This window comes from Camelina sativa, chromosome 1, assembly GCF_030686135.1.
Source record: "Camelina sativa cultivar CO46 ecotype springtype chromosome 1, ASM3068613v1".
NCBI lineage: Eukaryota > Viridiplantae > Streptophyta > Magnoliopsida > Brassicales > Brassicaceae > Camelina > Camelina sativa.
Genome location: NC_141880.1, coordinates 19,844,111 through 19,916,199, shown reverse-complemented (window position 1 = coordinate 19,916,199; position 72,089 = coordinate 19,844,111). Strand labels below are relative to the sequence as shown.

General features: G+C 38.0%; 3 non-coding genes across 3 annotated transcripts; 2 read left to right on the top strand and 1 right to left on the bottom strand.

The window, feature by feature from the left end:
- Positions 1-36,888: 36,888 nt before the first annotated feature.
- Positions 36,889-36,995, top strand: LOC147950141 (small nucleolar RNA R71). The gene has a single exon (XR_015565771.1). It is a non-coding gene; the product is annotated as a small nucleolar RNA R71 (small nucleolar RNA).
- A 6,523-nt stretch (positions 36,996-43,518) lies between these two features.
- Positions 43,519-43,625, top strand: LOC147950140 (small nucleolar RNA R71). Its single transcript, XR_015565098.1, has one exon. It is a non-coding gene; the product is annotated as a small nucleolar RNA R71 (small nucleolar RNA).
- A 13,863-nt stretch (positions 43,626-57,488) lies between these two features.
- On the bottom strand, positions 57,489-57,595 carry LOC147950139 (small nucleolar RNA R71). Its single transcript, XR_015565096.1, has one exon. It is a non-coding gene; the product is annotated as a small nucleolar RNA R71 (small nucleolar RNA).
- Between the last annotated feature and the right edge of the window lie 14,494 nt (positions 57,596-72,089).

The following is a 72,089-nucleotide window of genomic DNA, read 5'->3' as shown; positions in this document are numbered from 1 at the left end:
GGAGTGTTTAGACAACACTTAAACCCGTTTTATCCCAAAAACAGGCATAAACCTAGAAAACATTGATTCTAAGCAGTTAATAGCTTTGTTACTGTTTCTAGGGTTAGAATATTTAACAATCCAATGCATTGGACAAAATGTAAGAGATCGAGATGAATTTGGAGTGTTTAGATAACACTTAAACCCGTTTCATCTCAAAACAGGCTAAAACCGAGAAAACATTAATTCGAGGCAATTAACCGCTTTGTTACTGTTTCTAGGGTTAGAATGTGTGAGAATCCAATGTACTTGACTAATTGTAAGAGTTTGGGATAAATTTGGAGTGTTTCGACAACACTTAAACCCGTTTTATCCCAAAAGAGGCTTAAACTAAGAAAACAAGCTTAAACCGAGAGAAAACATTGATCCTAGCAGTAAACAGCGCTGTTACCATTTCTAGGGTCAGAATGTGTGACATCCCAATGCATTTGAGTAATTTTACGAGTTTGGGTTGAATTTGGAGTGTTTAGACAACACTTAAACCCGTTTTTTCCCAAAAGAGGCATAAACCGAGAAAACATTGATTCTAACCAGTTAATAGCTTTGTTACTGTTTCTAGGGTCAGAATGTGTGACCATCCAATGCATTGGACTAATTGTAAGAGATCGAGATGAATTTGGAGGGTTTAGACAACATTTAAACCCGTTTTATCTCAAAACAGGCTAAAACCGAGAAAACATTGATTCGAGGCAGTTAACCGCTTTGTTATTGTTTCTAGGGCCAGAATGTGTGACAATCCAATGCATTTGACTAATTGTAAGAGTTTGGGATGAATTTGGAGTGTTTAGACAACACTTAACCCGTTTTATCCCAAAAGAGGCTTATACTAAGAAAACAAGCTTAAACCGAGCGAAAACATTGATTCGAAGCAGTAAAAAACTATGTTTCTCTTTCTTGGGTCAAAATATGTAACAATCCAATGTATTCGATATTGATCTAGGCCATGAGATCAAGGCTGTCCGTACGGCTGTCCGTACAAGCGTCCGTACGGTCTACTGTCTTGGCACTTAAGTTATGGTTCGGTCCAAGTAATAAGAGGAAGAGGCCTTGATAACATTGGAGCCCAAAGGGGAGAAAGATCTAGAAGAGAGGCTACCAAAATATCTTATGGGAGAAGTCACATGCTTACCTTGGGAGCGAGTCAACGAGCCAACCAAGGGAAGGAGATGTCGCTTGCCCTCATTAATACTTGTACTATCAGCTCTCTCTCCTTCCCTTGTATGCCTAACGGCTATATGCTCTATGTCTACCTATATATGGCCATGTAAACAACAAAAGAAATAACTAATTAAGTCTTTATCCTATACTCTCACTTCTTATTCAGTTCTCTTCATTCTACATTATACATTCCGCAATTCTAACATTCGACTAATTGTAAGAGATCGGGTTGAATTTAGAGTGTTTAGACAACACTTAAACCGTTTTATCCCAAAACAGGCATAAACAGAGAAAACAAGCTAAAACTGAGAGAAAACAAGCTAAAACTGAGAGAAAACATTGATTCGAGGCAGTTAACAGCTTTGTTACTGTTTCTAGGGTTAGAATATGTGACAATCAAATGCATTTGACTAACTGTAAGAGTTCGGGATGAATTCGGAGTGTTTAGACAACACTTAAACCCGTTTTATCCCAAAACAGGCTTAAACCAAGTAAACAGGCTAAAACCGAGAGAAAACATTGATTTGAAGCAGTAAACAGCTATGTTACTCTTTCTAGGGTCAAAATATGTAACAATCCAATGCATTTGTCTAATTATAAGAGTTCGGGTTGAATTTTGAGTGTTTAGACACCACTTCAACCCGTTTTATCCCAAAACATGCTTAAACCGAGAAAACATTGTTCCTAAGCAGTAAACAGCGTTGTTACCATTTCTAGGGTTAGAATGTGTGACATTCCAATGCATTTGACTAATTTTATGAGTTTAGGTTGAATTTGGAGTGTTTAGACAACACTTAACCCGTTTTATCCCAAAAGAGGCTTAAACTAAGAAAAGAAGCTTAAACCGAGAGAAAACATTGATTCGAAGCAGTAAAAAACTATGTTACTCTTTCTTGGGTCAAAATTTGTAACAATCCAATGCACTTGACTATTTGTAAGAGATCAAGTTGAATTTGGAGTGTTTAGACAACACTAAACCCGTTTTATCCCAAAACAGGCTTAAACAGAGAAAACAGGCTAAAACCGAGAGAAAACATTGATTTGAGGCAGTTAACAGCTTTGTTACTGTTTCTAGGGTCAGAATGTGTGACAATCAAATGCATTTGACTAACTGTAAGAGTTCGGGATGAATTTGGAGTGTTTAGACAACACTTAAACTCGTTTTATCCCAAAACAGGCTTAAACCAAGAAAACAGGCTAAAACCGAGAGAAAACATTGATTTGAAGCAGTAAACAGCTATGTTACTCTTTCTAGGGTAAAAATATGTAACAATCCAATGCATTTGACTAATTATAAGAGTTTGGGTTGAATTTTGAGTGTTTAGACACCACTTCAACCCGTTTTATCCCAAAACATGCTTAAACCGAGAAAACATAGATCCTAAGCAGTAAACAGCGTTGTTACCGTTTCTAGGGTCAGAATGTGTTACAGTCCAATGCATTTGACTAATTTTATGAGTTTGGGTTGAATTTGGAGTGTTTAGACAACACTTAAACCCGTTTTATCCCAAAAACAGGCATAAACCTAGTAAACGTTGATTCTAAGCAGTTAATAGCTTTGTTACTGTTTCTAGGGTCAGAATATGTGACAATCCAATGCATTGGACTAAATGTAAGAGATCGAGATGAATTTGGAGTGTTTAGATAATACTTAAACCCGTTTCATCTCAAAACAGGCTAAAACCGAGAAAACATTGATTCGAGGCAATTAACCGCTTTGTTACTGTTTCTAGGGTCAGAATGTGTGAGAATCCAATGCACTTGACTAATTGTAAGAGTTTGGGATAAATTTGGAGTGTTTAGACAACACTTAAACCCGTTTTATCCCAAAAGAGGCTTAAACTAAGAAAACAAGCTTAAACCGAGAGAAAACATTGATCCTCGCAGTAAACAGCTCTGTTACCGTTTCTAGGGTCAGAATGTGTGACATTCCAATGCATTTGAGTAATTGTACGAGTTTGGTTTGAATTTGGAGTGTTTAGATAACACTTAAACCCGTTTTATCCCAAAAGAGGCATAAACCGAGAAAACATTGATTCTAAGCAGTTAATAGCTTTGTTACTGTTTCTAGGGTCAGAATGTGTGACCATCCAATGCATTGGACTAAATGTAAGAGATCGAGATGAATTTGGAGTGTTTAGACAACACTTAAACCCGTTTTATCTCAAAACAAGCTAAAACCGAGAAAACATTGATTCGAGGCAGTTAACCGCTTTGTTACTGTTTCTAGGGCCAGAATGTGTGACAATCCAATGCATTTGACTAATTGTAAGAGTTCGAGATGAATTTGGAGTGTTTAGACAACACTTAACCCGTTTTATCCCAAAAGAGGCTTAAACTAAGAAAACAAGCTTAAACCAAGAGAAAACATTGATTCGAAGCAGTAAAAAACTATGTTTCTCTTTCTTGGGTCAAAATATGTAATAATCCAATGCATTTGACTAATTGTAAGAGATCAAGTTGAATTTGGAGTGTTTAGACAACACTAAACCCGTTTTATCCCAAAACAAGCTTAAGCAGAGAAAACAGGCTAAAACCGAGAGAAAACATTGATTCGAGGCAGTTAACAGCTTTGTTTCTGTTTCTAGGGTCAGAATGTGTGACAATCAAATGCATTTGACTAACTGTAAGAGTTCGGGATGAATTTGGAGTGTTTAGACAAAACCTAAACCCGTTTTATCACAAAACAGGCTTAAACCAAGTAAGCAGGCTAAAACCGAGAGAAAACATTGATTTGAAGCAGTAAACAGCTCTGTTACTCTTTCTAGGGTCAAAATATGTAACAATCCAATGCATTTGTCTAATTATAAGAGTTCGGGTTGAATTTTGAGTGTTTAGACACCACTTCAACCCGTTTTATCCCAAAACATGCTTAAACCGAGAAAACATTGATTTGAGGCAGTTAACCGCTTTGTTACTGTTTCTAGAGTCAGAATATGTGACAATCAAATGCATTTGACTAACTGTAAGGGTTCGGGATGAATTTGGAGTGTTTAGACAACACTTAAACCCATTTTATCCCAAAACAGGCTTAAACCAAGAAAACAGGCTAAAACCGAGAGAAAAGATTGATTTGAAGCAGTAAACAGCTATGTTACTCTTTCTAAGGTAAAATTATGTAACAATCCAATGCATTTGACTAATTGTAAGAGTTTGGGATGAATTTGGAGTGTTTAGACAACACTTAAACCCGTTTTATCCCAAAAGAGGCTTAAACTAAGAAAACAAGCTTAAACCGAGAGAAAACATTGATCCTAAGCAGTAAACAGCGTTGTTACCGTTTCTAGGGTCAGAATGTGTGAAATTCCAATGCATTTGACTAATTGTACGAGTTTGGGTTGAATTTGGAGTGTTTTGACAACACTTAAACCCGTTTTATGTTAGAATTGCGGAATGTATAATGTAGAATGAAGAGAACTGAATAAGAAGTGAGAGTATAGGATAAAGACTTAATTAGTTATTTCTTTTGTTGTTTACATGGCCATATATAGGTAGACATAGAGCATATAGCCGTTAGGAGTATTAATGAGGGAAAGCGACATCTCCTTCCCTTGGTTGGCTCGTTGACTCGCTCCCAAGGTAAGCATGTGACTTCTCCCATGAGATATTTTGGTAGCCTCTCTTCTAGATCTTTCTCCCCTTTGGGCTCCAATGTTATCAAGGCCTCTTCCTCTTATTACTTGGACCGAAACATAACTTAAGGGCCAAGACAGTAGACCGTACGGACGCTTGTACGGACAGCCGTACGGACAGCCTTGATCTCATGGCCTAGATCAATATTTTATCCCAAAACAGGCATAAACCGAGAAAACATTGATTCTAAGCAGTTAATAGCTTTGTTACTGTTTCTAGGGTCAGAATGTGTGACCATCCAATGCATTGGACTAAATGTAAGAGATCGAGATGAATTTGGAGTGTTTAGACAACACTTAAACCCGTTTTATCTCAAAACAAGCTAAAACCGAGAAAACATTGATTCGAGGCAGTTAACCGCTTTGTTACTGTTTCTAGGACCAGAATGTGTGACAATCCAATGCATTTGACTAATTGTAAGAGTTCGAGATGAATTTGGAGTGTTTAGACAACACTTAACCCGTTTTATCCCAAAAGAGGCTTAAACTAAGAAAACAAGCTTAAACCAAGAGAAAACATTGATTCGAAGCAGTAAAAAACTATGTTTCTCTTTCTTGGGTCAAAATATGTAATAATCCAATGCATTTGACTAATTGTAAGAGATCAAGTTGAATTTAGAGTGTTTAGACAACACTAAACCCGTTTTATCCCAAAACAAGCTTAAGCAGAGAAAACAGGCTAAAACCGAGAGAAAACATTGATTCGAGGCAGTTAACAGCTTTGTTTCTGTTTCTAGGGTTAGAATGTGTGACAATCAAATGCATTTGACTAACTGTAAGAGTTCGGGATGAATTTGGAGTGTTTAGACAAAACCTAAACCCGTTTTATCCCAAAACAGGCTTAAACCAAGTAAGCAGGCTAAAACCGAGAGAAAACATTGATTTGAAGCAGTAAACAGCTCTGTTACTCTTTCTAGGGTCAAAATATGTAACAATCCAATGCATTTGTCTAATTATAAGAGTTCGGGTTGAATTTTGAGTGTTTAGACACCACTTCAACCCGTTTTATCCCAAAACATGCTTAAACCGAGAAAACATTGTTGCTAAGTAGTAAACAGTATTGTTACCATTTCTAGGGTTAGAATGTGTGAAATTCCAATGCATTTGACTAATTTTATGAGTTTAGGTTGAATTTGGAGTGTTTAGACAACACTTAAACCCGTTTTATCCTTAAAACAGGCTAAAACCGAGAAAACATTGATTTGAGGCAGTTAACCGCTTTGTTACTGTTTCTAGGGCCAGAATGTGTGACAATCCAATCCATTTGACTAATTGTAAGAGTTTGGGATGAATTTGGAGTGTTTAGACAACACTTAAACCCGTTTTATCCCAAAAGAGGCTTAAACTAAGAAAACAAGCTTAAACCGAGAGAAAACATTGATCCTAAGCAGTAAACAGCGTTGTTACCGTTTCTAGGGTCAGAATGTGTGAAATTCCAATGCATTTGACTAATTGTACGAGTTTGGGTTGAATTTGGAGTGTTTTGACAACACTTAAACCCGTTTTATGTTAGAATTGCGGAATGTATAATGTAGAATGAAGAGAACTGAATAAGAAGTGAGAGTATAGGATAAAGACTTAATTAGTTATTTCTTTTGTTGTTTACATGGCCATATATAGGTAGACATAGAGCATATAGCCGTTAGGAGTATTAATGAGGGAAAGCGACATCTCCTTCCCTTGGTTGGCTCGTTGACTCGCTCCCAAGGTAAGCATGTGACTTCTCCCATGAGATATTTTGGTAGCCTCTCTTCTAGATCTTTCTCCCCTTTGGGCTCCAATGTTATCAAGGCCTCTTCCTCTTATTACTTGGACCGAAACATAACTTAAGGGCCAAGACAGTAGACCGTACGGACGCTTGTACGGACAGCCGTACGGACAGCCTTGATCTCATGGCCTAGATCAATATTTTATCCCAAAACAGGCATAAACCGAGAAAACATTGATTCTAAGCAGTTAATAGCTTTGTTACTGTTTCTAGGGTCAGAATGTGTGACCATCCAATGCATTGGACTAAATGTAAGAGATCGAGATGAATTTGGAGTGTTTAGACAACACTTAAACCCGTTTTATCTCAAAACAAGCTAAAACCGAGAAAACATTGATTCGAGGCAGTTAACCGCTTTGTTACTGTTTCTAGGACCAGAATGTGTGACAATCCAATGCATTTGACTAATTGTAAGAGTTCGAGATGAATTTGGAGTGTTTAGACAACACTTAACCCGTTTTATCCCAAAAGAGGCTTAAACTAAGAAAACAAGCTTAAACCAAGAGAAAACATTGATTCGAAGCAGTAAAAAACTATGTTTCTCTTTCTTGGGTCAAAATATGTAATAATCCAATGCATTTGACTAATTGTAAGAGATCAAGTTGAATTTAGAGTGTTTAGACAACACTAAACCCGTTTTATCCCAAAACAAGCTTAAGCAGAGAAAACAGGCTAAAACCGAGAGAAAACATTGATTCGAGGCAGTTAACAGCTTTGTTTCTGTTTCTAGGGTTAGAATGTGTGACAATCAAATGCATTTGACTAACTGTAAGAGTTCGGGATGAATTTGGAGTGTTTAGACAAAACCTAAACCCGTTTTATCCCAAAACAGGCTTAAACCAAGTAAGCAGGCTAAAACCGAGAGAAAACATTGATTTGAAGCAGTAAACAGCTCTGTTACTCTTTCTAGGGTCAAAATATGTAACAATCCAATGCATTTGTCTAATTATAAGAGTTCGGGTTGAATTTTGAGTGTTTAGACACCACTTCAACCCGTTTTATCCCAAAACATGCTTAAACCGAGAAAACATTGTTGCTAAGTAGTAAACAGTATTGTTACCATTTCTAGGGTTAGAATGTGTGAAATTCCAATGCATTTGACTAATTTTATGAGTTTAGGTTGAATTTGGAGTGTTTAGACAACACTTAAACCCGTTTTATCCTTAAAACAGGCTAAAACCGAGAAAACATTGATTTGAGGCAGTTAACCGCTTTGTTACTGTTTCTAGGGCCAGAATGTGTGACAATCCAATCCATTTGACTAATTGTAAGAGTTTGGGATGAATTTGGAGTGTTTAGACAACACTTAACCCGTTTTATCCCAAAAGAGGCTTAAACTAAGAAAACAAGCTTAAACCAAGCGAAAACATTGATTCGAAGCAGTAAAAAACTATGTTTCTCTTTCTTGGGTCAAAATATGTAACAATCCAATGTATTCGACTAATTGTAAGAGATCGGGTTGAATTTAGAGTGTTTAGACAACACTTAAACCGTTTTATCCCAAAACAGGCATAAACAGAGAAAACAAGCTAAAACCGAGAGAAAACATTGATTCGAGGCAGTTAACAGCTTTGTTACTGTTTCTAGGGTTAGAATATGTGACAATCAAATGCATTTGACTAACTGTAAGAGTTCGGGATGAATTCGGAGTGTTTAGACAACACTTAAACCCGTTTTATCCCAAAACAGGCTTAAACCAAGTAAACAGGCTAAAACCGAGAGAAAACATTGATTTGAAGCAGTAAACAGCTACATTACTCTTTCTAGGGTCAAAATATGTAACAATCCAATGCATTTGTCTAATTATAAGAGTTCGGGTTGAATTTTGAGTGTTTAGACACCACTTCAACCCGTTTTTATCCCAAAACATGCTTAAACCGAGAAAACATTGTTCCTAAGCAGTAAACAGCGTTGTTACCGTTTCTAGGGTCAGAATGTGTGACATTCCAATGCATTTGACTAAATTTATGAGTTTAGGTTGAATTTGGAGTGTTTAGACAACACTTAACCCGTTTTATCCCAAAAGAGGCTTAAACTAAGAAAAGAAGCTTAAACCGAGAGAAAACATTGATTCGAAGCAGTAAAAAACTATGTTACTCTTTCTTGGGTCAAAATTTGTAACAATCCAATGCACTTGACTAATTGTAAGAGATCAAGTTGAATTTGGAGTGTTTAGACAACACTAAACCCGTTTTATCCCAAAACAGGCTTAAACAGAGAAAACAGGCTAAAACCGAGAGAAAACATTGATTCGAGGCAGTTAACAGCTTTGTTAATGTTTCTAGGGTCAGAATGTGTGATAATCAAATGCATTTGACTAACTGTAAGAGTTCGGGATGAATTTGGAGTGTTTAGACAACACTTAAACTCGTTTTATCCCAAAACAGGCTTAAACCAAGAAAACAGGCTAAAACCGAGAGAAAACATTGATTTAAAGCAGTAAACAGCTATGTTACTCTTTCTAGGGTAAAAAATATGCAACAATCCAATGCATTTGACTAATTATAAGAGTTCGGGTTGAATTTTGAGTGTTTAGACACCACTTCAACCCGTTTTATCCCAAAACATGCTTAAACCGAGGAAACATAGATCCTAAGCAGTAAACAGCGTCGTTACCGTTTCTAGGGTCAGAATGTGTTACAGTCCAATGCATTTGACTAATTTTATGAGTTTGGGTTGAATTTGGAGTGTTTAGACAACACTTAAACCCGTTTTATCCCAATGCATTGGACAAAATGAAAGAGATCGAGATGAATTTGGAGTGTTTAGATAACACTTAAACCCGTTTCATCTCAAAACAGGCTAAAACCGAGAAAACATTGATTCGAGGCAATTAACCGCTTTGTTACTGTTTCTAGGGTCAGAATGTGTGAGAATCCAATGTACTTGACTAATTGTAAGAGTTTGGGATAAATTTGGAGTGTTTAGACAACACTTAAACCCGTTTTATCCCAAAAGAGGCTTAAACTAAGAAAACAAGCTTAAACCGAGAGAAAACATTGATCCTAGCAGTAAACAGCGCTGTTACCATTTCTAGGGTCAGAATGTGTGACATCCCAATCAATTTGAGTAATTTTACGAGTTTGGGTTGAATTTGGAGTGTTTAGACAACACTTAAACCCGATTTATCCCAAAAGAGGCATAAACCGAGAAAACATTGATTCTAAGCAGTTAATAGCTTTGTTACTGTTTCTAGGGTCAGAATGTGTGACCATCCAATGCATTGGACTAAATGTAAGAGATCAAGATGAATTTGGAGGGTTTAGACAACATTTAAACCCGTTTTATCTCAAAACAGGCTAAAACCGAGAAAACATTGATTCGAGGCAGTTAACCGCTTTGTTACTGTTTCTAGGGCCAGAATGTGTGACAATCCAATGCATTTGACTAATTGTAAGAGTTTGGGATGAATTTGGAGTGTTTAGACAACACTTAACCCGTTTTATCCCAAAAGAGGCTTAAACTAAGAAAACAAGGTTAAACCGAGCGAAAACATTGATTCGAAGCAGTAAAAAACTATGTTTCTCTTTCTTGGGTCAAAATATGTAACAATCCAATGTATTCGATATTGATCTAGGCCATGAGATCAAGGCTGTCCGTACGGCTGTCCGTACAAGCGTCCGTACGGTCTACTGTCTTGGCACTTAAGTTATGGTTCGGTCCAAGTAATAAGAGGAAGAGGCCTTGATAACATTGGAGCCCAAAGGGGAGAAAGATCTAGAAGAGAGGCTACCAAAATATCTTATGGGAGAAGTCACATGCTTACCTTGGGAACGAGTCAACGAGCCAACCAAGGGAAGGAGATGTCGCTTTCCCTCATTAATACTTGTACTATCAGCTCTCTCTCCTTCCCTTGTATGCCTAACGGCTATATGCTCTATGTCTACCTATATATGGCCATGTAAACAACAAAAGAAATAACTAATTAAGTCTTTATCCTATACTCTCACTTCTTATTCAGTTCTCTTCATTCTACATTATACATTCCGCAATTCTAACATTCGACTAATTGTAAGAGATCGGTTGAATTTAGAGTGTTTAGACAACACTTAAACCGTTTTATCCCAAAACAGGCATAAACAGAGAAAACAAGCTAAAACTGAGAGAAAACAAGCTAAAACTGAGAGAAAACATTGATTCGAGGCAGTTAACAGCTTTGTTACTGTTTCTAGGGTTAGAATATGTGACAATCAAATGCATTTGACTAACTGTAAGAGTTCGGGATGAATTCGGAGTGTTTAGACAACACTTAAACCCGTTTTATCCCAAAACAGGCTTAAACCAAGTAAACAGGCTAAAACCGAGAGAAAACATTGATTTGAAGCAGTAAACAGCTATGTTACTCTTTCTAGGGTCAAAATATGTAACAATCCAATGCATTTGTCTAATTATAAGAGTTCGGGTTGAATTTTGAGTGTTTAGACACCACTTCAACCCGTTTTATCCCAAAACATGCTTAAACCAAGAAAACATTGTTCCTAAGCAGTAAACAGCGTTGTTACCGTTTCTAGGGTTAGAATGTGTGACATTCCAATGCATTTGACTAATTTTATGAGTTTAGGTTGAATTTGGAGTGTTTAGACAACACTTAACCCGTTTTATCCCAAAAGAGGCTTAAACTAAGAAAAGAAGCTTAAACCGAGAGATAACATTGATTCGAAGCAGTAAAAAACTATGTTACTCTTTCTTGGGTCAAAATTTGTCACAATCCAATGCACTTGACTATTTGTAAGAGATCAAGTTGAATTTGGAGTGTTTAGACAACACTAAACCCGTTTTATCCCAAAACAGGCTTAAACAGAGAAAACAGGCTAAAACCGAGAGAAAACATTGATTCGAGGCAGTTAACAGCTTTGTTACTGTTTCTAGGGTCAGAATGTGTGACAATCAAATGCATTTGACTAACTGTAAGAGTTCGGGATGAATTTGGAGTGTTTAGACAACACTTAAACTCGTTTTATCCCAAAACAGGCTTAAACCAAGAAAACAGGCTAAAACCGAGAGAAAACATTGATTTGAAGCAGTAAACAGCTATGTTACTCTTTCTAGGGTAAAAATATGTAACAATCCAATGCATTTGTCTAATTATAAGAGTTCGGGTTGAATTTTGAGTGTTTAGACACCACTTCAACCCGTTTTTATCCCAAAACATGCTTAAACCGAGAAAACATTGTTCCTAAGCAGTAAACAGCGTTGTTACCGTTTCTAGGGTCAGAATGTGTGACATTCCAATGCATTTGACTAATTTTATGAGTTTAGGTTGAATTTGGAGTGTTTAGACAACACTTAACCCGTTTTATCCCAAAAGAGGCTTAAACTAAGAAAAGAAGCTTAAACCGAGAGAAAACATTGATTCGAAGCAGTAAAAAACTATGTTACTCTTTCTTGGGTCAAAATTTGTAACAATCCAATGCACTTGACTATTTGTAAGAGATCAAGTTGAATTTGGAGTGTTTAGACAACACTAAACCCGTTTTATCCCAAAACAGGCTTAAACAGAGAAAACAGGCTAAAACCGAGAGAAAACATTGATTCGAGGCAGTTAACAGCTTTGTTACTGTTTCTAGGGTCAGAATGTATGACAATCAAATGCATTTGACTAACTGTAAGAGTTCGGGATGAATTTGGAGTGTTTAGACAACACTTAAACCCGTTTTATCCCAAAACAGGCTTAAACCAAGTAAACAGACTAAAACCGAGAGAAAACATTGATTTGAAGCAGTAAACAGCTATGTTAATCTTTCTAGGGTAAAAATATGTAACAATCCAATGCATTTGTCTAATTGTAAGAGTTCGGGTTGAATTTTGAGTGTTTAGACACCACTTCAACCCGTTTTATCCCAAAACATGCTTAAACCGAGAAAACATTGTTCCTAAGCAGTAAACAGCGTTGTTACCGTTTCTAGGGTCAGAATGTGTGACATTCCAATGCATTTGACTAATTTTATGAGTTTAGGTTGAATTTGGAGTGTTTAGACAACACTTAACCCGTTTTATCCCAAAAGAGGCTTAAACTAAGAAAAGAAGCTTAAACCGAGAGAAAACATTGATTCGAAGCAGTATAAAACTATGTTACTCTTTCTTGGGTCAAAATTTGTAACAATCCAATGCACTTGACTAATTGTAAGAGATCAAGTTGAATTTGGAGTGTTTAGACAACACTAAACCCGTTTTATCCCAAAACAGGCTTAAACAAAGAAAACAGGCTAAAACCGAGAGAAAACATTGATTCGAGGCAGTTAACAGCTTTGTTACTGTTTCTAGGGTCAGAATGTGTGACAATCAAATGCATTTGACTAACTGTAAGAGTTCGGGATGAATTTGGAGTGTTTAGACAACACTTAAACTCGTTTTATCCCAAAACAGGCTTAAACCAAGAAAACAGGCTAAAACTGAGAGAAAACATTGATTTAAAGCAGTAAACAGCTATGTTACTCTTTCTAGGGTAAAAATATGCAACAATCCAATGCATTTGACTAATTATAAGAGTTCGGGTTGAATTTTGAGTGTTTAGACACCACTTCAACCCGTTTTATCCCAAAACATGCTTAAACCGAGAAAACATAGATCCTAAGCAGTAAACAGCGTCGTTACCGTTTCTAGGGTCAGAATGTGTTACAGTCCAATGCATTTGACTAATTTTATGAGTTTGGGTTGAATTTGGAGTGTTTAGCCAACACTTAAACCCGTTTTATCCCAAAAACAGGCATAAACCTAGAAAACATTGATTCTAAGCAGTTAATAGCTTTGTTACTGTTTCTAGGGTCAGATTATTTAACAATCCAATGCATTGGACAAAATGTAAGAGATCGAGATGAATTTGGAGTGTTTAGATAACACTTAAACCCGTTTCATCTCAAAAAAGGCTAAAACCGAGAAAACATTGATTCGAGGCAATTAACCGCTTTGTTACTGTTTCTAGGGTCAGAATGTGTGAGAATCCAATGTACTTGACTAATTGTAAGAGTTTGGGATAAATTTGGAGTGTTTAGACAACACTTAAACCCGTTTTATCCCAAAAGAGGCTTAAACAAAGAAAACAAGCTTAAACCGAGAGAAAACATTGATCCTAGCAGTAAACAGCGCTGTTATCATTTCTAGGGTCAGAATGTGTGACATCCCAATGCATTTGAGTAATTTTACGAGTTTGGGTTGAATTTGGAGTGTTTAGACAACACTTAAACCCGTTTTATCCCAAAAGAGGCATAAACCGAGAAAACATTGATTCTAAGCAGTTAATAGCTTTGTTACTGTTTCTAGGGTCAGAATGTGTGACCATCCAATGCATTGGACTAAATGTAAGAGATCGAGATGAATTTGGAGTGTTTAGACAACACTTAAACCCGTTTTATCTCAAAACAAGCTAAAACCGAGAAAACATTGATTCGAGGCAGTTAACCGCTTTGTTACTGTTTCTAGGGCCAGAATGTGTGACAACCCAATGCATTTGACTAATTGTAAGAGTTCGGGATGAATTTGGAGTGTTTAGACAACACTTAACCCGTTTTATCCCAAAAGAGGCTTAAACTAAGAAAACAAGCTTAAACCAAGAGAAAACATTGATTCGAAGCAGTAAAAAAATATGTTTCTCTTTCTTGGGTCAAAATATGTAATAATCCAATGCATTTGACTAATTGTAAGAGATCAAGTTGAATTTGGAGTGTTTAGACAACACTAAACCCGTTTTATCCCAAAACAAGCTTAAGCAGAGAAAACAGGCTAAAACCGAGAGAAAACATTGATTCGAGGCAGTTAACAGCTTTGTTTCTGTTTCTAGGGTCAGAATGTGTGACAATCAAATGCATTTGACTAACTGTAAGAGTTCGGGATGAATTTGGAGTGCTTAGACAAAACCTAAACCCGTTTTATCCCAAAACAAGCTTAAACCAAGTAAACAGGCTAAAACCGAGAGAAAACATTGATTTGAAGCAGTAAACAGCTCTGTTACTCTTTCTAGGGTCAAAATATGTAACAATCCAATGCATTTGTCTAATTATAAGAGTTCGGGTTGAATTTTGAGTGTTTAGACACCACTTCAACCCGTTTTATCCCAAAACATGCTTAAACCGAGAAAACATTGTTGCTAAGTAGTAAACAGTATTGTTACCGTTTCTAGGGTCAGAATGTGTGAAATTCCAATGCATTTGACTAATTTTATGAGTTTAGGTTGAATTTGGAGTGTTTAGACAACACTTAAACCCGTTTTATCCTTAAAACAGGCATAGACCGAGAAAACATTGATTCTAAGCAGTTAATAGCTTTGTTACTGTTTCTAGGGTCAGAATGTGTGACAATCCAATGCATTGGACTAAATGTAATAGATCGAGATGAATTTGGAGTGTTTAGACAACACTTAAACCCGTTTTATCTCAAAACAGGCTAAAACCGAGAAAACATTTATTCGAGGCAGTTAACCGCTTTGTTACTGTTTCTAGGGTCAGAATGTGTGACAATCCAATGCATTTGACTAATTGTAAGAGTTCGGGATGAATTTGGAGTGTTTAGACAACACTTAACCCATTTTATCCCAAAAGAGGCTTAAACTAAGAAAACAAGCTTAAACCAAGAGAAAACATTGATTCGAAGCAGTAAAAAAATATGTTTCTCTTTCTTGGGTCAAAATATGTAATAATCCAATGCATTTGACTAATTGTAAGAGATCAAGTTGAATTTGGAGTGTTTAGACAACACTAAACCCGTTTTATCCCAAAACAAGCTTAAGCAGAGAAAACAGGCTAAAACCGAGAGAAAACATTGATTCGAGGCAGTTAACAGCTTTGTTTCTGTTTCTAGGGTCAGAATGTGTGACAATCAAATGCATTTGACTAACTGTAAGAGTTCGGGATGAATTTGGAGTGTTTAGACAAAACCTAAACCTGTTTTATCCCAAAACAGGCTTAAACCAAGTAAACAGGCTAAAACCGAGAGAAAACATTGATTTGAAGCAGTAAACAGCTCTGTTACTCTTTCTAGGGTCAAAATATGTAACAATCCAATGCATTTGTCTAATTATAAGAGTTCGGGTTGAATTTTGAGTGTTTAGACACCACTTCAACCCGTTTTATCCCAAAACATGCTTAAACCGAGAAAACATTGTTGCTAAGTAGTAAACAGTATTGTTACCGTTTCTAGGGTCAGAATGTGTGAAATTCCAATGCATTTGACTAATTTTATGAGTTTAGGTTGAATTTGGAGTGTTTAGACAACACTTAAACCCGTTTTATCCTTAAAACAGGCATAGACCGAAAAAACATTGATTCTAAGCAGTTAATAGCTTTGTTACTGTTTCTAGGGTCAGAATGTGTGACAATCCAATGCATTGGACTAAATGTAATAGATCGAGATGAATTTGGAGTGTTTAGACAACACTTAAACCCGTTTTATCTCAAAACAGGCTAAAACCGAGAAAACATTTATTCGAGGCAGTTAACCGCTTTGTTACTGTTTCTAGGGTCAGAATGTGTGACAATCCAATGCATTTGACTAATTGTAAGAGTTCGGGATGAATTTGGAGTGTTTAGACAACACTTAACCCATTTTATCCCAAAAGAGGCTTAAACTAAGAAAACAAGCTTAAACCAAGAGAAAACATTGATTCGAAGCAGTAAAAAAATATGTTTCTCTTTCTTGGGTCAAAATATGTAATAATCCAATGCATTTGACTAATTGTAAGAGATCAAGTTGAATTTGGAGTGTTTAGACAACACTAAACCCGTTTTATCCCAAAACAAGCTTAAGCAGAGAAAACAGGCTAAAACCGAGAGAAAACATTGATTCGAGGCAGTTAACAGCTTTGTTTCTGTTTCTAGGGTCAGAATGTGTGACAATCAAATGCATTTGACTAACTGTAAGAGTTCGGGATGAATTTGGAGTGTTTAGACAAAACCTAAACCCGTTTTATCCCAAAACAGGCTTAAACCAAGTAAACAGGCTAAAACCGAGAGAAAACATTGATTTGAAGCAGTAAACAGCTCTGTTACTCTTTCTAGGGTCAAAATATGTAACAATCCAATGCATTTGTCTAATTATAAGAGTTCGGGTTGAATTTTGAGTGTTTAGACACCACTTTAACCCGTTTTATCCCAAAACATGCTTAAACCGAGAAAACATTGTTGCTAAGTTGTAAACAGTATTGTTACCGTTTCTAGGGTCAGAATGTGTGAAATTCCAATGCATTTGACTAATTTTATGAGTTTAGGTTGAATTTGGAGTGTTTAGACAACACTTAAACCCGTTTTATCCTTAAAACAGGCATAGACCGAGAAAACATTGATTCTAAGCAGTTAATAGCTTTGTTACTGTTTCTAGGGTCAGAATGTGTGACAATCCAATGCATTGGACTAAATGTAATAGATCGAGATGAATTTGGAGTGTTTAGACAACACTTAAACCCGTTTTATCTCAAAACAGGCTAAAACCGAGAAAACATTTATTCGAGGCAGTTAACCGCTTTGTTACTGTTTCTAGGGTCAGAATGTGTGACAATCCAATGCATTTGACTAATTGTAAGAGTTTGGGTTGAATTTTGAATGTTTAGACACCACTTCAACCCGTTTTATCCCAAAACATGCTTAAACCGAGAAAACATTGATCCTAAGCAGTAAACAACATTGTTACTGTTTCTAGGGTCAGAATGTGTGACATTCCAATGCATTTGACTAATTTTATGAGTTTGGGTTGAATTTGGAGTGTTTAGACAACACTTAAACCCGTTTTATCCCAAAAACAGGCATAAACCGAGAAAACATTGGTTCTAAGCAGTTAATAGCTTTGTTACTGTTTCTAGGGTCAGAATGTGTGACAATCCAATCCATTGGACTAAATGTAATAGATCGAGATGAATTTGGAGTGTTTAGACAACACTTAAACCCGTTTTATCTCAAAACCGAGAAAACATTGATTCGAGGTAGTTAACCGCTTTGTTACTGTTTCTAGGGCCAGAATGTGTGACAATCCAATGCATTTGACTAATTGTAAGAGTTTGGGATGAATTTGGAGTGTTTAGACAACACTTAACCCGTTTTATCCCAAAAGAGGCTTAAACTAAGAAAACAAGCTTAAACCGAGCGAAAACATTGATTTGAAGCAGTAAAAAACTATGTTTCTCTTTCTTGGGTCAAAATATGTAACAATCCAATGTATTCGATATTGATCTAGGCCATGAGATCAAGGCTGTCCGTACAGCTGTCCGTACAAGCGTCCGTACGGTCTACTGTCTTGGCCCTTAAGTTATGGTTCGGTCCAAGTAATAAGAGGAAGAGGCCTTGATAACATTGGAGCCCAAAGGGGAGAAAGATCTAGAAGAGAGGCTACCAAAATATCTTATGGGAGAAGTCACATGCTTACTTTGGGAGCGAGTCAACGAGCCAACCAAGGGAAGGAGATGTCGCTTTCCCTCATTAATACTTGTACTATCAGCTCTCTCTCCTTCCCTTGTATGCCTAACGGCTATATGCTCTATGTCTACCTATATATGGCCATGTAAACAACAAAAGAAATAACTAATTAAGTCTTTATCCTATACTCTCACTTCTTATTCAGTTCTCTTCATTCTACATTATACATTCCGCAATTCTAACATTCGACTAATTGTAAGAGATCGGGTTGAATTTAGAGTGTTTAGACAACACTTAAACCGTTTTATCCCAAAACAGGCATAAACAGAGAAAACAAGCTAAAACCAAGAGAAAACATTGATTCGAGGCAGTTAACAGCTTTGTTACTGTTTCTAGGGTTAGAATATGTGACAATCAAATGCATTTGACTAACTGTAAGAGTTCGGGATGAATTCGGAGTGTTTAGACAACACTTAAACCCGTTTTATCCCAAAACAGGCTTAAACCAAATAAACAGGCTAAAACCGAGAGAAAACATTGATTTGAAGCAGTAAACAGCTATGTTACTCTTTCTAGGGTCAAAATATGTAACAATCCAATGCATTTCTCTAATTATAAGAGTTCGGGTTGAATTTCGAGTGTTTAGACACCACTTCAACCCGTTTTATCCCAAAACATGCTTAAACCGAGAAAACATTGTTCCTAAGCAGTAAACAGCGTTGTTACCGTTTCGAGGGTCAGAATGTGTTACAGTCCAATGCATTTGACTAATTTTATGAGTTTGGGTTGAATTTGGAGTGTTTAGACAACACTTCAACCCGTTTTATCCCAAAAACAGGCATAAACCTAGAAAACATTGATTCTAAGCAGTTAATAGCTTTGTTACTGTTTCTAGGGTCAGAATATGTGACAATCCAATGCATTGGACTAAATGTAAGAGATCGAGATGAATTTAGAGTGTTTAGATAACACTTAAACGTGTTTCATCTCAAAACAGGCTAAAACCGAGAAAACATTGATTCGAGGCAATTAACCGCTTTGTTACTGTTTCTAGGGTCAGAATGTGTGAGAATCCAATGCACTTGACTAATTGTAAGAGTTTGGGATAAATTTGGAGTGTTTAGACAACACTTAAACCCGTTTTATCCCAAAAGAGGCTTAAACTAAGAAAACAAGCTTAAACCGAGAGAAAACATTGATCCTCGCAGTAAACAGCGTTGTTACCGTTTCTAGGGTCAGAATGTGTGACATTCCAATGCATTTGAGTAATTGTACGAGTTTGGGTTGAATTTGGAGTGTTTAGATAACACTTAAACCCGTTTTATCCCAAAAGAGGCATAAACCGAGAAAACATTGATTCTAAGCGGTTAATAGCTTTGTTACTGTTTATAGGGTCAGAATGTGTGACCATCCAATGCATTGGACTAAATGTAAGAGATCGAGATGAATTTGGAGTGTTTAGACAACACTTAAACCCGTTTTATCTCAAAACAAGCTAAAACCGAGAAAACATTGATTCGAGGCAGTTAACCGCTTTGTTACTGTTTCTAGGGCCAGAATGTGTGACAATCTAATGCATTTGACTAATTGTAAGAGTTCGGGATGAATTTGGAGTGTTTAGACAACACTTCCACCCGTTTTATCCCAAAAACAGGCATAAACCTAGAAAACATTGATTCTAAGCAGTTAATAGCTTTGTTACTGTTTCTAGGGTCAGAATATGTGACAATCCAATGCATTGGACTAAATGTAAGAGATCGAGATGAATTTAGAGTGTTTAGATAACACTTAAACCCGTTTCATCTCAAAACAGGCTAAAACCGAGAAAACATTGATTCGAGGCAATTAACCGCTTTGTTACTGTTTCTAGGGTCAGAATGTGTGAGAATCCAATGCACTTGACTAATTGTAAGAGTTTGGGATAAATTTGGAGTGTTTAGACAACACTTAAACCCGTTTTATCCCAAAAGAGGCTTAAACTAAGAAAACAAGCTTAAACCGAGAGAAAACATTGATCCTCGCAGTAAACAGCGTTGTTACCGTTTCTAGGGTCAGAATGTGTGACATTCCAATGCATTTGAGTAATTGTACGAGTTTGGGTTGAATTTGGAGTGTTTAGATAACACTTAAACCCGTTTTATCCCAAAAGAGGCATAAACCGAGAAAACATTGATTCTAAGCGGTTAATAGCTTTGTTACTGTTTATAGGGTCAGAATGTGTGACCATCCAATGCATTGGACTAAATGTAAGAGATCGAGATGAATTTGGAGTGTTTAGACAACACTTAAACCCGTTTTATCTCAAAACAAGCTAAAACCGAGAAAACATTGATTCGAGGCAGTTAACCGCTTTGTTACTGTTTCTAGGGCCAGAATGTGTGACAATCTAATGCATTTGACTAATTGTAAGAGTTCGGGATGAATTTGGAGTGTTTAGACAACACTTCCACCCGTTTTATCCCAAAAACAGGCATAAACCTAGAAAACATTGATTCTAAGCAGTTAATAGCTTTGTTACTGTTTCTAGGGTCAGAATATGTGACAATCCAATGCATTGGACTAAATGTAAGAGATCGAGATGAATTTAGAGTGTTTAGATAACACTTAAACCCGTTTCATCTCAAAACAGGCTAAAACCGAGAAAACATTGATTCGAGGCAATTAACCGCTTTGTTACTGTTTCTAGGGTCAGAATGTGTGAGAATCCAATGCACTTGACTAATTGTAAGAGTTTGGGATAAATTTGGAGTGTTTAGACAACACTTAAACCCGTTTTATCCCAAAAGAGGCTTAAACTAAGAAAACAAGCTTAAACCGAGAGAAAACATTGATCCTCGCAGTAAACAGCGTTGTTACCGTTTCTAGGGTCAGAATGTGTGACATTCCAATGCATTTGAGTAATTGTACGAGTTTGGGTTGAATTTGGAGTGTTTAGATAACACTTAAACCCGTTTTATCCCAAAAGAGGCATAAACCGAGAAAACATTGATTCTAAGCGGTTAATAGCTTTGTTACTGTTTATAGGGTCAGAATGTGTGACCATCCAATGCATTGGACTAAATGTAAGAGATCGAGATGAATTTGGAGTGTTTAGACAACACTTAAACCCGTTTTATCTCAAAACAAGCTAAAACCGAGAAAACATTGATTCGAGGCAGTTAACCGCTTTGTTACTGTTTCTAGGGCCAGAATGTGTGACAATCTAATGCATTTGACTAATTGTAAGAGTTCGGGATGAATTTGGAGTGTTTAGACAACACTTAACCCGTTTTATCCCAAAAGAGGCTTAAACTAAGAAAACAAGCTTAAACCAAGAGAAAACATTGATTCGAAGCAGTAAAAAAACTATGTTTCTCTTTCTTGGGTCAAAATATGTAATAATCCAATGCATTTGAATAATTGTAAGAGATCAAGTTGAATTTGGAGTGTTTAGACAACACTAAACCCGTTTTATCCCAAAACAGGCTTAAGCAGAGAAAACAGGCTAAAACCGAGAGAAAACATTGATTCGAGGCAGTTAACAGCTTTGTTTCTGTTTCTAGGGTCAGAATGTGTAACAATCAAATGCATTTGACTAACTGTAAGATTCGGGATGAATTTGGAGTGTTTAGACAAAACCTAAACCCGTTTTATCCCAAAACAGGCTTAAACCAAGTAAACAGGCTAAAACCGAGAGAAAACATTGATTTGAAGCAGTAAACAGCTATGTTACTCTTTCTAGGGTCAAAATATGTAACAATCCAATGCATTTGTCTAATTATAAGAGTTCGGGTTGAATTTTGAGTGTTTAGACACCACTTCAACCCGTTTTATCCCAAAACATGCTTAAACCGAGAAAACATTGTTCCTAAGTAGTAAACAGCATTGTTACCGTTTCTAGGGTCAGAATGTGTGAAATTCCAATGCATTTGACTAATTTTATGAGTTTAGGTTGAATTTGGAGTGTTTAGACAACACTTAAACCCGTTTTATCCCCAAAACAGGCATAGACCGAGAAAACATTGATTCTAAGCAGTTAATAGCTTTGTTACTGTTTCTAGGGTCAGAATGTGTGACAATCCAATGCATTGGACTAAATGTAATAGATCGAGATGAATTTGGAGTGTTTAGACAACACTTAAACCCGTTTTATCTCAAAACAGGCTAAAACCAAGAAAACATTGATTCGAGGAAGTTAACCGCTTTGTTACTGTTTCTAGGGTCAGAATGTGTGACAATCCAATGCATTTGACTAATTGTAAGAGTTTGGGTTGAATTTTGAATGTTTAGACACCACTTCAACCCGTTTTATCCCAAAACATGCTTAAACCGAGAAAACATTGATCCTAAGCAGTAAACAACATTGTTACTGTTTCTAGGGTCAGAATGTGTGACATTCCAATGCATTTGACTAATTTTATGAGTTTGGGTTGAATTTGGAGTGTTTAGACAACACTTAAACCCGTTTTATCCCAAAAACAGGCATAAACCGAGAAAACATTGATTCTAAGCAGTTAATAGCTTTGTTACTGTTTCTAGGGTCAGAATGTGTGACAATCCAATGCATTGGACTAAATGTAATAGATCGAGATGAATTTGGAGTGTTTAGACAACACTTAAACCCGTTTTATCTCAAAACCGAGAAAACATTGATTTGAGGCAGTTAACCGCTTTGTTACTGTTTCTAGGGTCCGAATGTGTGGCAATCCAATGCATTTGACTAATTGTAAGAGTTTGGGATGAATTTGGAGTGTTTAGACATCACTTAAACCCGTTTTATCCCAAAAGAGGCTTAAACTAAGAAAACAAGCTTAAACCGAGAGAAAACATTGATTCGAAGCAATAAAAAACTATGTTACTCTTTCTTGGGTCAAAATATGTAACAATCCAATGCATTTGACTAATTGTAAGAGATCGGGATGAATTTAGAGTGTTTAGACAACACTTAAACCCGTTTTATCCCAAAATAGGCTTAAACAGAGAAAACATGCTAAAACCGAGAGAAAACATTGATTCGAGGCAGTTAACAGCTTTGTTACTGTTTGTAGGGTCAGAATGTGTGACAATCCAATGCATTTGACTAATTGTAAGAGTTTGGGGTGAATTTGGAGTCTTTAGACAACACTTAAACCCGTTTTATCCCAAAAGAGGCTTAAACTAAGAAAACAAGCTTAAACCAAGAGAAAACATTGATCCTAAGCAGTAAAAAACTATGTTACTCTTTCTTGGGGTCAAAATATGTAACATTCCAATGCATTTGACTAATTGTATGAGATCGGGATGAATTTGGAGTGTTTAGACAACACTTAAACCCGTTTTATCCCAAAATAGGCTTAAACAGAGAAAACATGCTAAAACCGAGAAAACATTGATTCGAGGCAGTTAACCGCTTTGTTACTGTTTCTAGGGTCATAATGTGTGACAATCCAATGCATTTGACTAATTGTAAGAGTTTGGGATGAATTTGGAGTGTTTAGACAGCACTTAACACGTTTTATCCCAAAAGAGGCTTAAACTAAGAAAACAAGCGTAAACCGAGAGAAAAGATTGATTTGAAGCAGTAAACAGCTATGTTACTCTTTCTAGGGTCAAAATAGATCAAGATGAATTTGGATTGTTTAGACAACACTTAAACCCGTTTTATCTCAAAACAGACTAAAACCGAGAAAACATTGATTCGAGGCAGTTAACCGCTTTGTGATGTTCATATATTTTATCTTGTTTTCCCTTAGTTTATTCACAACTTTTGCATCTTTTGCTATCCATTTAGGCCATTATTGTGTAGCTTTAGGACTAATCATGCATTAGAGTATAGTTGCATTGCATTTGCATCTTTTCATGCATAAACATGTGATTTTGGAGCTTAAGGAGCATGGAAGCAATGTTGAGGAGCATGGAAGCAATCCTGAGGAGAAAACAAGAGAGTTAAGGCTGTAGAATCAAGGTCCAGAGTCCAACTCGACCGCACCACTCGACCGTGTGCTGAGAAGGACTCGACCGAGTGGAGAATGCACGAGAAAAGCCAGCTCGACCAGCCACTCGACCGAGCACTGGTCGAGTTGACCGAGCCGTTGACTGCTTTGACTTTTTGTATTTTTAGGGCTTCCACCTCATCTCCTATAAAAAGCCCTTGTACCTGCAGCCACCAAGGAGTCCAGCTTTTTAGAGAGTCTAAAACCTAGTTTTTACCTTTTTTAGATATTATTCCTTTTGCACTTTTCTTTTATTTTAGATTTTGTACTTGTTTGAGAGAGAAAGACTAGATTCTTATATTTTGTTTGTTTCATAACGTTCAAAGTATTAAGATTTCGAGTTTTATTCCTTCATCAATATTGTAGATCTCTGTTTCATCTTTCCAATGATGCAAGTTTCATTATTTTCTAGGTTTTTGACATATTTCACCATGTGTTCTTGTGAGTAGTTTGTTTAGGACCTTGAGGATGGGTTAGGCTGGGTTGATCTTGTGGTTTGTTTGATTTGGTCAAGCTTGATTGTTGTAGATCTCTTCTAGGCTAGATGATCGTAATGCTGATCCTATATCTGAGAAGGTAGGGTTTGATTTCAAGCATCTTAGCATCACACCAATGTCTAAGGAGCATAGATAAGGCTAGATCTAGAGCTTACCATTAGGCTTGCTAAGAGATTAGAAGTCTTGTTTGGTTTGAGATGTATTGCTTAATGCCTGCTTGTGTAGATTCTTTTCTTTGTGAGAACAAGTCTAGAAATGCATAGGTTTGATTGTTTCTTGCCATGAGAGTGGATTAAACATGTCTTAGAATAGTATGTCTAGAGATCAGCTCAATGTTTGCTTGAGATTTGTTGACCAAGTTAGATAACCACAATGATTAGCTCAGCCCATGAATCCCTCCTCAAGGCCTTCTTTGTTTATTGAAATATTAGTCTAAATATCATTGCTTGCTTGTTGTTTGATAGTTTTAGCATTGCTCTGTTTTTCTTGTGTTGCTCTGTTTTTCTTGTGTTGCTCTGTTTTCACGTTTAAGTCTAGCTCGACCACGTACTCGACCTACACTCGGTCGAGTGCTGCTCGAGTTCATCCCCAGAACTTGTGTTTTTGATTTGTGATTGTCTTGTTTCATTCCTGTTTCATTTCTATTGCATTCACGTAGTTTCCTATTCTTTACTTGTCTTGCATTAGTTCATTAGCATAGTGTCTATCTCTGTTCTAGTTTCATTATAGCTTTAATTTGTCTGTTCTGTTTGCATTTAGTATCTTGTTCTAGTTGTTTTTACTTTCTGCATTTCTTATCTCATTTTAGGATTGTTAGTGACAAACAATCTTTACAATTGGCTTGACTTAGACTCATATGCACATCTTAATTGTTCACAATCACTCAGATAGGATTGACACCTCTTATACTGCAACTGCATAAGGGGAATTGAAACACCCTGACTTCTATTCATTCCATACATCATCATTCCATACATCATTCATTCATACACCACAAAGAAAGTCAGTTTCAATCTAATAGCCCTCAAGCAAATAATCAAAGACAAAAGAAGGTAGGTGAGGTTTGAAAGTGGGATCTCAGCTCCTAAAGCTTGCAAATAGACTATCTAGAATCAATGTCCAAGTTACTAGTACTATGATGCAAGTTGAATGAGCTATATTTAAAGACTTTAGACAAGCATATCACAACCTTCACTGATTTGAGCCTTAGACATCCACATGCATTCAAATCAACCATTTCCTTTAACATTCGTTAATCAAGAACATGAATCAATTCTATGCAATGCTTAAAAGGTTTAGAGTAGGGCTTATCAATATGGTTTAGAGACAATGATGGTCTCTTTTTAGAGTAGGGCTTATCAATATCAAGGTTCTCTCATTAAAAATGAATTGAGCTTTAGAAGAATGCTAAAGGTAAGAACACTTAGACACATACAAGAACAAAACCTTGTCTACCCAAAGGTACCCAAAGTGTTTATCCTATCAATCTAAACCTAATTGGTCCTAGTGCTACCCTTTAACTTCTTTTCTTCTTTTTCACCCTTTTCTCTTTTGGTTTTAAAGTCTTAGGAGAGGTTTCTTATTTGATCTTTCTAGTGGAATGGGGGATTCTTACTTATTTGCTATGGTTCTCTTTTCTTCTTATTCTTAAGACATATAAGCATTTTGCTAGACTTCTCTTTCCTTTCTTTCTTTTCTTTAACTAGAACCATCTTTAAACAACCTTATTCTTCCCATTCTTTCACTAGACTTTAAATTTTCTTAAACACATTCCCCTCCTAAAGACTCTAACCTTTTCTTTCTCTTTTTCCTCTTTTCTTTTCATAATAGCCAAGTCCCAAACCCAACAAGTGAACCACCTCGTCCTATCTAGTTTGAAAAATGCAAACTAGAACTACACAAGGCTTTACTCTTGTCAGTTCAAACCTAACACTTTCTACCAAGCTCAATCCCAAAAATAGGCCTCACACACACAAGAATAAACATGGCTTGAAAGAAGGTTTGGTTTAGGGGTAGGGGAACTGATTCTTAATGAGGAAATCAGCTACTTGGATCAACAAGAGTGGTAAAAAGGAAGAAGATGATCCAAATATGTATGTGGTATCCATGAGTTTAAAGCATTGCACACATTGATAATTGAAAGTCAATATTAGGTTCTTATAAATAGGAAATGGTTTCAAATCTCAACATGCTTCAATTTAGACCAAATGCAATGTAGGAATTCAAGGCGTGGTTCAATCTTATTCTAACCACTCAACTAGCATCAAAGTACTATTAACTTGGGCATTGATCCTAGTCTAGTGAATAAACAAGCTAATAAGGGAATACTCATCATAGATCCCTAATGCAAGTACTATACAATCCTACATGAAACATGCTAAACAAGATCCTAATGTGCAGTGCAAACTACATGAACACTCTTTTTTTTTTATAAAGATTTTTGCAAAAATTTTCAAATTTTTAGGGTTTTTCTATGCCTTAGATGCTATGCAAGTATTAACATGATTATGCTAAAAATTTGAAATAAGAATCACAAAACACAATGTCAAATGCTATCTCAAACCCTCCCCCAAACTTAAATCACACAGTCCCTGTGTGAAAGAAATTTGATTGAGGATTCAAGATGAAAAACAAAAAACAAAACACAATGTCAAATGCAATGATATCTACAAGGGAAGGTGATAGTGGTACCTTAGGGATTGTGGAAGTAGTTGTCCACATCCATCTGCATGCTATCATAGGAGTAGTTGGGGTCTTGTTGGTGACTTGGAGGTGGAGATTGGAGCAGCTCGACGATGGGGATCGACCGAGACTCGGTCGAGTACGTGCTCGAGTGGGGGGGTCGAGCTGGACCACGAGTCTTCTTTTCCTCTTCTATCTGGTCTCCCTTGCTTCCCTGATCATGAAAATACCAAAACAAAAATCAAAATACCAAAAACCTTAAACAATATGTACATGGATACCTTAGGGACTTCCTCCCTAGTGAGCTTGTTTAAAGTCACTAAGCTTGACTTTGGTATCCTTTTTAGGCTTATGGAGCATCTTGGAGAAGCATTGTAAACTTCTCAGGTGTTTCCTTTTCTCCTAAATACTTCTCAACTCTCTGACCATTGACTGTGAACTCACTACCATCCTTGTTGAGAAGTGTGACAGCCCCATATGGTAGGATCTCCTTTATCTTAAACGGGCCTCCCCATCTACTTTTCAACTTCCCAGGGAATAACTTGAGTCTTGAATTGTAAAGCAAAGCTTGGTCTCCAGCCTGTAAGTCCTTGATGAGAATCTTCTTATCATGGAAGGCTTTAGTTCTTTCCTTGTAGATTTTGGAGTTTTCATAAGCTTCCAATCTGATTTCCTCAAGCTCATGCAGATCAAGGTTTCTCTTAGCTTGTGTTGTCTCAAGATCCAAGTTCAAAAGTTTGATTGCCCATAGGGCTTTGTACTCAACTTCAACTGGGAGATGGCAAGACTTGCCATAGACCAGTTGGAATGGGGTTCTTCCTATAGGTGTCTTGAAAGCTGTTCTATAGGCCCAAAGTGTTTCATCAAGTTTACTAGACCAATCCTTTCTTGTTGCTCCTACTATTCTTGATAGAATGGCCTTGATTTGTTTGTTTGACACTTCAACTTGTCCACTTGTTTGGGGATGGTAGGCTGTAGACACCTTGTGTTTGACTCCATACTTCCTTAGCATTCCTTCAAAGATCTTGTTAATGAAGTGTGTTCCTCCATCACTAATCACAGCTCTTGGAATTCCATACCTTGGGAAGATTATGGTCTTAAAAAGTTTAAGCACCACTTTGTGATCATTAGTAGGGCAGGCAATAGCCTCTACCCACTTGGAGATATAGTCCACTGCCACTAATATGTAGACATTCCCATTTGAAGGATGATTAAAAGGTCCCATGAAATCAATTCCCCACACATCAAATATCTCAACTTCCAGAATTGGGTTTTGGGGCATTTCATTCCTTCTTGTGATATTTCCCATTCTTTGGCAAGCATCACACTTTGTGATGAACTTGTGAGTGTCTTTGAATAGTGTAGGCCACCATAGACCAGCTTGTAAGACTTTCTGGGCAGTTTTGAAAGTTGCAAAATGGCCTCCATAAGTGGAACCATGACAATGCCCTAGCACTCCTTCAACTTCATTTTCTGCTATGCACCTTCTAAACAACTGAAACAAGATTTATATTGTGGTGTGAATGATGATGTATGCAATGGTGAGATATGAATGGAATGATGGATGGGTGTTTCAATTCCCCTTATGCTATTGCAGTACAAGAGGTATCAATCCTAAATGAGTGTTTGTGAACAATTAAGATATGCATATGAATCTAAGTTAAGACAAATGTAAAGATTGTTTGTCACTAACAATCCTAGGAAGAAAATGTAAAATGCAGAAAATAAACTACAAGAGCTAACAACTAGATGCAGATGAAACTGAATGATTGAAACAGTGATAAAGCAAGAACAGAAACAGAGACTACTACTAATGAACTAATGCAAGATAATTAATGAACTGAAAACTAAATGTATGCAACTGGAATGAAACAGGAATGAAACAAGACAAACACAAATCATAGACACAGAGTTCTGGGGATGAACTCGAGCAGCACTTGACCGAGTGTAGGTTGAGTGGGTGGTCGAGCTAGACTAGATGCAGAAACAGAGCAATGCAATAAAAACAGAGTAATGCTAAATCCAATCAAACAACAAGCAAGCAACAGGATTAAGACTAAGATTTCAATAAACAAAGAAGGTCCTCAGGATGGATTCATGGGATGGACTAATCATTGTGGTTATCTAACTTGGTCAACAAATCTCAAGCAAACTTTGAGCTAACCTCTAGACATATTAATCTAAGACAAGTTTCTCCCACTCTCATGGTCAAGAAACAATCAAACCTATGCAATTCTAGACTTGTTCTCACACAGTAAAGAATCTCCACAAGCAGGCATTAAGCAATACATCTCAAACCAAACAAGACCTCTAATCTCTTAGCAAGCCTAATGGTAAGCTCTAGATCTAGCCTTATCTATGCTTCCTAAACATTGGTGTGATGCTAAGAAGCTTGAAATCAGACTCTACCCTCTCAGATATAGAAACAGCATTAAGATCATCTACCCTAGAAGAGATCTACAACAATCAAGCTTGACCAAGTCACACAAACCACAAGATCAATCCATCCTAACCCATCCTCAAGATCCTAAGGAAACTACTCACAACAATACATGATGATCAAAGTCAAAAACCCAGAAAATATTGAAACTTGCATTATTAGAAAGATTAAACAAAGATCTTTAATATTGATGAAAGGATGAAACTCAAATTCTCAATATCTTGAAAGTTATAGAACCAACAAAATATAAGAATCTAGTCTTCTTTTTTAAGGAAGTACAAGATCTTAAAAATAAAAATGCAAAAGGAATAAAACTAAAAAAAGTAAAAACTAGGTTTAGGGAATATCTAAAAAGTTGCACACTTTGGTGGCTGCAGGTACAAGGCCTTATATAGGTGAGGAGGTGGAAGCCCTAAAAATAGAAAAAGTCAAAGTAGTCAACGGCTCGGTCAACTCGACCAGTGCTCGGTCGAGTCCATGGTCGAGCTGGCTTCTCTCGTGCACACTCCACTCGGTCGAGTCCATCTACCCACTCGGTCGAGTCCATCTACCCACTCGGTCGAGTGCTTGGTCGAGTTGGATTCTGGACCTTGGTTCTTCAGCCTTAACTCTCTTGCTTTCCCTTCAAGATTGCTTCACTTCTCCTCAGGATTGTTTCCATGCTCCTTAAGCTCCAAAATCACCTGTTTATGCATGAAAAGATGCAAATGCAATGCAACTAAACTCTAATGCATGATTAGTCCTAAAGCTACACAATAATGATGAAAATGGCTAGCAAAAGATGCAAAAGATGTGAATAAACTAAGGGAAAACATGGTAAAATATATGAACATAAACACCCCCAAACTTAGTCTTTGCTTGCCCTCAAGCAAATAAACAAGACATAAGAAGGTAGATGAGGTTTGAAAATGGGATCTCAGCTCCTAAAGCTTGCAAATAGACTATCTAGAATCAATGTCCAAGTTACTAGTACTATGATGCAAGTTGAATGAGCTATACTTAAAGACTTTAGACAAGCATATCACAACCTTCACTGATTTGAGCCTTAGACATCCACATGCATTCAAATCAACCATTTCCTTTAACATTCATTAATCAAGAACATGAATCAATTCTATGCAATGCTTAAACTCATTTGGCTTGGCAGTAAAAGGTTTAGAGACAATGATGGTCTCTTTTTAGAGTAGGGCTTATCAATATCAAGGTTCTCTCAAAAAAAAAAAATGGATTGAGCTTTAGAAGAATGCTAAAGGTAAGAACACTTAGACACATACAAGAATAAAGCCTTATCTACCCAAAGGTACCCAAAATGTTTATCCTATCAATCTAAACCCAAATGATCCTAGTGCTACCCTTTAACTTCTTCTTTTCTCTTTCACCCTTTTCTCTTTTGGTTTTAAAGTCTTAGGAGAGGTTTCTTAATTGATCTTTCTAGTGGAATGGGAATTTTTTTTTTTTATTGCTATGGTTCTCTTTTCTTCTTATTCTTAAGACATATAAGCTTTTTGCTAAACTTTACTTTGCTTTCTTTTCTTTTCTTTAACTAGAACCATCTTAGATAACCTTATTCTTCCCATTCTTTCACTAGACTTTAAATTTACTTAAACACATTCCCCTCCTAAAGACTCTAACCTTTTCTTTCTCTTTTTCCTCTTTTCTTCTCATGACAGCCAAGTCTCAAACCCAACAAGTGAACCACCTAGTCCTATCTAGTTTGAAAAATGCAAACTAGAACTACACAAGGTTTTACTCTTGTCACTTCAAACCTAACACTTTCTACCAAGCTCAATCCCAAAAATAGGCCTCACACACACAAGAATAAACATGGCTTGAAAGAAGGTTTGGTTAGGGGTAGGGAAACTGATCTAAAAGTGAAATCAGCTACTTGGATCAACAAGAGTGGCAAAAGGAGTAAGATGATCCAAATAAGTATATGGTATCCATGAGTTTAAAGCAATGCATACATTGATAATTAATAGTCAATATTAGGTTCTTATAGATAGGAAATGGCATCAAATCACAACATGCTTCAATTTAGACCAAATGCAATTCAGGAATTCAAGGCTTGGTTCAATCTTATGCTTCTAACCACTCAACTAGCATCTAAGTACTATTAACTTGGGCATTGATCCTAGTCTAGTGAATAAACAAGTTAACAAGGGAATACTCATCATAGATCCCTAATGCAAATACTATACAATCCTACATGAAACATGCTAAACGAGATCCTAATGTGCAGTGCAAACTACATGAACACTCTTTTTTTATAAAGATTTTTGCAAAAAATTTCAAATTTTTAGGGTTTTTCTATGCTTTAGATGCTATGCAAGTATTAACATGATTATGCTAAAAATTTGAAATAAGAATCACAAAACACAATGTCAAATGCTATCTCAAACCCTCCCCCAAACTTAAATCACACAGTCCCTGTGTGAAAGAAATTTGCTTGAGGATTCAAGACTTAAAACAAAACACAACATATGAAATGCTATGGTATATACAATGGTAAGGTGATAATGTTACCTCAAGGATTGGAGAAGAAGCTGTCCACATCCTCCTGCATACTATCAAAGGTGTAGCTGGGATCCTGCTGGTGACTGGAGGAAGGTGATTGGGGCAGCTCGACAATGCCAATCGACCGTGACTCGGTCGAGTGCATGTCCAAGTGGGGGGGGGTCGAGCTGGACCGCGAGTCTCCATATCTTGAGTCTGGTACTGCTGGTACTGATGGTATTGTGCTGGATCCATAAAGTATTGGGGTGGTATGGGGGGGGGGGGGGGTAACCTGGATAGCCTGGATAAGCAGCTGGAGGTGGGAAGCCAAATGGTGGTCTAGGCTGGAACTCGGTCGAGTGGCTCCAAGGTGCTCGGTCGAGTGGGTGCTCGAGTGACCCGGTCGAGTGCCTCGAAAACTGTTGTTCTCGGGTACTTGAGCTCCTCTTCCTCTGATTTGGCTCATACATTGAAGCCCTAGCTGGTTCCACAGGGTTTGCAACTCTTGAAAGTGCTCTAGTTGAGCCACTTCTCCTCAAAGGGCTTGATGGAGTTGGTGAAGAGTTTCCACACTTCAAGTCAGCAACTTCCTTCTTCAGGCTTCTAATGGACTTAGCCATGTTGGTCACCTTCTTCTTGAGCTTGTCAAACCTCTTCCCATGCCATTTGTTCCACTTTTGCAGCAATGTCAACCTCTTGCTATGCTCTCTCACTCCTCTACTATCCCTTGGATTGGGCTCATAGTTCTCAAAGTAGAACTGCTCCTCTCCATCACCCATCTCTACATCTCCAACTGAATCAACTCTAGGCTGTACTACTCCATCAAATAAGTACTCATCAGCTGGCCAAAAATCAATGTTGGCTCCTTCTTGAATGGTAGTGAGCTCTTTGTTTGGTAGGGTCACTTGTTTCCTCCCAACTGTTGGCAGCTCAAAGTTAAAGATATGGTTTCCTTGATGCATCTCCTTGGCTAGGATGAGTGTAGAGGTTAGGTAGCTGGAATCAATCCATCTTGGTGAGACCCCTTCTCCTCTAAGTGGAATGTTAGCAACTTGAAGAATTGGAGTAATGATGCCTCCAATGGTAAGTGCTCCTCTTGAACCCTTGTTCTCAAGCTTGCCTACCCAACTTCTCAAATATATCATATGGTCTATCAGCACCATTGCAAGATCAGTCTCCACAGTGCTACCAAGGATGATGGTTCCATTCCTTGCTTGAAAAAGAACTCCATTGAGAGCCAAGTCAATCATCTTTAGCTCTCCCTCATTGATGTTTCCAGTTTCCTTCCTAGCAAAGAAGGTGTTGGCAAGAGCTTTGTGGCAGTACCTCAAGACTGGGCTCCTAATCCTTGAGCTCTTGGAGTTGGAGGATGAGTAGAGCTTGTTATCCCCAATGGTTTCCCACACAGCATACAGTTCTTCTCTTGGCACAATCAGGCTCCTATTGCTTCCAACCTCAAAACCAAACACATCAGCCAGCTTCTTCATTCAGAGCTCATGCTTCTTCCCTTTGATTGTGAAAGAAATGTGACCAGCTCCTACTACAGCATCCTTCCTCACATATGTGTGCAGCTTGACAGTGGCTAGGAACTCACAGCTTTCCTCTCTATACCCCTCCATACAAAGCCCCATGAACTTTGTAAGGCTGCTCTTCTCAAAGAGACACTCCACATCTTCATCAATGGCAAGCTTCTCCATGGTCTCCTTATGTGGATATCTGGTTCCCAAGAACTCCATCCTCATGAAAGCATCATAAAGCTGCTTCTTTGACAATCCACAAGACTCAGCTTCTCCATCATCCATTAGTTCTTCTTCCTCACTTTCTTCTTCCTCACTCTCACTTTCACTCTCCTCTTGTTCAACCTCAACAGCTGGCCTCTTTCCTTTGGCCCTTGCTCTCCTCATAAACTCATTGAGTGTTGGCTCCCTTTCCTCCTCTGATTCAGTTCTCTCAGGATCTTCCTCAACAGCTGGGTTTCTGGAACTCGCACGCTGGCTCGGTCGATCACTCGGACGGCCACTCGGTCGAGTAGATGCTCGAGTGGGACGTCGAGTGGACCTTCCAGCATCCTCTCTTGATTCTAAATCAACATCATGACGACCCTTAGAGATTGCAGCTGCTTGCTTGGACTTCTTAGTGATCTTGGAAGACATTTTTGAACAAACACTGAGAGGAATAAACTCAAAGCTTAAAGTTAATAGGTTAGTGACCCAAAAACTAGAAAGAACTAAGCTTTGGGCTAAAGATGAACTTGAGAGAGACTTTAAAGCTTGAATTTAGATATTTTGAGCAAATGAGAGAGTGTGAGAGGTGTGATCTCGTGCTAGGAGTATATAAAGAAGCTTAGGGGACAAGGAGACAAGGGTGGAGCGTCCATACCATTCAAATTTGAAATGGGAATCTTTGACCTGCTTTTTGGCTACCACTCGACCCCACACTCGACCAGCACGTGGTCGAGCTCCTTGACCAATTTAAAGTTTCAAAATTTTTCTTCCTTTTCTCCCTCCACTCGATCGTTCTAGAAGCTTTGGAAACCAAATGGGCCTTAATCCTTACCCAGCTCGATCGAGTACTTCTCGTGGCCTGGTCGAGTGGGCTTGCGAACCTCTTGCCCAAGTCCAAATCTCTTCTTACCCAACTACATTCTTAATAAAAAAGCCTGTCCAACAAAAACATAAAAGAAAACACATCAAAACTACTAACAAATTAAACCATATTTACAAAGGATACCTTAGGGACTTCCTCCCTAGTGAGCTTGTTTAAAGTCACTAAGCTTGACTTTGATTTCCTTCTTAGACTCGATCTAGATACCAAGGAGGTGATGAAATCCTCCCTGGAACCTCTTGGTCACTGTGAAGTTGATCCTTGATCACCTCACCCTTAGCACACAAACCATATTTCTTCTTGATTTTGAGTCTTGGTCTTGATTTCCTCAAAGACCTCTTGTTCAGCTTTACTTGAAGATCCTCAACCATACTAGTCAACTCTTGAACTGACCTCTTAAGCTTTTCCACAGAATCCTCTTGAAGTGGGAGTTCAGCTTTTGGAGTTGCCTTATCACTTAACCCTTCTTGACCACCTTTGTCCTTGATAGTAAAAGGCTGGTCATCAATGGTGGGAAGGTTGGTTGGATTGTAGATATTGAACTTCATAACTACATCTTCAGCAATGTTCAAGGTCACAAGACCTTCCTTGACATCAATAACTGCTCCAACAGTAGCTAAGAATGGCCTCCCTAGTAAGATTGGATCTTCAGGCTCCTTGTCCATCTCTATCACCACAAAGTCAGTGTGGATCCTTGCTCTTCCTATCTTGATTGGGACATTCTCTAACCTCCCAACTACCTCTCTATTTGTCCCATCAGCTAGGCACACATGGAGTTTAGTAGATTTGAAGTCAGTTCTCCCAAGCTTTTGAGCTATGGAATATGGCATGACACTTGTTGAAGCTCCCAAATCACAAAGGCATTGATTGTAGTGGAGGTAACTGATTGTGCAAGGCAAGTAGAATGGCCCTGGATCCTTAAGCTTTATTGGAATGATCACTCCTCCAAGGTTCTCAAGATCCTTCTCATCTTGAGCTTCAACCTTCTTCTTTGACAAATCAAGCAAAAAGTCTTTGTAGAGAGGATATGGATCATACTGTTCCAAGGCAGGTCCTCTCTCCTCTTCTTGGTAAGCAATGGTGATCTCTTGTATGGCCAACACTTCCTCAACAACAGATTCTTCAATCACAACCACTTCCTTCAAATCCTTCTCTTCCTCTTGTTGCTTAGCCATCATCTCCTTTCTCTCAATGATTTCCCTAACTCTTTAATCTTTTGTGCTTTGAAACGTCCTGGGAATGGAAGAGGAGGCTTGTAGGCAGGAGGAATGTACTTGGCAGGTTTGTCAGCCTCGGACTGTCCAGCTCGATCGACCACTCGAGCACGCACTCGATCGAGTGGCTGCTCGAGTCCATGGTCGAGCTCAGGTGCGAGCTCCAATTGCTTGTTACAAACATCACTTGGGGCTTCAGTAACTAATGAATTCCCCCAAACTTGAACTGCACTGTCCTCAGTGGCTTCTGCCTCATGAACCTGAATGGCTTTGGCTGTGAACTCCCTTGGATTTTGGACAGCTTTTCCAGGGAGTTGGTTGGGTTTTGGAGCTGAAGAAGAGGCTATGTTACTCTCCATGTACTGAACTCTGGAATTCAGACCCTCAAACTTCATATTCAGATCATTGTATTGAGATGTGAGCCTTTGGTTTAGCTCAGCAAACTGTTTGGCTTCCTCTATCTTCCCTTGTGTTTGACCAATCAACAGCTGTTGTACCATGGCTCTAAGGTCTTGTTCCTGGCCTTGGTTAGTCTGAAACCCTGGTGGGGGACACAACTGGGGCTGGAACACCTGTTGCTGTTGTTTGGGGACATAGTTTTGGTGCTGTTGAGGCTGTTGAGGAGGGTAGACTTGATCTTGTGGGTTGGCCACATTTGTGCTCCTATAGGACAGATTATTGTTCCTAAACCCTCCTTGGTTATAACCCTTGAAACCTCCTTGGTTTTGCATATAGCATAACTCAGCAAACTCATTCTCTCCCTCTTGAACTGGAGGCTCCTCTTCACTAACAAAGTGAATAGACTTTTGCTGACTGAGCAAGATCCTATCAAGCTTTTCATTCACCATTTTCAGATCCTTCTTGTACTTGTCTTCTTGATCAGTTGATGATGACCTTATGGTTCTGTCATAGTCCTCATTGTAGTTCCCATCAGACTGTGCAAGGTTCTCTACTAACTCCCAGCCTTCTTCCACATTCTTATTGAGGAAGTTTCAATTGGAGGCTGTATCAAGAAGCATTCTGAACTTGGGAAGCACTCCTCTATACAATGTGCTCAACAAAGACTCCACACTGAAACCATGATGAGGACACTGAGTTTGGTGCCCTTTGAACCTCTCCCAAGCTTCACAAAAGCTTTCATTACTCCTTTGAGCAAATCCAGAGATCTCATTCCTTAGTCTTGCTGTCCTAGCATTGGAGAAAAACTTGGCCAAGAAAGCCTTCTTGCATGCATCCCAAGTAGTGATTGCACCAGTAGGGAGAGTCTTTTCCCATAAATGAGCCTTGTCCCCAAGTGAGAAAGGGAACAACCTCAGCTTGAAACCATCTTCACTTACTCCATTGATCTTGGTAAGACCACAGATTCTGTCAAACTCATCAAGATGATCTAGTGGATCCTCCATAGGCAATCCATGGAATTTATTGGCCTGAATCATTGAGATCAATCCACTCTTAATCTCAAAGTTGTTGTTGGCAACAGTTGGTGGCACAATGCCAGCTCTTTGGTTGTGAGTGTTGGGTGCATCTCCAGCACCAATGTTCCTTGGTCTCTGAACCTGATCTTGTTGATCCATGGCTACTATAACCTCTTGTTGTTGCTGAACAACTCTCCTTTGCTTAGCTCCTGAACTCTTGGTCTTGTTGTTGATGTTGTCAATAGGCCTAAGAAGATTGTCCTTTCCTTTGGACCTTGTGTGCATTAACAGACACAAACGATTTTTGCTAGGCAAGCGACTGAGCACAGGCTCAAGTAGGAGGTCAAGTCGACTGGAAAATGATGGTTATAGAGATCCGGCTTCTGGCTCGAGCAGGTGCTCGATCACGACTCGGTCGAGTGGTGGTCGAGTGACTGGTCGAGTGGTACCTGAAATGGAACTTCAACCCAGAAACAGAAGATTCGAGTACAGCAACCTCACAAGCATATAAAAGAACTTAATCTTAGACTAATATGGATCCTAAATGTCACAAAAACACACTCAAATGGGCAACGGCGCCAAATTGAAACAAGATTTATATTGTGGTGTGAATGATGATGTATGCAATGGTGAGATATGAATGGAATGATGGATGGGTGTTTCAATTCCCCTTATGCTATTGCAGTACAAGAGGTATCAATCCTAAATGAGTGTTTGTGAACAATTAAGATATGCATATGAATCTAAGTTAAGACAAATGTAAAGATTGTTTGTCACTAACAATCCTAGGAAGAAAATGTAAAATGCAGAAAATAAACTACAAGAGCTAACAACTAGATGCAGATGAAACTGAATGATTGAAACAGTGATAAAGCAAGAACAGAAACAGAGACTACTACTAATGAACTAATGCAAGATAATTAATGAACTGAAAACTAAATGTATGCAACTGGAATGAAACAGGAATGAAACAAGACAAACACAAATCATAGACACAGAGTTCTGGGGATGAACTCGAGCAGCACTCGACCGAGTGTAGGTCGAGTGGGTGGTCGAGCTAGACTAGATGCAGAAACAGAGCAATGCAATAAAAACAGAGTAATGCTAAATCCAATCAAACAACAAGCAAGCAACAGGATTAAGACTAAGATTTCAATAAACAAAGAAGGTCCTGAGGATGGATTCATGGGATGGACTAATCATTGTGGTTATCTAACTTGGTCAACAAATCTCAAGCAAACTTTGAGCTAACCTCTAGACATATTAATCTAAGACAAGTTTCTCCCACTCTCATCATCAAGAAACAATCAAACCTATGCAATTCTAGACTTGTTCTCACACAGTAAAGAATCTACACAAGCAGGCATTAAGCAATACATCTCAAACCAAACAAGACCTCTAATCTCTTAGCAAGCCTAATGGTAAGCTCTAGATCTAGCCTTATCTATGCTTCCTAAACATTGGTGTGATGCTAAGAAGCTTGAAATCAGACTCTACCCTCTCAGATATAGAATCAGCATTAAGATCATCTACCCTAGAAGAGATCTACAACAATCAAGCTTGACCAAGTCACACAAACCACAAGATCAATCCATCCTAACCCATCCTCAAGATCCTAAGGAAACTACTCACAACAATACATGATGATCAAAGTCAAAAACCCAGAAAATATTGAAACTTGCATTATTAGAAAGATTAAACAAAGATCGTTAATATTGATGAAAGGATGAAACTCAAATTCGCAATATCTTGAAAGTTATAGAACCAACAAAATATAAGAATCTAGTCTTCTTTTTTAAGGAAGTACAAGATCTTAAAAATAAAAATGCAAAAGGAATAAAACTAAAAAAAGTAAAAACTAGGTTTAGGGAATATCTAAAAAGTTGCACACTTTGGTGGCTGCAGGTACAAGGCCTTATATAGGTGAGGAGGTGGAAGCCCTAAAAATAGAAAAAGTCAAAGTAGTCAACGGCTCGGTCAACTCGACCAGTGCTCGGTCGAGTCCATGGTCGAGCTGGCTTCTCTCGTGCACACTCCACTCGGTCGAGTCCATCTACCCACTCGGTCGAGTCCATCTACCCACTCGGTCGAGTGCTTGGTCGAGTTGGACTCTGGACCTTGGTTCTTCAGCCTTAACTCTCTTGCTTTCCCTTCAAGATTGCTTCACTTCTCCTCAGGATTGTTTCCATGCTCCTTAAGCTCCAAAATCACCTGTTTATGCATGAAAAGATGCAAATGCAATGCAACTAAACTCTAATGCATGATTAGTCCTAAAGCTACACAATAATGATGAAAATGGCTAGCAAAAGATGCAAAAGATGTGAATAAACTAAGGGAAAACATGCGAAAATATATGAACATCAACAACCCATCTGATCCCTTTTTGTATAAGTAAGGTTCATCCCAATAGTACCCATTGATGTCCTTGAGGAGTTTTTTCTTCTTATAAGGGTCTATATCTGCTGGGACTTCTTCACACACCTTGTAATTGACTATGTCAGCATACCAAGGTAAATCTTCACTTTCAAGTGCCATCCATTCCTCCATCTCATCCTGCTCGATCGTGTGCCCAAACATACTCGATCGAGTGCATGCTCGAGTGGGAGGTCGAGTTGGAGGCCGAGTTGTCCCTATCAACATCAGCTTCTCCTCAGGCATTGAATCATCAATTGGAATCTCCTCCTCTATCCTCATTCTAGACAAATGATCAGCTACTCCATTCTCAATCCCTTTTTTATCAACTATTTCCATGTCAAACTCTTGGAGAAGCAGAATCCATCTTAGCAACCTTGGTTTTGTGTCCTTCTTTGAGTAGATGTGCCTCAAAGCAGCATGATCAGTGTGCACAATTACTTTGGACCCTACTAAGTAGCTTCTGAATTTTTCAAAGGCAAAGACCACTGCTAGAAGCTCTTTCTCTGTTGTTGAATATCTTCCTTGAGTTTCATCCAAGGTCCTACTTGCATAGTGAATAACATGCAGCTTCTTATCTTTTTTCTGTCCCAGAACTGCCCCCACTGCAAAGTCTGAAGCATCACACATAATCTCAAATGGAAGATCCCAGTTTGGAGCTTGGACTATTGGGGCTGATATTAGAGCAGCCTTGATCTCCTTGAAAGCCTTCAAACAATCTTCATCAAAGTTGAACTCAGTCTCCTTGCAAAGCAACCTTGTCAATGGCCTAGCTATCTTTGAGAAATCCTTGATGAACCTTCTATAAAATCCAGCATGACCAAGAAAGCTTCTTATGTCCTTAACTGTTTTTGGTGGTTGAAGTTGAACCATGACTTCAATTTTTGCTTTGTCAACCTCAATACCTTTCTCTGAAATCTTATGACCAAGAACTATCCCTTCTTCAACCATGAAGTGACATTTTTCCCAATTTAGGACTAGATTTGTCTCCTCACATCTCTTTAAAACTCTGCATAGATTAGTAAGACAAGAAGAAAAGGAATCTCCATAGACAGAGAAGTCATCCATAAAAACTTCAACCACATCCTCAATAAGATCAGAGAAGATTGACATCATGCACCTTTGAAAGGTAGCTGGAGCATTACATAATCCAAATGGCATCCTCCTATATGCAAAGGTACCATATGGACATGTGAATGTTGTCTTCTCTTGATCATTGGGATGAATAGGAATTTGGAAAAATCCAGAATATCCATCCAAGAAACAGTAATGAGTATGATTGGCTAATCTTTCGAACATTTGATCAATAAATGGAAGAGGAAAATGATCTTTCCAAGTAGCAGAATTAAGCTTCCTATAGTCAATGCACATTCTATGTCCTGTTATGGTTCTAGTGGGAATTAACTCATCATGATCATTCTTTACTACAGTGATTCCTCCTATTTTAGGGACACAGTGGACTGGTGAGACCCAAGTACTATCAGAGATAGGATAGATCACACCAGCTCCAAGCAATTTTAGAATCTCCTTTTTGACTACTTCCTTTAGGTTGGGATTAAGCCTTCTTTGAGGTTCAATACTAGAGTACGATTCATTTTCAAGGTGGATTCTATGCATGCAAAGACTAGGTGAAATTCCTTTAATGTCATCCAAAGTATAACCAATAGCTTTTCTAAACTTCCTTAGCTCAACAACTAGCAAATCAAGCTCTTTCCTACTCAAGTTAGCATTTACTATCACAGGATAAGTAGAGTTCTCACCTAAAAAGACGTACCTTAGCCCAGAAGGGAGAGGTTTTAGCTCTACTTTTGGTGCGTTCAGTTCAGACCAATCGTCTGTGTGGGATTCGGAAGTGCACTTGGTCGAGTAGCGTTGGTGCTCGGCCGAGTGTGAGCTCGAGTGGGTGGTCGAGCTATCCGTATCTGCTGTTTGAACTGCCCAAACTTCCTCTCTTAATGCTGGTAACCCCTCAAAGACCTTTGGATGGTGTGATTCTTCACAGGAGTCCAATATATCTTCATAGGCCTTAGCCTCTTCATGGATAAACCCTTCCTCTCCACTTTTGGTCAAAACAGTTCTAAGGTGATCTTGTTCTGCTAGCTCTTCCATCAATTCTCCTGACAAGTTGTCCAACTCTTCAACCCAAAAGATTTGTCCTCCAATTGTTGGTTTCTTCATAGCCTCTACAATGTCAAATGTCATTTTGAGGTCTTCTCCCAAGTTGAGATCAATCTTCCCTTGTCTCACATCAATTATTGCTCCTGCTGTAGCTAGGAAAGGTCTCCCCAAGATCAAAGGATCTTTTGGTTCTTCATCCATTTCTAAGACTACAAAGTCTGTTGGGACTTCCACTGCTCCAACTCTAACTGGTAGATCTTCCAAAACACCATGTGGTAATCTTATTGATCTATCAGCTAGGATTAGGGAGATGTTGCATGTCTTATACCTTGTAAACCCTAGGCGCTTAGCAACTGATAGAGGCATTAGGCTCACTGAGGCTCCCAAATCACAAAGGCATCTATTGAAGGTTAAGGGCCCTATAGAGCAAGGTAGAGTAAAGGAACCAGGATCTCTTAGCTTTTGAGGGTTCACTTGCTTTTGGATTATGGCACTACACTCATGGCTGAGAATCACCATCCCTTGAACTTCCTTGATCCTTTCCATCACAGCATCTTTCAAGAATTTTTGGTAAGGAGGAATCATCACAAAGGCATCTATTAGAGGCATCCTAAGCTCAATCTCTCTAACTTGTTTGTTAAACAATGCCTTGTATTTTTCAACCATTTGTTTCTTAAATCTTCCTGGGAAAGGTAGTGGAGGCTTGTAAGGAGGAGGAATGAACCGGACTTCCTTTTCTTTGGAGGTAACTGGATTGATTTTCCCTTGAGAATCAGCTCGATCAGGTGCTCGACCACCTACTCGGTCGAGTGAGTGGTCGAGTGGTACGTCGAATTCAATGGTGTGTTCATCCTGAGTTTCTTCCTGTTGGAAACCCTCCCCTTCTTTAATTCCACTGTCCTCAGTGTTGGGATGTGCTCCTAGCCGTGTTGGTAAGACTCTCCCACTGCGAAGATTGATAGCATTGGCAAATTCAGTACTTTGTACAATGGCTGTGCCCTTGTTATGGTCATTCTTTGATGCAGAAGCCTGGTTGATCTCCATAGTCACCATCCTGGATGTCAGTGTGTCATACTTGTCATGAAGTTCATTGTAAATATCATCTATCCTCTTGTTCAGCTCAGCAATCCTGTTTGTTGTCTCAATCTTGCCTTGTGTTTGCCCAATCAACAACTGGTGCATCATTGCTCTTAAGTCTTGTTCCTGGCCTTGGTTAGTCGGAAACCCTGGTGGGGGACACAATTGGGGCTGGAACACTTGGTGTTGTTGCGTGGGGATGTAGTTTTGTTGCTGTTGAGGTTGAGGAGGTGGATAGACCTGGTCTTGAGGGTTGGCCACATTAGTGCTCCTATAAGAGAGATTGTTGTGCTTGAAACCTCCTTGGTTGTAGCCTTTGAATCCTCCCTGGTTCTGCATGTAGCATAACTCAGCAAATTCAGGCTCCCCCTCTTGAACTGGAGCTTCCTCTTCACCAATGAAGTGAATGGACTTGGATTGGCTGAGGAGGATCTTGTCAAGCTTCTCATTGACCATCTTTAAATCCTTCTTATACTTGTCCTCTTGATCAGTTGAGGAGCTCCTTATGGTCCTATCATAGTCCTCATTATAATTGCCATCAGATTGAGCAAGATTCTCAACTAATTCCCATCCTTCTTCCACATTCTTGTTGAGGAAGTTGCCATTAGAGGCTGTGTCAAGAAGCATTCTTATCTTGGGAAGCACTCCTCTATACAAGGTGCTTAGAAGTGACTCATTGCTGAAGCCATGGTGAGGACACTGAGTTTGGAATCCTTTAAACCTCTCCCAAGCTTCACAAAAGCTCTCATTATTCCTTTGAGCAAACCCAGAAATCTCATTCCTCAGCCTAGCAGTCCTTGCATTGGAGAAGAACTTGGCCAAAAAAGCTTTCTTGCATGCATCCCATGTGGTGATAGCTCCAGTAGAAAGAGTCTTCTCCCAAAGGTGAGCTTTGTCTCCAAGAGAAAATGGGAAGAGTCTTAATTTGAATCCATCTCCACTCACTCCATTGATCTTAGTGAGTCCACATATTCTGTCAAACTCATCAAGGTGATCTAATGGATCCTCCATTGGCAACCCATGAAACTTGTTTGCTTGTATCATTGAGATCAATCCACTCTTGATCTCAAAGTTATTGTTGGCTACTGAAGGTGGCACAATTCCAGCCCTTTGGTTGTGGGTATTGGGTGCATCTCCTGCACCAATGTGCCTTGGTCTTTGCTCATGGATAGCTTGTTGCTCCATGATGTCTTGACCTTGTTGTTGTTGAACTACTCTTCCTTGCTTATGTCTCAAACCCTTTTGTAGCCTGTGGATGTTGTCAATAGGCTGTTGAAGACTATCTTTGCCTTTTGACCTTGTGTGCATCAACAAACTCTACTACGGACTTGAACAGGTACACGGTCGAGCTCAGGCTCGAGTGGGTGGTCGAGTCGACTGGGAAGTAATGGCTAATTTGATCCGGCTTCTGGCTCGATCAAGTGCTCGATCACAGCTCGGTCGAGTGGTGGTCGAGTAGGTGGTCGAGTGGGTACCTGAAACACAAAACAGCCAAGCAAAGGAAGATTCGAGTTCAGTAACTTCACAAGTGTTTAAAACGAACTTAATCTTAGACTAATATTGATCCTAAATGTCACAAAACACACTCAAATGGGCAACGGCGCCAAATTGAAACTAACTTTCTTTGTGGTGTATGAATGAATGATGTATGGAATGAATAGAAGTCAGGGTGTTTCAATTCCCCTTATGCAGTTGCAGTATAAGAGGTGTCAATCCTATCTGAGTGATTGTGAACAATTAAGATGTGCATATGAGTCTAAGTCAAGCCAATTGCAAAGATTGTTTGTCACTAACAATCCTAAAATGAGATATGAAATGCAGAAAGTAAAAACAACTAGAACAGGATACTAAATGCAAACAGAACAAACAACTTGAAGCTATAATGAAACTAGAACAAAGATAGAAACTATGCTAATGGACTAATGCAAGACAAGTAATGAACAGGAAACTACGTGAATGCAATGGAAATGAAACAGGAATGAAACAAGACAATCACAAATCAAAAACACAAGTTCTGGGGATGAACTCGAGCAGCACTCGACCGAGTGTAGGTCGAGTGGGTGGTCGAGCTAGACTTAAACGTGAAAACAGAGCAACACAAGAAAAACAGAGCAAAGCTAAAACCAATCAAACAACAAACAAGCAATGATATTTAGACTAAGATTTCAATAAACAAAGAAGGCCTTGAGGAGGGATTCATGGGCTGAGCTAATCATTGTGGTTATCTAACTTGGTCAACAAATCTCAAGCAACCATTGAGCTGATCTCTAGACATACTATTCTAATACATGTTTAATCCACTCTCATGGCAAGAAACAATCAAACCTATGCAATTCTAGACTTGTTCTCACAAAGAAAAGAATCTACACAAGCAGGCATTAAGCAATACATCTCAAACCAAACAAGACTCCTAATCTCTTAGCAAGCCTAATGGTAAGCTCTAGATCTAGCCTTATCTATGCTCCTTAGACATTGGTGTGATGCTAAGATGCTTGAAATCAAACCCTACCCTCTCAGATATAGGATCAGCATTAAGATCATCTAGCCTAGAAGAGATCTACAACAATCAAGCTTGACCAAATCAAACAAACCACAAGATCAACCCAGCCTAACCCATCCTCAAGGTCCTAAACAAACTACTCACAAGAACACATGGTGAAATATGTCAAAAACCTAGAAAATAATGAAACTTGCATCATTAGAGAGATGAAACAGAGATCTACAATATTGATGAAGGAATAAAACTCGAAATCTTAATACTTTGAAAGTTATGAAACAAACAAAATATAAGAATCTAGTCTTTCTCTCTCAAACAAGTACAAGATCTAAAAATAAAAATAAAAGTGCAAAAGGAATAATATCTAAAAAAGGTAAAAACTAGGTTTTAGACTCTCTAAAAAGCTGGACTCTTTGGTGGCTGTAGGTACAAGGGCTTTTTATAGGAGATGAGGTGGAAGCCCTAAAAATACAAAAAGTCAAAGCAGTCAACGGCTCGGTCAACTCGACCAGTGCTCGGTCGAGTGGCTGGTCGAGCTGGCTTCTCTCGTGCATTCTCCACTCGGTCGTGTCCTTCTCAGCACACGGTCGAGTGGTGGTCGAGTGGTGCGGTCGAGTTGGACTCCGGACCTTGATTCTACAGCCTTAACTCTCTTGTTTTCTCCTCAGGACAGCTTCACTTCTCCTCAGCATTGCTTCCATGCTCCTTAAGCTCCAAAATCACCTGTTTATGCATGAAAAAATGCAAATGCAATGCAACTACATTCTAATGCATGATTAGTCCTAAAGCTACACAATAATGGCCTAAATGGATAGCAAAAGATGGAAAAGTTGTGAATAAACTAAGGGAAAACAAGGTAAAATATATGAACATCATAGATCTCTGTTTCATCTTTCTAATAATGCAAGTTTCAATATTTTCTGGGTTTTTGACTTATTTCTCCATGTGTTCTTGTGAGTAGTTTGCTTAGGACCTTGAGGATGGGTTAGGCTAGATTGATCTTGTGGTTTATTTGATTTGGTCAAGCTTGATTGTTGTAGATCTCTTCTAGGCTAGATGTTCTTAATGCTGATCCTATATCTGAGAAGGTAGGGTTTGATTTCAAGCATCTTAGCATCACACCAATGTCTAAGGAGCATAGATAAGGCTAGATCTAGAGCTTACCATTAGGCTTGCTAAGAGATTAGAGGTCTTGTTTGGTTTGAGATGTATTGCTTAATGCCTGCTTATGTAGATTCTTTACTTTGTGAGAACAAGTCTAGAAATGCATAGGTTTGATTGTTTCTTGCCATGAGAGTGGATTAAACATGTCTTAGAATAGTATGTCTAGAGATTAGCTCAAAGTTTGCTTGAGATTTGTTGACAAAGTTAGATAACCACAATGATTAGTTCAGCCCATGAATCCCTCCTCAAGGTCTTCTTTGTTTATTAATATCTTAGTCTAAATATCATTGCTTGCTTGTTGTTTGATTCGTTTTTCCATTGCTCTGTTTTTATTGTGTTGCTCTGTTTTCACGTTTAGTCTAGCTCGACCCTGTGCTCGAACTACACTCGGTCGAGTGCTGCTCGAGTTCGTCCCCAGAACTTGTGTTTATGATTTGTTATTGTCCTGTTTAATTCCTGTTTTATTTCTGTTGCATCCATTTAGCTTTCTGTTCATTACTTGTCTTGCATTAGTTCTTCATCCACATAGTTTCTATTTCTGTTCTTGCTATTATAATCATTCTGTTTCATTTGCATTTAGTTCTTAGTTCTTGTAGTTTGCTTACTGCACTTTGCATTTTCATTATAGGATTGTTAGTGACAAACATCCTTTACATCTTGCTTGACTTAGACTCATATGCACATCTTGATTATTCACAAACACTCAGATTGGATTGACACCTCTTATACTACAATTGCATAAGGGGAATTGAAACACCCTGATATCCATTCATTCATAAGTCATCATTACATTCATCACACCACAGGAAAAGTCAGTTTCACTTTGTCACTGTTTCTAGGGTCATAATGTGTGACAATCCAATGCATTTGACTAATTGTAAGAGTTTGGGATGAATTTGGAGTGTTTAGACAACACTTAAACCCGTTTTATCCCAAAACAAGCTTAAACTAAGAAAACAAGCTTAACTAGAGAGAAAATATGTAACTCCAAATATGTAACAATCCAATGCACTTGACTAATTGTAAGAGATCAAGTTGAATTTGGAGTGTTTAGACAACACTAAACCCGTTTTATCCCAAAACAGGCTTAAACAGAGAAAACAGGCTAAAACCGAGAGAAAACATTGATTCGAGGCAGTTAACAGCTTTGTTACTGTTTCTAGGGTCAGAATGTGTGACAATCAAATGCATTTGACTAACTGTAAGAGTTCGGGATGAATTTGGAGTGTTTAGACAACACTTAAACTCGTTTTATCCCAAAACAGGTTTAAACCAAGTAAACAGGCTAAAACCGAGAGAAAACATTGATTTGAAGCAATAAACAGCTATGTTACTCTTTCTAGGGTCAATATATGTAACAATCCAATGCATTTGACTAATTATAAGAGTTTGGGTTGAATTTTGAGTGTTTAGACACCACTTCAACCCGTTTTATCCCAAAACATGCTTAAACCGAGAAAACATTGATCCTAAGCAGTAAACAGCGTTGTTACCGCTTCTAGGGTCAGAATGTGTGACATTCCAATGCATTTGACTAATTTTATGAGTTTGGGTGGAATTTGGAGTGTTTAGACTACACTTAAACCCGTTTTATCCCAAAAACAGGCATAAACCAAGAAAACATTGATTCGAAGCAGTTAATAGCTTTGTTAATGTGTCTAGGGTCAGAATGTGTGACAATCCAATGCATTGGACTAAATATAAGAGATTGGGATGAATTTGGAGTGTTTAGGAAACACTTACACCCGTTTTATCTCAAAACAGGCTAAAACCGAGAAAACATTGATTTGAGGCAGTTAACCGCTTTGTTACTGTTTCTAGGGTCAGAATGTGTGACAATCCAATGCATTTGACTAATTGTAAGAGTTTGGGATGAATTTGGAGTGTTTAGACAACACTTAAACCCGTTTTATCCCAATAGAGTCTTAAACTAAGAAAACAAGCTTAAACTGAGAGAAAACATTGATCTTAAGCAGTAACCAGCGTTGTTACCGTTTCTTGGGTCAGAATGTGTGACATTCCAATGCATTTGACTAATTGTAAGAGTTTGGGTTGAATTCGGAGTGTTTAGACAATACTTAAACCCGTTTTATCCCAAAAACAGGCATAAACTGAGAAAACATTGATTCTAAGCAGTTAATAGTTTTGTTACTGTTTCTAGGGTCAGAATGTGTAACAGTCCAATGCATTGGACTAAATGTAAGAGATCGAGATGAATTTGGAGTGTTTAGACAACACTTAAACCCGTTTTATCTCAAAACATGCTAAACCCGAGAAAACATTGATTCGAGGCAGTTAGCCGCTTTGTTACTGTTTCTAGGGCCAGAATGTGTGACAATCCAATGCACTTAACTAATTGTAAGAGTACGGGATGAATTTGGAGTGTTTAGACAACACTTAACCTGTTTTTTCCCAAAAGAGGCTTAAACTAAGAAAACAAGCTTAAACCGAGAGAAAACATTGATTCGAAGCAGTAAAAAACTATGTTTCTCTTTCTTGGGTCAAAATATGTAACAATCCAATGTATTCGACAAATTGTAAGAGATCGGGTTGAATTTAGAGTGTTTAGACAACACTTAAACCGTTTTATCCCAAAACAGGCTTAAGCAGAGAAAACAGGCTAAAACAGGCTAAAACCGAGAGAAACCATTGATTCGAGGTAGTTAACAGCTTTGTTACTGTTTCTAGGGTCAGAATGTGTGACAATCAAATGCATTTGACTAACTGTAAGAGTTCGGGATGAATTTGGAGTGTTTAGACAACACTTAAACCCGTTTTATCCCAAAACAAGCTTAAACTAAGAAAACAAGCTTAACTAGAGAGAAAATATGTAACTCCAAATATGTAACAATCCAATGCACTTGACTAATTGTAAGAGATCAAGTTGAATTTGGAGTGTTTAGACAACACTAAACCCGTTTTATCCCAAAACAGGCTTAAACAGAGAAAACAGGCTAAAACCGAGAGAAAACATTGATTCGAGGCAGTTAACAGCTTTGTTACTGTTTCTAGGGTCAGAATGTGTGACAATCAAATGCATTTGACTAACTGTAAGAGTTCGGGATGAATTTGGAGTGTTTAGACAACACTTAAACTCGTTTTATCCCAAAACAGGTTTAAACCAAGTAAACAGGCTAAAACCGAGAGAAAACATTGATTTGAAGCAATAAACAGCTATGTTACTCTTTCTAGGGTCAATATATGTAACAATCCAATGCATTTGACTAATTATAAGAGTTTGGGTTGAATTTTGAGTGTTTAGACACCACTTCAACCCGTTTTATCCCAAAACATGCTTAAACCGAGAAAACATTGATCCTACGCAGTAAACAGCGTTGTTACCGCTTCTAGGGTCAGAATGTGTGACATTCCAATGCATTTGACTAATTTTATGAGTTTGGGTGGAATTTGGAGTGTTTAGACTACACTTAAACCCGTTTTATCCCAAAAACAGGCATAAACCAAGAAAACATTGATTCTAAGCAGTTAATAGCTTTGTTAATGTGTCTAGGGTCAGAATGTGTGACAATCCAATGCATTGGACTAAATATAAGAGATCGGGATGAATTTGGAGTGTTTAGGAAACACTTACACCCGTTTTATCTCAAAATAGGCTAAAACCGAGAAAACATTGATTTGAGGCAGTTAACCGCTTTGTTACTGTTTCTAGGGTCAGAATGTGTGACAATCCAATGCATTTGACTAATTGTAAGAGTTTGGGATGAATTTGGAGTGTTTAGACAACACTTAAACCCGTTTTATCCCAATAGAGTCTTAAACTAAGAAAACAAGCTTAAACTGAGAGAAAACATTGATCTTAAGCAGTAACCAGCGTTGTTACCGTTTCTTGGGTCAGAATGTGTGACATTCCAATGCATTTGACTAATTGTAAGAGTTTGGGTTGAATTCGGAGTGTTTAGACAATACTTAAACCCGTTTTATCCCAAAAACAGGCATAAACTGAGAAAACATTGATTCTAAGCAGTTAATAGTTTTGTTACTGTTTCTAGGGTCAGAATGTGTAACAGTCCAATGCATTGGACTAAATGTAAGAGATCGAGATGAATTTGGAGTGTTTAGACAACACTTAAACCCGTTTTATCTCAAAACATGCTAAAACCGAGAAAACATTGATTCGAGGCAGTTAACCGCTTTGTTACTGTTTCTAGGGCCAGAATGTGTGACAATCCAATGCACTTAACTAATTGTAAGAGTACGGGATGAATTTGGAGTGTTTAGACAACACTTAACCTGTTTTTTCCCAAAAGAGGCTTAAACTAAGAAAACAAGCTTAAACCGAGAGAAAACATTGATTCGAAGCAGTAAAAAACTATGTTTCTCTTTCTTGGGTCAAAATATGTAACAATCCAATGTATTCGACAAATTGTAAGAGATCGGGTTGAATTTAGAGTGTTTAGACAACACTTAAACCGTTTTATCCCAAAACAGGCTTAAGCAGAGAAAACAGGCTAAAACAGGCTAAAACCGAGAGAAACCATTGATTCGAGGTAGTTAACAGCTTTGTTACTGTTTCTAGGGTCAGAATGTGTGACAATCAAATGCATTTGACTAACTGTAAGAGTTCGGGATGAATTTGGAGTGTTTAGACAACACTTAAACCCGTTTTATCCCAAAACAGGCTTAAACCAAGTAAACAGGCTAAAAACGAGAGAAAACATTGATTTGAGCAGTAAGTAGCTATGTTACTCTTTCTAGGGTAAAAATATGTAAAAATCCAATGTATTTGACTAATTATAAGAGTTCGGGTTGAATTTGAGTGTTTAGACACCACTTTAACCCGTTTTATCCCAAAACATGCTTAAACCGAGAAAACATTGATCCTAAGCAGTAAACAGCGTTGTTACCGTTTCTAGGGTCAGAGTGTGTATATTCCAATGCATTTGACTAAATGTAAGAGATCCAGATGAATTTGGAGTGTTTAGACAACACTTAAACCCGTTTTATCTCAAAACAGGCTAAAACCGAGAAAACATTGATTCGAGGCAGTTAACCGCTTTGTTACTGTTTCTAGGGCCAGAATGTGTGACAATCCAATGCACTTAACTAATTGTAAGAGTACGGGATGAATTTGGAGTGTTTAGACAACACTTAACCTGTTTTTTCCCAAAAGAGGCTTAAACTAAGAAAACAAGCTTAAACCGAGAGAAAACATTGATTCGAAGCAGTAAAAAACTATGTTTCTCTTTCTTGGGTCAAAATATGTAACAATCCAATGTATTCGACAAATTGTAAGAGATCGGGTTGAATTTAGAGTGTTTAGACAACACTTAAACCGTTTTATCCCAAAACAGGCTTAAGCAGAGAAAACAGGCTAAAACAGGCTAAAACCGAGAGAAACCATTGATTCGAGGTAGTTAACAGCTTTGTTACTGTTTCTAGGGTCAGAATATGTGACAATCAAATGCATTTGACTAACTGTAAGAGTTCGGGATGAATTTGGAGTGTTTAGACAACACTTAAACCCGTTTTATCCCAAAACAGGCTTAAACCAAGTAAACAGGCTAAAAACGAGAGAAAACATTGATTTGAGCAGTAAGTAGCTATGTTACTCTTTCTAGGGTAAGAATATGTAAAAATCCAATGTATTTGACTAATTATAAGAGTTCGGGTTGAATTTGAGTGTTTAGACACCACTTTAACCCGTTTTATCCCAAAACATGCTTAAACCGAGAAAACATTGATCCTAAGCAGTAAACAGCGTTGTTACCGTTTCTAGGGTCAGAGTGTGTATATTCCAATGCATTTGACTAAATGTAAGAGATCCAGATGAATTTGGAGTGTTTAGACAACACTTAAACCCGTTTTATCCCAAAAACAGGCATAAACCGAGAAAACATTGATTCTAAGCAGTTAATAGTTTTTTTACTGTTTCTAGGGTTAGAATGTGTGACAATCCAGTGCATTGGACTAAATGTAAGAGATCGAGATGAATTTGGAGTGTTTAGACAACACTTAAACCCGTTTTATCTCAAAACAGGCTAAAACCGAGAAAACATTGATTCGAGGCAGTTAACCGCTTTGTTAATGTTTCTAGGGTCAGAATGTGTGACAATCCAATGCATCTGACTAATTGTAAGAGTTTGGGATGAATTTGGAGTGTTTAGACAACACTTAACCCGTTTTATCCCAAAAGAGGCTAAAACCGAGAAAACATTGATTCGAGGCAGTTAACAGCTTTGTTAATGTTTCTAGGGTCAGAATGTGTGACAATCCAATGCATTTGACTAATTGTAAGATTTTGGGATGAATTTGGAGTGTTTAGACAACACTTAAACCCGTTTTATCCCAAAAGAGGCTTAAACTAAGAAAACAAGCTTAAACCGAGAGAAAACATTGATCCTAAGCACTAAACAGCTTTGTTACTGTTTCTAGGGTCAGAATGTGTGACATTCCAATGCATTTGACTAATTGTACGAGTTTGAGTTGAATTTGGAGTGTTTAGACAACACTTAAACCCGTTTTATCCCAAAACAGGCATAAACCGAGAAAACATTGATTCTAAGCAGTTAATATCTTTGTTACTGTTTCTAGGGTCAGAATGTGAGACCATCCAATGCATTGGACTAATTTTAAGAGATCGAGATGAATTTGGAGTGTTTAGACAACACTTAATCCCGTTTAATCTCAAAACAGGCTAAAACCGAGACAACATTGATTCGAGGCAGTTAACCGCTTTGTTACTATTTCTAGGGTCAGAATGTGTGACAATCGAATGCATTTGACTAATTGTAAGATTTTGGGATGAATTTAGAGTGTTTAGATAACACTTAAACCCGTTTTATCTCAAAAGAGGCTTAAACTAAGAAAACAAGCTTAAACCGAGAGAAAACATTGATCCTAAGCAGTAAACAGCGTTGTTACCGTTTCTAGGGTAAGAATGTGTTACATTCCAATGCATTTGACTAATTTTATGAGTTTAGGTTGAATTTGGAGTGTTTAGACAACACTAAAACCCGTTTTATCCCCAAAACAGGCATAAACCGAGAAAACATTGATTCTAAGCAGTTAATAGCTTTGTTACTGTTTCTAGGGTCAGAATGTGTGACAATCCAATGCATTGGACTAAATGTAATAGATCGAGATGAATTTGGAGTGTTTAGACAACACTTAAACCCGTTTTATCTCAAAACAGGCTAAAACCGAGAAAACATTGATTCGAGGCAGTTAACCGCTTTGTTAGTGATTCTAGGGTCAGAATGTGTGACAATCCAATGCATTTGACTAATTGTAAGAGTTTGGGATGAATTTGGAGTGTTTAAACAACACTTAAACCCGTTTTATCCCAAAAGAGGCTTAAACCGAGAGAAAACATTGATTCAAAGCAGTAAAAAACTATGTTACTCTTTCTTGGGTCAAAATTTGTAACAATCCAATGCATTTGACTAATTGTAAGAGATCGGGATGAATTTAGAGTGTTTAGACAACACTTAAACCCGTTTTATCCCAAAATAGGCTTAAACAGAGAAAACATGCTAAAACTGAGAAAACATTGATTCGAGGCAGTTAACAACTTTGTTAGTGTTTCTAGGGTCAGAATGTGTGACAATCCAATGCATTTGACTAATTGTAAGAGTTTGGGATGAATTTGGAGTGTTTAGACAACACTTAAACCCGCTTTATCCCAAAAGAGGCTTAAACTAAGAAAACAAGCTTAAACCGAGAGAAAACATTGATCCTAAGCAGTAAAAAACTATGTTACTCTTTTTTGGGTCAAACACTTATGTAACAATCCAATGCATTTGACTAATTGTAATAGATCGGGTTGAATTTAGAGTGTTTAGACAACACTTAAACCCGTTTGATCCCAAAACAGGCTTAAACAGAGAAAACAGGCTAAAACCGAGAGAAAACATTGATTCGAGGCAGTTAACAGTTTTGTTACTGTTTCTAGGGTCAGAATCTGTAACAGTCAAATGCATTTGACTAACTGTAAGAGTTCGGGATGAATTTGGAGTGTTTAGACAACACTTAAACCCGTTTTATCCCAAAACAGGCTTAAACCAAGAAAACAGGCTAAAACCGAGAGAAAACATTGATTTGAAGCAGTAAACAGCTATGTTACTCTTTATAGGGTCAAAATATGTAACAATCCAATGCATTTGACAAATTATAAGAGTTCGGGTTGAATTTTGAGTGTTTAGACACCACTTCAACCCGTTTTATCCCAAAACATGCTTAACCCGAGAAAACATTGATCCTAAGCAGTAAACAGCGTTGTTACCGTTCTAGGGTCAGAATGTGTGATATTCCAATGCATTTGACTAATTGTAAGAGTTTGGGTTGAATTCGGAGTGTTTAGATGATGTTCATATATTTTACCTTGTTTTCCCTTAGTTTATTCACAAATTTTGCATTTTTGCTATCCATTTAGGCCATTATTGTGTAGCTTTAGGACTAATCATGCATTAGAGTATAGTTGCATTGCATTTGCATCTTTTCATGCATAAACAGGTGATTTTGGAGCTTAAGGAGCATGGAAGCAATGCTGAGGAGAAGTGAAGCTGTCCTGAGGAGAAAACAAGAAGAGTTAAGGCTGTAGAATCAAGGTCCGGAGTCCAACTCGACCGTACCACTCGACCACCACTCGACCGTGTGCTGAGGAGGACTCGACCGAGTGGAGAATGCACGAGAGAAGCCAGCTCGACCAGCCACTCGACCGAGCACTGGTCGAGTTGACCGAGCCGTTGACCACTTTGACTTTTTGTATTTTTAGGGCTTCCACCTCACCTCCTATATAAGGCCCTTGTACTTGCAGCCACCAAGGAGTCCAGCTTTTTAGAGAGTCTAAAACCTAGTTTTTACCTTTTTTAGATATTATTCCTTTTGCACTTTTATTTTATTTTTTTAGATCTTGTACTTGTTTGAGAGAGAAAGACTAGATTCTTATATTTTGTTTGTTTCATAACTTTCAAAGTATTAAGATTTCGAGTTTTATTCCTTCATCAATATTGTAGATCTCTATTTCATCTCTCTAATGATGCAAGTTTCATTATTTTCTGGGTTTTTGACATATTTCACCATGTGTTCTTGTGAGTAGTTTGCTTAGGACCTTGAGGATGGGTTAGGCTGGGTTGATCTTGTGGTTTGTTTGATTTGGTCAAGCTTGATTGTTGTAGATCTCTTCTAGGCTAGATGATCTTAATGCTGATCCTATATCTGAGAAGGTAGGGTTTGATTTCAAGCATCTTAGCATCACACCAATGTCTAAGGAGCGTAGATAAGGCTAGATCTAGAGCTTACCATTAGGCTTGCTAAGAGATTAGGAGTCTTGTTTGGTTTGAGATGTATTGCTTAATGCCTGCTTGTGTAGATTCTTTACTTTGTGAGAACAAGTCTAGAATTGCATAGGTTTGATTGTTTCTTGCCATGAGAGTGGATTAAACATGTCTTAGAATAGTATGTCTAGAGATCAGCTCAATGTTTGCTTGAGATTTGTTGACCAAGTTAGATAACCACAATGATTAGCTCAGCCCATGAATCCCTCCTCAAGGCCTTCTTTGTTTATTGAAATCCTAGTCTAAATATCATTGCTTGCTTGTTGTTTGATTAGTTTTAGCATTGCTCTGTTTTTCTTGTGTTGCTCTGTTTTCACGTTTAAGTCTAGCTCGACCACGTACTCGACCTACACTCGGTCGAGTGCTGCTCGAGTTCATCCCCAGAACTTGTGTTTTTGATTTGTGATTGTCTTGTTTCATTCCTGTTTCATTTCCATTGCATTCACATAGTTTCCTCTTCATTACTTGTCTTGCATTAGTTCATTAGCATAGTGTCTATCTCTGTTCTAGTTTCTTTATAGCTTTAATTTGTCTGTTCTGTTTGCATTTAGTATCTTGTTCTAGTTGTTTTTACTTTCTGCATTTCATATCTCATTTTAGGATTGTTAGTGACAAACAATCTTTACAATTGGCTTGACTTAGACTCATATGCACATCTTAATTGTTCACAATCACTCAGATAGGATTGACACCTCTTATACTGCAACTGCATAAGGGGAATTGAAACACCCTGACTTCTATTCATTCCATACATCATCATTCCATACATCTTTCTTTCACCACACCACAAAGAAAGTCAGTTTCACTTCTATTCATTCCATACATCATCATTCCATACATCATTCATTCATACACCACAAAGAAAGTCAGTTTCAATTTGGCGCCGTTGCCCATTTGAGTGTGTTTTGTGACATTTAGGATCATTATTAGTCTAAGATTAAGTTCGTTTTAAACACTTGTGAAGTTACTGAACTGGAATCTTCCTTTGCTTGGCTGTTTTGTGTTTCAGGTACCCACTCGACCACCTACTCGACCACCACTCGACCGAGCTGTGATCGAGCACTTGATCGAGCCAGAAGCCGGACCTAAATAGCCATTACTTTCCAGTCGACTCGACCACCCACTCGAGCCTGCGCTCGACCGTGTACCTGTTCGAGTCTGTAGTAGAGTTTGTTGATGCACACAAGGTCAAAAGGCAAAGACAGTCTTCAACAGCCTATTGACAACATCCACAGGCTACAAAAGTGTTTGAGACATAAGCAAGGAAGAGTAGTTCAACAACAACAAGGTCAAGACATCATGGAGCAACAAGCTGTCCATGAGCAAAGACCAAGGCACATTGGTGCAGGAGATGCACCCAATACCCACAACCAAAGGGCTGGAATTGTGCCACCTTCAGTAGCAAACAATAACTTTGAGATCAAGAGTGGATTGATCTCAATGATACAAGCAAACAAGTTTCATGGGTTGCCAATGGAGGATCCACTAGATCACCTTGATGAGTTTGATAGAATATGTGGCCTCACAAAGATCAATGGAGTGAGTGAAGATGGATTCAAATTAAGGCTCTTCCCATTTTCTCTTGGAGACAAAGCTCACCTTTGGGAGAAGACTCTACCTAGTGGAGCTATCACCACATGGGATGCATGCAAGAAAGCTTTTCTGGCCAAGTTCTTCTCCAATGCAATAACTGCTAGGCTGAGGAATGAGATTTCTGGGTTTGCTCAAAGGAATAATGAGAGCTTTTGTGAAGCTTGGGAGAGGTTTAAAGGATTCCAAACTCAGTGTCCTCACCATGGCTTCAGCAATGAGTCACTTCTAAGCACCTTGTATAGAGGAGTGCTTCCCAAGATAAGAATGCTTCTTGACACAGCCTCTAATGGCAACTTCCTCAACAAGAATGTGGAAGAAGAATGGGAATTGGTTGAGAATCTTGCTCAATCTGATGGCAATTATAATGAGGACTATGATAGGACCATAAGGAGCTCCTCAACTGATCAAGAGGACAAGTATAAGAAGGATTTGAAGATGGTCAATGAGAAGCTTGACAAGATCCTCCTCAGCCAATCCAAGTCCATTCACTTCATTGGTGAAGAGGAAGCTCCAGTTCAAGAGGGGGAGCCTGACTTTGCTGAGTTGTGCTACATGCAAAACCAGGGAGGATTCAAAGGCTACAACCAAGGAGGTTTCAAGAACAACAATCTCTCTTATAGGAGCACCAATGTGGCCAACCCTCAAGACCAAGTCTATCCACCTCAACAACCTCAACAGCAACAAAACTACATCCCCAAGCAACAACACCAAGTGTTCCAGCCCCAATTGTGTCCCCCACCAGGGTTTCAGACTAACCAGGGCCAGGAACAAGACTTAAGAGCAATGATGCAACAGTTGTTGATTGGGCAAACACAAGGCAAGATTGAGGAAGCCAAGCAGTTTGCTGAGTTGAATCAAAGGCTCACATCACAGTACAATGATCTGAACATGAAGTTTGAAGGTCTCAACTCCAGAATGAAGTATATGGAAAGTAACATTGCCTCTACTTCAGCTCCTAAACCCAACCAACTCCCTGGAAAAGCTGTTCAAAATCCAAGGGAGTTCACTGCAAAAGCCATTCATATCTCTGATGAGGAAGTCACTGAGGACAGTGAAGTCCAAGTTTGGGGGAATTCATTAGTTACTGAAGCCCCAAGTGACGTTTGTGCAAAGCAACTAGAGTCCGTTATTGCACTCGACCAAGTACTCGAACAGCCACTCGACCGAGTGCATGCTCGAGTGGTCGATCGAGTTGCAGACTCAGAAGCTGTCAAGCCTGCTAAGTACATTCCTCCTGCTTACAAGCCACCTCTTCCATTCCCAGGACGTTTCAAAGCACAAAAGATTAAGGAGCTTAGGGAAATCATTGAGAGAAAGGAGATGATGGCTAAGCAACAAGAGGAAGAGAAGGTTTTGAAGGAAGTGGTTGTGATTGAAGAAGCTGTGGTTGAGGAAGTGTTGGCCATACAAGAGATCACCATTGCTTACCAAGAAGAGGAGAGGGACCTGCCTTGGAACAGTATGATCCATATCCTCTCTACAAAGACTTTTTGCTTGATTTGTCAAAGAAGAAGGCTGAAGCTCAAGATGAGAAGGATCTTGAGGACCTTGGAGGAGTTATCATTCCAATCAAGCTTAAGGATCCAGGTCCATTCTATCTGCCTTGCACTCTTAGCTATCATCACTACAACCAATGCCTTTGTGATTTGGGAGCTTCAACAAGTGTGATGCCATACTCCATAACACAAAAGCTTGGGAGAACTGATTTCAAGTCCACCAACCTTCATATATCTTTAGCTGATGGGTCAAACAAGGAGATAGTTGGAAGGTTGGAGAATGTCCCAGTCAAGATAGGGAAGGCAAGGGTTCACACTGATTTTGTGGTGTTGGAGATGGACAAGGAATCTGAAGATCCAATCATTCTTGGAAGGCCATTCCTAGCCACTATTGGAGCAGTTATTGATGTCAAAGAGGGTCTTGTGACCTTGAACATTGCTGAAGATATAGCCATGAAGTTTAACATCTATAACCCAACCAACCTTCCTACCATTGATGATCAACCTTTTACTATCAAGGACAAAGGGGGTCAAGAAGGTTCAAGTGGTGAAGCAACTCCAAAGGCTAAGCTCTCCTTTCAAGATGATTCTGTGGAAAAGCTTAAGAGGTCAGTTCAAGAGTTGACTAGTATGGTTGAGGATCTTCAAGTTAAGCTGAACAAGAGGTCCTTAAGGAAGGCAAGACCAAGGCTCAAAATCAAGAAGAAACATGGTTTGTGTGTTAAGGGTGAGGTGATCAAGGATCAACTTCACAGTGATCAAGAGGTTCCAGGGAGGATTTCATCACCTCCTTGGTATCTAAACCAAGTCTAAAAAGGACATCAAAGTCAAGCTTAGTGACTTTAAACAAGCTCACTAGGGAGGAAGTCCCTAAGGTATCCTTTGTAAATATGGTTTATTTTCCTTGTAGTTTTGATGTGTTTTCTTTTATATTTGTGTTGGACAGGCCTTTAGGTGAGAATGTAGTTAGGTAAGGAGAGATTTAGACTTGGAGAAGGAGACTCGCAAGCCCACTCGACCTACCCACGAGAGGTACTCGACTGAGCTGGGAAGGAATTGAGGCCCATTTGATCTTCAAATCGCTAGAACGATCAAGTGGAGGGAAGAACAAGAAGAAAAATTTTGAAATTTCAAAGTTTGGTCAAGGTGCTCGACCGTGTACAGTCAAGTGTGGGGTCGAGTGTGGGGTCGAGTGGCAGCAAAAAGCAGGTCAAAGATTCCCATTTCAAATTTGAATGGTATGGACGCTCCACCCTTGTCTCTTTGTCCCCTTAGCTTCTTTATATAGACCTTGCACGAAATTATACCTCTCACATTCTCTCATTTGCTCAAAACCATTGAATTCAAGTTTTAAAGTCTCTCTCATAGCTTATCTTTTGCTCAAGCTTAGTTCTTTCAAGTTTTTGGTTCACTAACCTATTAACTTTGAGCTTTGAGTCTATTCCCTTCAGTTCTATTTGAAAAATGTCTTCAAGAATCACTAGGAAGTCTCAACAAACCGCTGCAACCTCCATGGAACGTCATGATGCTAGCCTTGAATCAAGAGGAGAAGCTGGAAGGGTCACTCGACGCCCCACTCGATCATGCACTCGACCGAGTGGTGGTTCGAGCAGCCGGTCGAGCCAGATGCCGCGTCCAAGGAGAGAGAGAGTTGAGGAAGATCCTAAGAGGACTGAAAGTGAGGAGGAAAGGGAGTCAACTCTCAATGAGTTCATGAGGAGACTTTAGGAGGGGAATGTGTTTAAGAAAATTTAAAGTCTAGTGAAAGAATGTGAAGAATAAGGTTGTTTAAAGATGGTTCTAGTTAAAGAAAAGAAAGAAAGGAAAGAGAAGTCTAGCAAAATGCTTATATGTCTTAAGAATAAGAAGAAAAGAGAACCATAGCAAATAAGTAAGAATCCCCCATTCCACTAGAAAGATCAAATAAGAAACCTCTCCTAAGACTTTAAAACCAAAAGAGAAAAGGGTGAAAAAGAAGAAAAGAAGTTAAAGGGTAGCACTAGGACCAATTAGGTTTAGATTGATAGGATAAACACTTTGGGTACCTTTGGGTAGACAAGGTTTTGTTCTTGTATGTGTCTAAGTGTTCTTACCTTTAGCATTCTTCTAAAGCTCAATTCATTTTTAATGAGAGAACCTTGATATTGATAAGCCCTACTCTAAAAAGAGACCATCATTGTCTCTAAACCATATTGATAAGCCCTACTCTAAACCTTTTAACCTTTTAAGCATTGCATAGAATTGATTCATGTTCTCTAAACCTTTAGGAGCTGAGATCCCACTTTCAAACCTCACCTACCTTCTTTTGTCTTGATTATTTGCTTGAGGGCAAGCAAAGACTAAGTTTGGGGGTGTTGATGTTCATATATTTTACCTTGTTTTCCCTTAGTTTATTCACAACTTTTGCATCTTTTGCTATCCATTTAGGCCATTATTGTGTAGCTTTAGGACTAATCATGCATTAGAGTATAGTTGCATTGCATTTGCATCTTTTCATGCATAAACAGGTGATTTTGGAGCTTAAGGAGCATGGAAGCAATGCTGAGGAGAAGTGAAGCTGTCCTGAGGAGAAAACAAGAAGAGTTAAGGCTGTAGAATCAAGGTCCGGAGTCCAACTCGACCGCACCACTCGACCGTGTGCTGAGGAGGACTCGACCGAGTGGAGAATGCACGAGAGAAGACAGCTCGACCAGCCACTCGACCGAGCACTGGTCGAGTTGACCGAGCCGTTGACCACTTTGACTTTTTGTATTTTTAGGGCTTCCACCTCACCTCCTATATAAGGCCCTTGTACTTGCAGCCACCAAAGAGTCCAGCTTTTTACAGAGTCTAAAACCTAGTTTTTACCTTTTTTAGATATTATTCCTTTTGCACTTTTATTTTATTTTTTTTAGATCTTGTACTTGTTTGAGAGAGAAAGACTAGATTCTTATATTTTGTTTGTTTCATAACTTTCAAAGTATTAAGATTTCGAGTTTTATTCCTTCATCAATATTGTAGATCTCTGTTTCATCTCTCTAATGATGCAAGTTTCATTATTTTCTGGGTTTTTGACATATTTCACCATGTGTTCTTGTGAGTAGTTTGCTTAGGACCTTGAGGATGGGTTAGGCTGGGTTGATCTTGTGGTTTGTTTGATTTGGTCAAGCTTGATTGTTGTAGATCTCTTCTAGGCTAGATGATCTTAATGCTGATCCTATATCTGAGAAGGTAGGGTTTGATTTCAAGCATCTTAGCATCACACCAATGTCTAAGGAGCATAGATAAGGCTAGATCTAGCGCTTACCATTAGGCTTGCTAAGAGATTAGGAGTCTTGTTTGGTTTGAGATGTATTGCTTAATGCCTGCTTGTGTAGATTCTTTACTTTGTGAGAACAAGTCTAGAATTGCATAGGTTTGATTGTTTCTTGCCATGAGAGTGGATTAAACATGTCTTAGAATAGTATGTCTAGAGATCAGCTCAATGTTTGCTTGAGATTTGTTGACCAAGTTAGATAACCACAATGATTAGCTCAACCCATGAATCCCTCCTCAAGGCCTTCTTTGTTTATTGAAATCCTAGTCTAAATATCATTGCTTGCTTGTTGTTTGATTAGTTTTAGCATTGCTCTGTTTTTCTTGTGTTGCTCTGTTTTCACGTTTAAGTCTAGCTCGACCACGTACTCGACCTACACTCAGTCGAGTGCTGCTCGAGTTCATCCCCAGAACTTGTGTTTTTGATTTGTGATTGTCTTGTTTCATTCCTGTTTCATTTCCATTGCATTCACGTAGTTTCCTGTTCATTACTTGTCTTGCATTAGTTCATTAGCATAGTTTCTATCTTTGTTCTAGTTTCATTATAGCTTTAAGTTGTTTGTTCTATTTGCATTTAGTATCCTGTTCTAGTTGTTTTTACTTTCTGCATTTCATATCTCATTTTAGGATTGTTAGTGACAAACAATCTTTACAATTGGCTTGACTTAGACTCATATGCACATCTTAATTGTTCACAATCACTCAGATAGGATTGACACCTCTTATACTGCAACTGCATAAGGGGAATTGAAACACCCTGACTTCTATTCATTCCATACATCATCATTCCATACATCATTCATTCATACACCACAAAGAAAGTCAGTTTCATTAGACAATACTTAAACCCGTTTTATCCCAAAAACAGGCATAAACCGAGAAAACATTGATTCTAAGCAGTTAATAGTTTTGTTACTGTTTCTAGGGTCAGAATGTGTGACAGTCCAATGCATTGGACTAAATGTAAGAGATCGAGATGAATTTGGAGTGTTTAGACAACAATTAAACCCGTTTTATCTCAAAACAGGCTAAAACCGAGAAAACATTGATTCGAGGCAGTTAACCGCTTTCTTACTGTTTCTAGGGCCAGAATGTGTGACAATCCAATGCATTTGACTAATTGTAAGAGTTCGGGATGAATTTGGAGTGTTTAGACAACAGTTAAACACGTTTTATCCAAAAGAGGCTTAAACTAAGAAAACAGGCTTAAACCGAGAGAAAACATTGATCCTAAGCAGTAAAAAACTATGTTAATCTTTCTTGGGTCAAACACTTATGTAACAATCCAATGCATTTGACTAATTGTAAGAGATCGGGTTGAATTTAGAGTGTTTAGACAACACTTAAACCCGTTTTATCCCAAAACAGGCTTAAACAGAGAAAACAGGCTAAAACCGAGAGAAAACATTGATTCGAGGCAGTTAACAGCTTTCTTACTGTTTCTAGGGTCAGAATGTGTAGCAGTCAAATTCATTTGACTAACTGTAAGAGTTCGGGATGAATTTGGAGTGTTTAGACAACACTTAAACCCGTTTTATCCCAAAACTGGCTTAAACCAAGAAAACAGGCTAAAACCGAGAGAAAACATTGATTTGAAGCAGTAAACAGCTATGTTACTCTTTCTAGGGTCAAAATATGTCACAATCCAATGCATTTGAGTAATTATAAGAGTTCGGGTTGAATTTTGAGTGTTTAGACACCACTTCAAACCGTTTTATCCCAAAACATGCTTAACCCGAGAAAACACTGATCCTAAGCAGTAAACAGCGTTGTTACCGTTATAGGGTCAGAATGTGTGATATTCCAATGCATTTGACTAATTGTTAGAGTTTGGGTTGAATTCGGAGTGTTTAGACAGTACTTAAACCCGTTTTATCCCAAAAACAGGCATAAACCGAGAAAACATTGATTCTAAGCAGATTATAGTTTTGTTACTGTTTCTAGGGTCAGAATGTGTGACAGTCCAATGCATTGGAATAAATGTAAGAGATCGAGATGAATTTGGAGTGTTTAGGCAACACTTAAACCCGTTTTATCTCAAAACAGGCTAAAACCGAGAAAACATTGATTCGAGGCAGTTAACCGCTTTGTTACTGTTTCTAGGGCCAGAATGTGTGACAATCCAATGCATTTGACTAATTGTAAGAGTTTGGGATGAATTTGGAGTGTTTAGACCACACTTAAACACCTTTTATCCAAAAGAGGCTTAAACTAAGAAAACAGGCTTAGACCGAGAGAAAACATTGATTTGAAGCAGTAAAAAACTATGTTACTCTTTCTTGGGGTCAAAATATGTAACATTCCAATGAATTTTACTAATTGTAAGAGATAAAGTTGAATTTAGAGTGTTTAGACAACACTTAAACCGTTTTATCCCAAAACAGGCTTAAACAGAGAAAACAGGCTAAAACCGAGAGAAAACATTGATTCGAGGCAGTTAACAGCTTTGTTACTGTTTCTAGGGTCAGAATGTGTGACAATCAAATGCATTTGACTAACTGTAAGAGTTCGGGATGAATTTGGAGTGTTTAGACAACACTTAAACCCGTTTTATCCCAAAACAGGCTTAAACCAAGTAAACAGGCTAAAACCGAGAGAAAACATTGATTTGAGCAGTAAACAGCTATGTTACTCTTTCTAGGGTAAAAATATGTAACAATCCAATGCATTTGAGTAATTATAAGAGTTCGGGTTGAATTTTGAGTGTTTAGACACCACTTCAACCCGTTTTATCCTAAAAAATGCTTAAACCGAGAAAACATTGATCCTAAGCAGTAAACAGCGTTGTTACCGTTTCTAGGGTCAGAATGTGTGACATTCCAATGCATTTGACTAATTGTAAGAGTTTGGGTTGAATTTGGAGTGTTTAGACAACACTTAAACCCGTTTTATCCCAAAAACAGGCATAAACCGAGAAAATATTGATTCTAAGCAGTTAATAGCTTTGTTACTGTTTCTAGGGTCAGAATTTGTGACAATCCAATGCATTGGACTAAATGTAAGAGATCGAGATGAATTTGGAGTGTTTAGACAACACTTAAACCCGTTTTATCTCAAAACAGGCTAAAACCAAGAAAACATTGATTCGAGGCAGTTAACCGCTTTGTTAATGTTTCTAGGGTCAGAATGTGTGACAATCCAATGCATTTGACTAATTGTAAGAGTTTGGGATGAATTTGGATTGTTTAGACAACACTTAACCCGTTTTATCCCAAAACAGGCTTAAACAGAGAAAACAGGCTAAAACCAAGAGAAAACATTGATTTGAGGCAGTAAACAGCTTTTTTACTGTTTCTAGGGTCAGAATGTGTGACAATCAAATGAATTTGACGAACTGTAAGAGTTCGGGATGAATTTGGAGTGTTTAGACAACACTTAAATCCGTTTTATCCCAAAACAGGCTTAAACCAAGAAAACAGGCTAAAACCGATAGAAAACATTGATTTGAAGCAGTAAACAGCTATGTTACTCTTTATAGGGTAAAAATATGTAACAATCCAATGCATTTGACTAATTGTAAGATTTTGGGATGAATTTGGAGTGTTTAGACAGCACTTAACCCGTTTTATCCCAAAAGAGGCTTAAACTAAGAAAACAAGCTTAAACCGAGAGAAAACATTGATTCGAAGCAGTAAAAAACTATGTTACTCTTTCTTGGGTCAAAATTTGTAACAATCCAATGCATTCGACTAATTGTAAGAGATCGGGTTGAATTTAGAGTGTTTAGACAACACTTAAACCGTTTTATCCCAAAACAGGCTTAAACAGAGAAAACAGGCTAAAACCGAGAGAAAACATTGATTCGAGGCAGTTAACAGCTTTGTTACTGTTTCTAGGGTCAGAATGTGTGACAATCAAATGCATTTGACTAACTGTAAGAGTTCGGGATGAATTTGGAGTGTTTAGACAACACTTAAACCCGTTTTATCCCAAAACAGGGTTAAACCAAGAAAACAGGCTAAAACCGAGAGAAAACATTGATTTGAAGCAGTAAACAGCTATGTTACTCTTTCTAGGGTCAAAATATGTCACAATCCAATGCATTTGAGTAATTATAAGAGTTCGGGTTGAATTTTGAGTGTTTAGACACCACTTCAACCCGTTTTATCCCAAAACATGCTTAACCCGAGAAAACACTGATCCTAAGCAGTAAACAGCGTTGTTACCGTTATAGGGTCAGAATGTGTGATATTCCAATGCATTTGACTAATTGTAAGAGTTTGGGTTGAATTCGGAGTGTTTAGACAGTACTTAAACCCGTTTTATCCCAAAAACAGGCATAAACCGAGAAAACATTGATTCTAAGCAGATTATAGTTTTGTTACTGTTTCTAGGGTCAGAATGTGTGACAGTCCAATGCATTGGAATAAATGTAAGAGATCGAGATGAATTTGGAGTGTTTAGGCAACACTTAAACCCGTTTTATCTCAAAACAGGCTAAAACCGAGAAAACATTGATTCGAGGCAGTTAACCGCTTTGTTACTCTTTCTAGGGCCAGAATGTGTGACAATCCAATGCATTTGACTAATTGTAAGAGTTTGGGATGAATTTGGAGTGTTTAGACAACACTTAAACACCTTTTATCCAAAAGAGGCTTAAATTAAGAAAACAGGCTTAGACCGAGAGAAAACATTGATTTGAAGCAGTAAAAAACTATGTTACTCTTTCTTGGGGTCAAAATATGTAACATTCCAATGAATTTTATTAATTGTAAGAGATAAAGTTGAATTAAGAGTTCGGGTTGAATTTTGAGTGTTTAGACACCACTTCAACCTGTTTTATCCCAAAACATGCTTAAACTGAGAAAACATTGATCCTAAGCAGTAAACAGCGTTGTTACCATTTCTAGGGTCAGAATGTGTTACATTCCAATGCATTTGACTAATTTTATGTGTTTGGGTTGAATTTGGAGTGTTTAGACAACACTTAAACCCGTTTTATCCCCAAAACAGGCATAAACCGAGAAAACATTGATTCTAAGCAGTTAATAGCTTTGTTACTGTTTCTAGGGTTAGAATGTGTGACAATCCAATGCATTGGACTAAATTTAATAGATCGAGATGAATTTGGAGTGTTTAGACAACACTTAAACCCGTTTTATCTCAAAACAGGCTAAAACCGAGAAAATATTGATTCGAGGCAGTTAACCGCTTTGTTACTGTTTCTAGGTTCAGAATGTGTGACAATCCAATGCATTTGACTAATTGTAAGAGTTTGGGATGAATTTGGAGTGTTTAGACAACACTCAAACCCGTTTTATCCCAAAAGAGGCTTAAACTAAGAAAACAAGCTTAAACCGAGAGAAAACATTGATTCGAAGCAGTAAAAAACTATGTTACTCTTTCTTGGGTCAAAATATGTAACAATCCAATGCATTTGACTAATTGTAAGAGATCGGGATGAATTTAGAGTGTTTAGACAATACTTAAACCCGTTTTATCCCAAAATAGGCTTAAACAGAGAAAACATGCTAAAACCGAGAGAAAACATTGATTCGAGGCAGTTAACAGCTTTGTTACTATTTCTAGGGTAATATGTGTGACAATCCAATGTATTTGACTAATTGTAAGAGTTTGGGATGAATTTGGAGTGTTTAGACAACACTTAACCCGTTTTATCCCAAAAGAGGCTTAAACTAATAAAACAAGTTTAAACCGAGAGAAAACATTGATTCGAAGCAGTAAAAAACTATGTTACACTTTCTTGGGTCAAAATATGTAACAATCCAATGCATTTGACTGATTGTAAAAGATCAGGTTTAATGTAGAGTGTTTAGACAACACTTAAACCCGTTTTCTCCTAAAACAGCCTTAAACAGAGAAAACAGGCTAAAACCGAGGGAAAACATTGATTCTAAGCAGTTAATAGCTTTGTTACTGTTTCTAGGGTCAGAATGTGTGACAATCAAATGCATTTGACTAAATGTAAGAGATCGGGATGAATTTGGAGTGTTTAGACAACAGTTAAACCCGTTTTATCCCAAAACAGGCTTAAACCAAGAAAACATTGATTCGAGGCAGTTAACCGCTTTGTTACTGTTTCTAGGGTCAGAATGTGTGACAATCCAATGCATCTGACTAATTGTAAGAGTTTGGGATGAATTTGGAGTGTTTAGACAACACTTAACCCGTTTTATCCCAAAAGAGGCTTAAACTAAGAAAACAAGCTTAAACCGAGAAAAAACATTGATTCGAAGCAGTAAAAAACTATGTTACTCTTTCTTGGGTCAAAATATGTAACAATCCAATGCATTTGACTAATTGTAAGAGATCATGTTGAATTTAGAGTGTTTAGACAACACTTAAACCCGTTTTATCCCAAAACAGCCTTAAACAGAGAAAACAGGCTAAAACCGAGAGAAAACATTGATTCGAGGCAGTTAACAGCTTTGTTACTGTTTCTAGGGTCAGAATGTGTGACAATCAAATGCATTTGACTAACTATAAGAGTTCGGGATGAATTTGGAGTGTTTAGACAACAGTTAAACCCGTTTTATCCCAAAACAGGCTTTTAACCATGAAAACAGGCTAAAACCGAGAGAAAACATTGATTTGAAGCAGTAAACAGCTATGTTACTCTTTCTAGGGTCAAAATATGTATCAATCCAATGCATTTGACTAATTATAAGAGTTCGGTTTGAATTTTGAGTGTTTAGACACCACTTCAACTCGTTTTATCCCAAAACATGCTTAAGCCGAAAAAACATTGATCCTAAGAATTAAACAGTATTGTTACCGTTTCTAGGGTCAGAATGTGTGACATTCCAATGCATTTGACTAATTATAAGAGTTTGGGTTGAATTTGGAGTGTTTAGACAACACTTAAACCCGTTTTATCCCAAAAACAGGCATAAACCGAGAAAACATTGATTCTAAGCAGTTAATAGCTTTGTTACTGTTTCTAGGGTCAGAATGTGTGACAATCCAATGGATTGGACTAAATGTAAGAGATCGAGATGAATTTTGAGTGTTTAGGCAACACTTAAACCCGTTTTATCTCAAAACAAGCTGAAACCGAGAAAACATTGATTCGAGGCAGTTAACAGCTTTGTTAATGTTTCTAGGGTCAGAATGTGTGACAATCCAATGCATTTGACTAATTGTAAGATTTTGGGATGAATTTGGAGTGTTTAGACAACACTTAAACCCGTTTTATCCCAAAAGAGGGTTAAACTAAGAAAACAAGCTTAAACCGAGAGAAAACATTGATCCTAAGCAGTAAACAGCTTTGTTACCGTTTCTAGGGTCAGAATGTGTGACATTCCAATGTATTTGACTAATTGTAAGAGTTTGGGATGAATTTGGAGTGTTTAGACAACATTTAACCCGTTTTATCCCAAAAGATGCCTAAACTAATAAAACAAGTTTAAACCGAGAGAAAACATTGATTCGAAGCAGTAAAAAACTATGTTACTCTTTCTTGGGTCAAAATTTGTAACAATCCAATGCATTTGACTAATTGTAAGAGATCAGGTTGAATTTAGAGTGTTTAGACAACACTTAAACCCGTTTTATCCCAAAACAGCCTTAAACAGAGAAAACAAGCTAAAACCGAGAGAAAACATTGATTCGAGGCAGTTAACAGCTTTGTTACTGTTTCTAGGGTCAGAATGTGTGACGATCAAATGCATTTGACTAACTGTAAGAGTTCGGGATGAATTTGGAGTCTTTAGACAACACTTAAACCCGTTTTATCCCAAAACAGGCTTAAACCAAGTAAATAGGCTAAAACCGAGAGAAAACATTGATTTGAAGCAGTAAACAGCTATGTTACTCTTTCTAGGGTCAAAATATGTAACAATCCAATGCATTTGACTAATTAGAAGAGTTTGGGTTGAATTTTGAGTGTTTAGACACCACTTCAACCTGTTTTATCCCAAAACATGCTTAAACTGAGAAAACATTGATCCTAAGCAGTAAACAGCGTTGTTACCATTTCTAGGGTCAGAATGTGTTACATTCCAATGCATTTGACTAATTTTATGTGTTTGGGTTGAATTTGGAGTGTTTAGACAACACTTAAACCCGTTTTATCCCCAAAACAGGCATAAACCGAGAAAACATTGATTCTAAGCAGTTAATAGCTTTGTTACTGTTTCTAGGGTTAGAATGTGTGACAATCCAATGCATTGGACTAAATTTAATAGATCGAGATGAATTTGGAGTGTTTAGACAACACTTAAACCCGTTTTATCTCAAAACAGGCTAAAACCGAGAAAACATTGATTCGAGGCAGTTAACCGCTTTGTTACTGTTTCTAGGTTCAGAATGTGTGACAATCCAATGCATTTGACTAATTGTAAGAGTTTGGGATGAATTTGGAGTGTTTAGACAACACTCAAACCCGTTTTATCCCAAAAGAGGCTTAAACTAAGAAAACAAGCTTAAACCGAGAGAAAACATTGATTCGAAGCAGTAAAAAACTATGTTACTCTTTCTTGGGTCAAAATATGTAACAATCCAATGCATTTGACTAATTGTAAGAGATCGGGATGAATTTAGAGTGTTTAGACAACACTTAAACCCGTTTTATCCCAAAATAGGCTTAAACAGAGAAAACATGCTAAAACCGAGAGAAAACATTGATTCGAGGCAGTTAACAGCTTTGTTACTATTTCTAGGGTAATATGTGTGACAATCCAATGTATTTGACTAATTGTAAGAGTTTGGGATGAATTTGGAGTGTTTGGACAACACTTAACCCGTTTTATCCCAAAAGAGGCTTAAACTAATAAAACAAGTTTAAACCGAGAGAAAACATTGATTCGAAGCAGTAAAAAACTATGTTACACTTTCTTGGGTCAAAATATGTAACAATCCAATGCATTTGACTGATTGTAAAAGATCAGGTTTAATGTAGAGTGTTTAGACAACACTTAAACCCGTTTTCTCCTAAAACAGACTTAAACAGAGAAAACAGGCTAAAACCGAGGGAAAAAATTGATTCTAAGCAGTTAATAGCTTTGTTACTGTTTCTAGGGTCAGAATGTGTGACAATCAAATGCATTTGACTAAATGTAAGAGATAGGGATGAATTTGGAGTGTTTAGACAACAGTTAAACCCGTTTTATCCCAAAACAGGCTTAAACCAAGAAAACATTGATTCGAGGCAGTTAACCGCTTTGTTACTGCTTCTAGGGTCAGAATGTGTGACAATCCAATGCATCTGACTAATTGTAAGAGTTTGGGATGAATTTGGAGTGTTTAGACAACACTTAACCCGTTTTATCCCAAAAGAGGCTTAAACTAAGAAAACAAGCTTAAACCGAGAAAAAACATTGATTCGAAGCAGTAAAAAACTATGTTACTCTTTCTTGGGTCAAAATATGTAACAATCCAATGCATTTGACTAATTGTAAGAGATCATGTTGAATTTAGAGTGTTTAGACAACACTTAAACCCGTTTTATCCCAAAACAGCCTTAAACAGAGAAAACAGGCTAAAACCGAGAGAAAACATTGATTCGAGGCAGTTAACAGCTTTGTTACTGTTTCTAGGGTCAGAATGTGTGACAATCATATGCATTTGACCAGCTATAAGAGTTCGGGATGAATTTGGAGTGTTTAGACAACAGTTAAACCCGTTTTATCCCAAAACAGGCTTTTAACCATGAAAACAGGCTAAAACCGAGAGAAAACATTGATTTGAAGCAGTAAACAGCTATGTTACTCTTTCTAGGGTCAAAATATGTATCAATCCAATGCATTTGACTAATTATAAGAGTTCGGTTTGAATTTTGAGTGTTTAGACACCACTTCAACTCGTTTTATCCCAAAACATGCTTAAGCCGAAAAAACATTGATCCTAAGAATTAAACAGTATTGTTACCGTTTCTAGGGTCAGAATGTGTGACATTCCAATGCATTTGACTAATTATAAGAGTTTGGGTTGAATTTGGAGTGTTTAGACAACA